Source organism: Pyrus communis, chromosome 2 (assembly GCF_963583255.1).
Source record: "Pyrus communis chromosome 2, drPyrComm1.1, whole genome shotgun sequence".
Taxonomy (NCBI): Eukaryota; Viridiplantae; Streptophyta; class Magnoliopsida; order Rosales; family Rosaceae; genus Pyrus; species Pyrus communis.
The window spans coordinates 20,104,485-20,176,573 of record NC_084804.1 but is presented as its reverse complement, the minus strand read 5'-3'; the positions used below and the strand labels follow the sequence as shown (position 1 = coordinate 20,176,573).

Sequence of the window (72,089 nt, the reverse complement as noted above, 5' to 3'; positions counted from 1 at the left end):
AAGTAATTATTCATAAGCTCTTATAATCACTGAATGAGCTCTTTATTCACGTGAAACAATTGATCACAGACTTGGTACATAAGTGAGAAACAAAACCACAAGCCAAGAGCATTGACTCTATCACTTCCAGGTCAACTTTATCAGCCTCACACCAGACTGCTCTTGAACAATAAGAACAGCTTAAGCAACCTTATATAAAAATCTCAGTTTTCATGTCAAATAACCTGATGACATAAACCATTTCCAGCTATAAGCCTTAGTTGCTGCAATGTTGTACACACCAATTGTTTATAACATTTCAGCAATTTTTACAACATACAGGGAACATAACCACATTAAAACAATGTAATTGAAGACTGAATAGCATCCCTTTGTTAAAACCTTCAATTCAAACAAAAGCAAGTAACTAACAAACTTAAAAACAAACTTTGGCAACAACTAACATTCAAAATTAAAAGTACTTAACATCACTCCCTCTAATTCAACATATCTAGGGTTGCAATCACTACCATATTGGTTGCATGCTTGTGAAAAACTGCATTACGCAACACCTTAGTGAGTGAATCAGCAAAAATTGAGTGTGTATCAATATAATCAACCTTGATCTCAGTGGACTTCACCTTCTTTTTGGTGGCAAGTGTCTGGTTCCATGAGACTTTTAGAGCCTGTTTGGTATCTTACCATAACACTTTGATTGTTCCTAAAAATAATTTTCAAATAACATCACTTAAACACAATTTTCTTTTAAATCTCAAAATTTCAAAAATCTGTTTGATAGAATTTTTAAAAATAATTTTTTTAGTTTGAATTCAAACTACCTTGAGCATAAATTGGAGGAGAAATAGAATTGGGAAAGAGAAAAGAGAGAGGAAACAATTGGTGAGGAGAGAGAAAGACATGAAGAGGGTGAGGAGGTGAGGGAGAGAGCAGAAAATTAGGGTGAGAAGGTGATGTGTCACATCCCGGCTCGGGCCCCCACAAAATCCCAGGCTTGACTCCATCGTAGCATGATATTTTCCACTTTGGGTCCTAACCACGCCCTCACGGTTTTGTTTCTGGGAACTCACATGAGAACTTCCCAGTGGGTCACCCATCATGGGATTACTCTCGCACACTACTCGTCTAACTTCAGAGTTCCGATCGAATCCAAAGCCAATGAGCTCCCAAAAGGTCTCGTGCTAGGTAGAGATGGGAATATACATATAAGGCTTACAAGATCCTCACCCCTGGGCGATGTGGGATTTTACATGAGGAGTGAGAGGAAAGAGAGGGTGATGAGAGAGAGAGAGAGAGACAAGATAAAGGCTGTGGAGAGAGAAAAGACAGGGTATGACGAGGGGAGAGAAGAAAGAGAGGGTTGGGAGAGATAAAAGAGAGAGTTAGGAGAGAGAAAAAAAAAATTGTTGGAAGAGAGCAGAAAAACTCTAAAAACTCACCTTTAGTGGTTTTAAGAAATAACCTATGTTTTTAAGTTAGTTTTGAATCCAATTTTTAAAAAGAATCCTACCAAACAAAGAATTCAAAGACTAAAACTCAAAAAGTGTTTTTGAGTAAAAAAAAGTTGAAATCAAGTAGGATACCAAACAAGTCCTTATTGTTCTTGGAATAAAAGATAGCAGCCTTATTGTCACACAAATTTTGAACTGATCTTGATATAGAATCCATGATCTCAAGAATGCTTATAAAATTCCTCAGCCACATTGTGAAGTGGCTTCATAACAGTTTACAAATTTAGCTTGCATAGTGGAAGTGGCAACAATATCTTGTTTCACACTCTTCCATGACACCGCCCCTTTCAAATTGCTTTGGTATTTTTAATGTGCTTTGGTATTTCTAAATTGCTTTGATATTTTTAATGTGCTTTAGAATTTTTTAAATACGATGGCTATTGTAGCAAGTTTTTTGACTAACTTAAAATTATCAAACTCACTTTTTTTCTTAACGGGTTACCCGTGGGTAAACCTGTGTTCTTAATGTTTGACTCGACAACGATTTGATTAGTTAACGTGTTTACCTAAATCCCGTAATCTTCGTGTCATTTCGGATCAAGTTAATAAGTCGGGTAAGAAATTGCTAGGTCTAATATTATTATGGTCAACAAGTAGTTGTACTACTAAAATTTTGGTGAAACAAGTAGCCAATTTATAATTATAGATGAGACTAATTATGATCAAGTTGAAACCGGGGCAATACTACCATACAGAAACAGATTTATAATGGCCAGCTAATACGGAGGCAGTTCCGTAGTTCAATCAATAACTAGTTTGTACGGTCAAAGGGTCGGTTGGATATAATTTATATTCATTCGGGTTATATGGTTGAAATTTTATCACTCGGGTCTAATCAATTTTTCTGGTCTTGCTCTACTAAACTAATAACCGACCAAAATGATTAATTTGCAAGTATATAAATACAAATTGAATACATGCTTGAAACATTCGTCTGTTTTTTCATTATTAATATAAGAAACACGTTTATTTTTATTTTATTTTCCTAAAATCGATTGAAATTGTGAATTTCAAATTTTGATTAATCGTAGAATGGAACGCATTCGACAAACAACAAATAATAGTCAAAATAAATCATATTATCTACATTAAAGGGGTACGTGAGTGGGTTAAGCTCCACACTAGGCTAGCCATAATAATGTGGTTCAAATTCTTCTTTGGCGAGAATCGAACCTAAAACATCACTCTTACAAGTGAAGGAGAATATTATCATCATTTCAACCTTTTCTATTTCCTTTTGAAGTTCTTCACAAATACTAGTAGTTACTTTGTTCTCGTTAATTTTATACTGTATATTTGTTAATCCTCTTATTGCCAGCCAGTTTCTATATTTTATCATGCCAAAGTCATTACTTTTCTGTCTGAACATGTTCTTGGTTTTCTATTCTTGGTGCAGGAAAACAGGATTTGATGTCCACTAAATTGGAGTTTGTGACTTTGTCTACAAGATTAATTAGTTGTTAACCAACTAAGGGTTACAAGCATATGCAAGCTTCCTAGTCAGAAGCACCTCAAAAGTTTGATTAATCAAGTTAACTGTAATAAATAGTTCTTAAATAATCTTTGTTAGAGCACTTAAATTAGATGCTGTCGTCCAAGCTGTGGTCTAAAAAGAATAATTTTTATGCAGAATGGCACAAACCAAGTATTTTCCTGCAACATTTTTTATTATTTTTTTATCTTCTGCAGTCAACACTACTTCGCTACCTTCATTCATGCAAACACATATTTAATATCCACCCATTCCGCTATTGGTCTCCCAAAGGCAGGAGTTTTGTTGTTGAAAAAATTAACTTGTATTTAAATAAAGGGTAACAATTTCTTATTCTGTAAATAGTCTAAAATGTAATATGTTGTGCGTAGGTTAAACACATGTATACGATCAGGTTCTTTGAGTATCTCCACCTATTAGTGGACGGCAAGGGTAAGTGTTAGATCTTAAAAACTATATAGCCTACGTGGCGCGTAGTCCGAATATTTAATAAACTAACTACGTCCTTAGGTTGAATGTGGGACGTGCCAACTCGTCGGCTGAACTTCGGGGAATGAATGAACGTTGTTGTGGTGTTGGGCATGCTGATGACTTCTAAATCTTGTGATTGTGGTCGAGGAAGGACCACATCTCGGCCTTCGGGTTCTAGAGCTTGAAGGTAAGATTGTTAGTTACTATGAAGCTCAATATTAGATTTGGCTTTCAATGTGCTGAATACTAAGTGATTTGGTAGCACCCTAACTCGCCGAAAGGTTAATGGATGACCTCTTCCAACAAGGACTCAAATAACCCTTGTTGACAGAGACTTGGATAGGTAGTCAACCAAACCAAAAGCAATGATGTTTATCCAAATGGAAGGTGCTTCTTGGTCGCCTGACTCTACGGCTCTAGTGTTGTTTGTCCAAATTGAAAATGTCCCCGGTTGCCTTCACAGTGATGTTTATCCAAACTGAAGACGTGTTGGCAGGAAAAACATGTTGCCATTAGTGGTTTCAAAAAGGGCATGTAAATATATTGTAAATATTAAAATCCTTTATTAGGAAGGATATGTGTGTGTCCTTTATTGTTTCCTTATAGAACAAGGATTGTATCTTGTATATATTGTTTATTATGCAATACAATGAGAATTAAGCCTTAAATTCAATTTGGCATCAGAGCCAAGCGTAACCCTAAAAATTCCCACTGTGCCGCTGCTACAGTAAAAGAAAGAAAACTCCGAGAAAACCCCTCGCACATATGTGATCTTTGCTGCGTTTTTGCAGCAAGTCTAGACTGCCGTGTTGCTGTTGTAGGAGACAAGGACCACATCAGATTTCAGGGTTTGTCGTTGCATCCCTGCAGCAAAACCGTGTGCTTTCTGTTCCGTACCGTGTGTGAGGTGTGTATTGTGATCATCGCCATGCTATTATGATAGGAGGTAGTGTCACTGGGAACCAAGGAGGAACCCTTCCCGTGGCTATAGTGTCACGGCTTCCTTCTTCTGGCTATTACATCGTCGGTTAGGACATGTTTCTTTTGGTTATTTAAGGCGTATGTTGCCTAGTATGTTTCATGAAATAAAGGAATCAGACTTACATTGTGAAGTATGTATTCTTGCTAAGAGCCATCGTGTTTCGTTTCCTTCTAGTATAAATAAAAGATTGCTTTCGTTTGAGCTTGTGCATTCAGATGTTTGGGGGCCTTCACTCGTTAATACAGTTTCAGGAGTTAAGTGGTTTGTTACGTTTGTTGATGATTGCACTCGTATGACATGGGTGTATTCATTGAAACATAAAAGTGATGTAAGTGCAATTATTCGGTCTTTCTCTCAGATGGTGGTTGTTCAATATTCCTTCGTTATTAAAGTTCTTCGTACTGATAATGGGGGAGAATATATTAACTCTAAGCTTTCCAATTTTTTTCATGATCAAGGAATTTTCCATGAGACAACTTGCTTGTACACCTCACAACAAAACGGGGTTGCTGAGAGGAAAAACCGTCATATTTTGGAAACTGCTCATGCACTGCTTATTGGTGGGTTTGTTCCTAAGAGTTTTTGGCCAGACGCCATCACCTATGCCGTGTATGTTATCAATCGTATGCCATCCCGGGTTATAGAATTTCATACTCCACTCCAAGTGTTGACAGAGTATGTTTCGGTTGTTTCTACCAATACACTCACTCCTCGAGTGTTTGGATGCGTGGCTTATGTTCATATTTAAAAGATTCATTATAGTAAATTGGATCCTTGTGCTCTTCGGTATGTCTTTGTGGGTTTCGCATCCTACCAGAAAGGTTACAAGTGTTACCACCCTGCCACTCGCCACATGTATATAGCCATGGATGTGACCTTTTCTGAGTCTGAATATTTTTATATTCCCATATCACAACCTTTCGATCATAAGAGGGAGAGTTCTAACTGTGATCTTGATGGTGTTCTCGGATGGTTGGATGTACAAGAGGAAACATCTTCAGGGGGAGTGCACGGTGTGCGGAGGGATGCAGGTGATGATGCTCAATCTCCTTCTGTCGAGCCTGCTATTGTGAGGCAAAGTCTCACCGAACTTGCTCCAAGTATCTCACAGTTTCTCACCGAAGAAGAGACAGCTAGTCTGTGTATTGGTGCTGCCGAAGGGAAGTGCACTGATGATCAGCCAACTATTGCCAAAGCTTCCCCCTCTCTCTATCTTAATAGTGTCATCGTCCACTGCATTTTCTCTGGATATCCTTGAGGTAAACACTAGTGATACTCATGTAACTAATGATATTATAAGTACATATAAATTGCCACCAAGGCAAAATCGTGGTGTACCTCCAGATAGGTTCTCTCCAAAAGGAAAAGTGAAGTATCCCATAGCCAATTATGTGTCAAGTAAAAGTCTTTCATCCGAACGTCAAGCATGGGTGAATAATGTGGATTCAATTCAACCAACTCGGGTCGAAGACGCTTTGAAGAGTTGAGAATGGGCTGATGCAATGGATAAGAGATAAGGGCATTGCAGAAAAATAATACTTGGGAAGTAGTTGAGCTACCAACGGGAAAGAAACCAGTTGGGTGTCGATGGGTTTTTACTATGAAATACAAGGCTGACGAATCACTTGATAGGTATAAAGCAAGGTTGGTGGCGAAAGGGTATACTTAAACGTATGGAGTTGATTACTAGGAAACTTTTTCTCCCGTGTCTAAGATGAATACAGTACGAGTTCTTATCTCACTAGCTGCAAATTTGAACTGGCCACTGAAACAGTTTTATGTAAAAAATAGTTGCAAATTTGAAGTGGCCACTGAAACAATTTTATGTAAAAAAATGCATTTCTTCATGGACATCTGAAGGAAGAAATGTATATGGATTTCCTTCTAGGGTATAGCAACGGAGGAAAAATTGGAGTGTGCCAATTGCGGAAGTCTCTTTATGAGCTTAAGCAGTCACCACTTGCATGGTTTGGGAAGTTCACTCAGGCTATGAGAAAGAATGGGTATTATCAGAGTCATTATGATCATACTTTATTTATGAAGCGAAGAAACGGTAAAGTAACAGCCTTGATTATTTATGTAGATGATATGATAATAACAGGTGATTATTTAGATGAAATTGTCAAATTGAAGAAGAACCTTTCTATCGAGTTTGAGATGAAGAGTTTAGGTCACTTGAAGTATTTGCTTGGTGTGGAAGTTGCTCGTTCGTCCAGAGGTATTTTTTTTGTCTCAACAGAAATATGTTCTGGATTTATTGAAGGAAACAAGGATGCTTGGTGTAAACTTGTGGATACTCCTATTGTGGAGAAACATTACTTGGGAATTTATTCAGATCAAGAACCAGTGGACAAAGGCAGATATCAGAGACTGGTAGGAAGACTAATTTACTTAGCTCATACCCGTCGGGATATAGCCTATGCAGTAAGTGTGGTGAGTCAGTTTATGCACTAGCCAAGTGTGGATCATATGGCAGCTGTTATGTAGATTTTAGCTTATTTGAAGTCGGCTCCAGGAAAAGGAATTTTGTATAAAAATTTCGGTCATCTGAGGATTGAAGGATTTACTAATGCTGATTGGGCAGGTGATGTAACTGATATCGACCTCAGCAATGAAAACTTGGTTATAACCAGCGCGACTATCCATGAAAGATAACATCTCGTGGTTTGCTGTAGTGTCAATTAACAAGTTTGAAATTGGCATTGTATATTCGTCTTTAGGGGTTGCCAAGTTCAAATTACAAAAACAATGCAAATACGTAGAGTACCATTTTTCTTTAAAGCTAGGACAATATTCGCCAACCATTCAATGTATCAAGCTGTCCGAATAAAACTGGTTTTTAAAAGTTGAATGAGTTTATCTTTTATGCCGAGATGAACTTCGGTCGAGAATCGTCGGGGGGGGGGGGGGGGTTTGGCGGAAAGGTTTACAACCAACCTTGATGCGTAATTCGTGCTCGATGAGTGTTCGATCCAGGCCATGCATGGTAACTCCAAGTGAAACAGTCTTTAAATTCTTTGAGCAATTTACAAAGCTCAGCTTTCATAGGTTGGGGCAACAAAGAACTAATAAATAAAGGCCGAGGGTCATCAGTCATTCCAACGTTTATTTTATCTAATGGATCTTTGACTTAGGGACGACTATCTTCGACCTCGGCTGGGGCAGCTTGGATTTTATCAAGTGATAGGGCTGGATCGTTGTCTTTTTCAACGAGGAACTCTACTAAGTTCACGCCAAAATTTGGTTGCTCGGAAATAGTTTACTAATTTACCAGCAGGCGTTCCATGATAGATGAAACTGCGGCCGGGCGTCTATCCTATTTGGTATCAAGCATCAGGATCGTTAATTAGATTAATCAACTCGAGTCTTGCTGAATCCTGCTGAATAGTCTCGATGCCAACCTCGATGGCTTTCTGAACTAAGATCCGAGTTGGCCATCATTTTTCCTTGAAACCTTGCAGGGTGATGTAACCGACATGATCATCGTAATAGTAAGCTTGAATCATATTAGCTTTGAACGGCTAATTATCCGCCGGATGAACTACATCTGATTTGCAGTCCTAAAAGATGAGGACTTAACATAATGATGAGGAGATACAGCCAGTTTGGTGGATCCAATCACGACCAAGCAATGCATTATACTCGATCTTTGAATCGACTATAAAAAAAACGGTTATGTGATTTCAACCTGCGATAGCCACCTCTAAAGGAAATACTCATTTGATCTAAGATTTGTCGCTGACAAAGCTGCTCATGGTTACCCTTGATGGAATAAGTTCATCTTTGGAGTGATGTAATGCTTTCATGATTGAAACGAGCATGATGTTGACTGTTGCTCCACAATCGACAAAATTTTTAGAAATCGGGTATCTTTTGATATGGGTCGTGACATACAACAGCTTTAAGTGATGAAGGTTAATGGATGAAAAATGGGGAAACAATTTGGTGCGAGCTGCTTTAAGTTTATCCACTTTGCTCATTTGCTTAATTTCTTCGGCGACCACAAAATCAACTTCATGGCCTCCTCAGCAATCATGTCACTGTCCAGGACATTTGGTTGGGATGTGGTTGGCCAAAATTCTGCAACTAAGACATGGACCATGCTGATTTTTATGTTGTCGAAGACCGAAGGGCCTATCAGGTCGTGATCTTCGTCCTTTGGATTTTCAGGCAAGGTGTTTTGCTCATGGGCATTACTAGCTTGGCCTTCTTCGGTTGCAGTGAAAAAACATTCATGCGGCATGTCTGTCTGAGCTGTTTCGTTTTGAATTTTGACCACTAGCTCGATCGGCGTTGAGACTTGGTCTTGTGCTTATAAAGCCTTATGAGTCTGTTTCTGATATGCAATGCAGACGTCTCTTATGTCCAGGTAAGCATCTAAACATGCCATGAGCTCTTTTTCGTCGGTCGTAAGACCGAAAAGAGAAACAGCTAAGAAAACTTCAAAATGGTAGCGTAGATGTTGGAACCTAGTATATGGTTCTACCTCAAAGCTGAGAACTCGGTCCTCATGTATATGTTGGAACCTAGCCTTCATTCCCGGATCTGACCACTTTTGGATAATCTATTCGGCATCGGGACAGGTTAACGCTAGATTAAGAGACTTTTGGCATGCATTTAGCAGGCCGTACAAGTCATTAGCCAAATGCTTCTTATGAAACTTCCGCATGTATTCAAAAGCTTTGCCGAGAAACGGCGGGTGGCGATTCCGTCTGACTTTAATTATGGCTCTTATGGAGGTAACATAAAAAGTTTGCTTTTGGCTTTTTTCTGGAAGTGCTCAAGGCGATGTTTCATCTCTCCAGGCCGAAGAAGGAGTTTGATTCACTTCTCGGACTCTTCAATTGTGGTTTCAAAATCACGATCGATTACCTTATTTCCTTGAAGCAGTTCGGTCATGATTGTTCAAAGTTATCGGTCATCATCGTTTCCCACTGTTTCTTTCGGTTGCCATTTGGTAGCTAGGGTAGCCTGGGCTGCTTGTTGGCGAGCCATATAGTCAATTTTTTGGCGACGACGTTTCTGCGATTTGGACAACTACGCAGTATATGCACCAGTAGGGGAGTTGTAGCTATACCAACTCTGGTCACATGACTCAGGTGGTTTGAAGGTTTGCCGATTCGCGGGTGAACTTGAGCTGCCAGAGTTGCATGCATAATAATCTTTATTGTAAAATGATGCATCGAAATTAAGTTGTCGTCTGGCCGAAGACGGCTTGTTATTCTGTGTTTGAGGGCCGAGGCTATCGAAAACTTTCTAACATTGGCCTGCATTGAGCACCTTTTAAGATGTTGTCACAGCTGCAGAGGCTAGTTGCGGTACTTTAGCCCGAAGTGGCTGTACCTTCGGCTCAGTTATGATGACGTTTGATTTGCACCAACTACATAAAACCATTGGCCCATTAATTTCCTCTGTGTTGGAGTCTAACATTGACTCGGCATAAGCTGGGTTTGAAAATTATTTATGTGGCTCGTCCAAGGATATATCAACTTTCAATAGCGGCTGAAAATTCTACTTAGGGACGTATTGCGTCAGGATGAATTCGACTTTTCCCTTTCTCTTGTCCTTGGGTAGATGAGCATTTACCATGCTTACCATCATCGAAGGGAAATGATCAGTGTTAACGACCATTGGAGGTTTCTCGGGAAACTTGAGTTTGCCATTCTCAATCCAGCTTTGGGTGGCGTCGCGAAATACGACACAATTATTTGTCGTATTCTTGTTTGAGTTGTGGTATTTGCAATACGTCTTTCCCTTCAAATTTTTGGCCTTGGAAATATTATGCCCTGGCCGAAGCTTGACGATTTTGCAAGTAACAACTAGTCGAAGATGGCATCAGCCTTGGTGATTTTGAAAGTGTGGACCTTTAACGTTTTGACGGCAACTTCTACAGGGCCAACGCCTTGCATACGTACGGTTTGTCAATTACTATCTCGACCGCATCTATACTGGCATATTAGGACTCTTTGTCTTTGATCGATGCATAACTTACTATTGGGTTTTTGTAGATCATCCCTCGGGTTGGAGATTTCGAGATTTTCTCTTCTTTGAGTAAATAATCATATTGCATGACATGTTGAGCCAGTTCATACATATCACGGAAGTTTGCCCCTAAGAATTTCTTTTTGTATTCCACGTCCAGGCCATTCAGGGCAAGCCTAACAAACTTGACTTCAGTGAAGGGTACTCGGCATCAATTTCTGGTCGATTTAAACCTCGTAAGATATTCCATTAGTGACTTATTAGATGATTGAGCCATTCTGGCCAGAGAAGAAACTGACATTTCCATCCTTGGCCAATAGAATTGCTCATGAAATTTCTCGACTAATTGCTTCCAACTTTAGAAGGAGTTAGGTGGGAGGCTGATGTACCATGCGAACGCTGAGTCGATTAACGAGAAATTGAGTAGTTGTAGTTTATGAAAATCACTGTTAACATCTCCACATTGAGCAGTGAACCGAGCCACGTGTTCTAACGAGGACAAGGATAATTCTCCAATGAAAAGGCTAAAGTCTGGAATCTTGAATCCCTTAGGATAGTCGAACCTTTCTACAAAGGCTGGATATGGGTGAATGAATTTTGGAAACTTGGGCCTGTTTTTTAAGGCCGAATCAATCATTCTTTAGACTTCGACCATGTCAACAAGCGCTGTTTCTGCTCTTTAGTCAGTTCTGACCTATCTACTGCTTGATTCACCATTTTTCTCTAAGTCAATCATTTTGAGCCAAGCAGATCTTGTCTCGGCCTGTATCACTTGCAAGGGATTATTCTTTAGAAGAGGCGGCTACCTGGGTCGATTGGCGAGTCCAATGTCGTGGACTTTATTAACCAAAACTTCGAGCAATTTGTTATTATCCCACATCTCTTCAAGTATGCTTTTTACCTCTCAAACTACCAAGATTGTTCTTCAAATCATCGCCGAAGGAAAGATCTAGATGGTGGATCGAAGGCCTCATCATCGTCATCATCACAATCCTCCACTGGTCTTTCAACCAAAACACATTTTGTCGTTTTGGTAGGGATTTCTAGATCATGAGTCTGACCGCTGAGATTAACTTCATTTTCTCAGCGTGTTGTACTTGTGGCATTAGGTATTACGGCAACAGGAAGATTTTGTGTCTGTGACAAGCCGTCTTTCTTAGGCTTTGGACTGTAGGTGGAAGATTAGCCATTGACTTACCCATGACTGTTTTCTTACCTATGACTATTTTCTTTTTTTACTAACCATGTTTCAATGGTCATGAAATTCGTAGCTTTAGCGCTGTGTCCCACTGGGCATGCCAAAATGTTGACCCTAAAAACTACCAAGCCTACGTGGCGCGCATGCTAAGTAACTAATAAGCTAACTACGTTCTTTGATTGTGTGCTGGGCGTGCCAACTCGTCCGCCGAGTTCGGCCTGACAAGCCATCTTGTCTCGGGCGCGTTGCTGACTTCTTGATCTTGCGACTGCGGCCAAGGAAGGAACAAGTCTCAGCCATTGGGTTCTAGAGCCTGAATACAAGGCTACTAATCTCTTGGAAGTTCACAAATCATTGGCACCGGGTTCGGTCTTGGTAATTATATTCGTGAGAGTATAAGTACACTGAATTGGCACTAAACTGTATAGACATAAATACTCGAAAGAGATAAATGTCTTGATTGTAAAAGTGGTTCGACCATCGGAATGCCGAACTCTAAAATGTACTTGCAAATATCCAATCATAAAACAAAACTCGGATTTCAATGTGCCGAGCCTAGTAACCTGGTAATACCTCACTTCACTGAGAAGGTTGATGAGATGACCTCTACCATCAAGGACTCATAAATCTTTGTTGACCGAGACTTAGATAAATAATCAATTGGTCTCGAAGCAGTGTTGTCTATCCAAACTGAAGATATTCCTCGGTCGGCTGATTCTACGGTTCGAGTGATGTCTATCCAAACTGAAGATATCGCCAGTTACCTTCACAATGCTGTTTATCCAAACTGAAGATGTGTTGGCGCCAAAGAAAGGGGAAGAGCAAAAAATCTCAAGGTTGTTGAGAAACTTTGCGCATGGCAATTTGTGTGTTGATTTGGAGAGGCTCTGAATGATGCATTCCCTTCTCTATTTATACCAGCAAACCCCTTCATGGCTGAACTAGAAATGTACTCGGATTAGAACTCCTCAACCCAATCTGATCAGGTTTTGGCCAATCCTAACCCTATAGGACTTTGAACCAAGCTCCTTAACGTACCAGATTCATCCCCTAATTCTAAGCATTTTCAGCTTTAAGACTCCTTGTTGCACTAGGGTTCGACTACCTCACCTGTATCTAAACCAATCTTCCTAGGAACAGGATTCGGCCGATCTTTACTGGACAACCCATGACAAGATTCTAGATGAATGTTACTGGGCCGAGAACAACTCTAAGCTCAACCCAAAATATTATTTTGGGCCCAAACAGTTACACTCCAAGCTCGTTGGGCAATCATTAGAGGATTTGCTCGACTGTGGAATGATAGAGCACTTCGAAGCATCATGATGACGTGCATCATCCTTCACAATATGAATGTGGAAGATGAGTATGATTACGATGAAGAATATTTGGACGAAGACACAATGAACAATTTAAAAACTAGAATTTATCAAGCCCATGACAACATTGAAGAATTAGCCAAACATGATCCATTAGAACGGGATTGATGTTACCACATCATGGTCATTCATCGTTACCACACTGTACGTTCGACTTATATCCACAAAAAGAGTCACTGTGACTTTTTTTTTGGTTGGGTTCAACATAAGATTCATTGATGGAAGTAAATGTTACAAGTGAGAAACTTAAATAAAAAAGCTGCTAGTAGGCATAAGAAAAAAAAGTTGTATGCAAAGCACATGATGGCCCAATTACCACCATGTACCTCACCAATTTGCTGTTTGGGTCAGCTGATACGCGATCAGCATTGACAAAACACAAGGGCCAAAATACAAAACCACATATGCAAACAAGTCCCAAATGACTTGATTGAGCACATGTGGGCGATCAAACTTGCTCGAAATGAATGAAGCTCATTCTCATGCTTAAATGTTAAACTTGCAGTATTTTTATTTTATAAATTTTTATGTGTAATTTTAATTTGCAAATTTATTGAGCTTTGTAAGATTTTTTTTAAGTGTGAACTTTATGAATTTTGAAAATTTTAATAATTTTTTTAGAATCTTTTTTGTAATTTTTGTGAGTTTTAATTTTTTAGAGTTAGATTAATAATGACCATTGAATTCTCAATTTTTTTTGCAACCAGATACCATTCAAAGCGCCGCGTGGCGCAATAGGGCTCCTACCTTTCACCTAACTGCCCCTCCTTTTTTCCTCCAATGGATCCATTTTCTTTGGACAACTGGGATTATTGGAGATGCTCAAATAGAGAGGGATATGTGTCACAAACTTCAGTATACGAATTCACTTTTATCTATTCGAGACATATTAGACGATCATACACAACTATTTCCTTCAAAATCTCTTAATCATAACTAAAATTAATATACACTTTAACCACTCAGTATTATGGTTTGGTGATATTCATTTTCATTTGTAAGTGAGAGGTCTTAGATTCGAATCTCGTTGATGATGAATTTGATACCAGATTAGGCGGGTCATGGTGTGGCTTAATTGAACTGCCCCTCCTCTTAGTGTAAAATATATTGTTGTACTTAAAAAAAAAAAAATTAATATACACTTTATAGCAGCATTATTAATTAAAAGTAATTAATTTAGAATTCATATATTTTGAAAAGATATTGAATTGCTATGTCCAAACCCATGAGATAGGCATGCATTGTGTTTAAAATTTCGCTTGTTATGCCCAAGCATATTTATATTAGGTTAACCCTACCATCTCAATTTTGTGAGACACCGGCCAGTCTAATGTTTAATCAATTCAGATCACACACTAATCAGATGTAGGAATATTATTATAATCAAATAATGATGTAAGCTTAACTTAGCCTAATGGTATACTAATATGTCTTGTGTGGTCCAAATATTTGTCAAATATGACTAAACAAAAGAAGTGAAAAGAAAAGCTCCTTTACATGTCCCTTTCTTTTGCAGCTTTGCCAGGGATAGTTGTTGACAAGTCAAGATCCTCAAAGCTATATTTTTCCATGAAAACCTAATTTTTTTTTTCTTATTCCAATTCAAACTCTTGTCCCTCAAAATTTGACTGTTGAAAAAATCATGGGGTCGGTTGGGCATGCCGGCCTCCAAATTTTATTAAACAATTTATATCATATGGATACAGACTTCGCGTAAAATAAACTGACACATATTGTTATATAAGTAAAACGATATGTTGAAATGATTATATATCTAGATTATGCAAGTCTTTCTCCAAATGCTGCTACTATACAAACAAACTCTTCAAAACCGGCAAGAAATATTGTGGCGTGGCTTTTGGTACACTCCACCAAAATAGAATTTATTATACAATATTGTGTGTTCGATGCAAAGTGATATAAAAGTCCATAAAAATTAGTTATAATTTGGAGTTCTCCCAACAAACTTTGATTAATTTTTTTTATAGCAGTTTCGTGAGCATTCTGCATATGGTGTCTGCTACGATTGGTTATCCCGACTGACCCCAAATTGAAAAATGCATGCATGAATAATGCATTCGATTAATTATTGAGTTTCAAGGGGGAAAAAAATACTATTTTTCAAAGATAATGCTTTGAAATTGTGGAGGTGACTTGAGAAAGAGGTATAAAATTTCATGTGGAAGACTAAAAGGGATGGTGAAATGTCGGTTGAGGCGCATTAGAAAATATCAGAGGTTCTTGTTCCAATATTTTATGGGAATTATTATTAGCACTCCAAAAATCTCATTCTACATTCCAAACATTTTATATTAGGAAAGAAAAATACACTTGTGAGGAGTGTAGAATGAGATTTTTGGAGTGCCAATAACACTTCTCCTATTTTATTTATTATTATTATTATTAGGGTTCGGATTAGGGTTAGGTTTTTATATGATTGCGACGGTTGCTAGATGCAGTCTTAATTTAGTTTTAGTAGCTCATGTTCCCATTGATCAATTAACAACAAAGTATTAATTTTTTTGTTTCTTCTGTTAATCATATATGATGGTATAAAGTAGTGTTAACTCAAAGAGGCAAACCCCAACCTTTATGCAAGGGAATACAATTAAGAAATCAGGGCCATAAGAAGTGAAACGAAGACGTACAGATGCTCCGGTTAGAAGATGTGAAAACGAGACAGAGACTCAGGGTCAAATGGGTAGAGGAAGACCTAGCAAGACTTAGAAAGAGATTTTAAAAAAGACTTGGACTACTTAGTTCTAACAAAAGATATGGTACAAAACCGAGAATGATGACGTTCTAGGATTCATATAACTGACCCCATTTATGAATTAGATTGGGTTATGAATTTAATTGCTTGATGCTCTTGTAACCATTGCTTCTAAATTTCCAATGAATAATTAAGCTTCGTTCTTCTTGAAACAAAATTAACAAGAGCATTCAAAGGGCAAGGACTGTTCCACATCACAATAATATAATACATACTGGAATTTGAATGCATGTGATGTGAATTTAGTGTTGTTACTGCTCTCTGCAGCCTTGAGGAGGAGAGAGGAGGACTACGTGAGTCAGATGCCAGCAGAGTATGAGAGAGGAGGCACCTAACCCCACATGCCTGCCTCATTTCAGGCCATGTCTACGTGTTGTGGGGCCCCCCTTGTTCCTTTTCTCTTAGACCACCTTTCTTTTTTATTTTCCACGGCTCTCCGTTTTCCTTTTTCAGCTTCCCCATCCCTCTCTCCCAGCACGGCCTCCACCCCCTTTATAAAGCCCTCCAAACCCGGTCCTCAATCCCACTGCACCAAACACAATCCTCCTCGATCTCTCTCTTTCCTCTTCCCCTCACTGCCTTCTCCTCTCTGTTTACAACCAACACGCAACAAAAGGCCCTTCATTTCAAATTAACTTACGGCCCTCGCCACTCCAAAGTCTTATCATCAAATGGCTGTCGACTCCTCACTCTCTCCCCTCGGCCCACCGGCCTGCGACAAGGACGCCAAAGCGTTACAGTTCATTGAAGAAACTACCCGGAACGCCGACGCCGTCCAAGAGCGGGTGCTGTCCGAGATACTAGCTCGAAACGCCCAGACCGAGTACCTTAAGCGCTTCGAACTCGGCGGCGCCACCGACCGCAAAACCTTCAAGTCCAAACTCCCCGTGATTACCTACGAGGATCTCCAGCCCGAAATCCAACGCATTGCCAATGGTGATCGCTCTCCCATCTTGTCAGCTCATCCCATCTCAGAATTCCTCACCAGGTAATTGATTACTAAATCACAAACTAATTAATCACCCGTATAATTTTATTCACAAAAATATTTGAATTAATTTATTCATTTTGTTGACTTTTTATTTTTTATTTTTATGGAAAATTACAGTTCTGGGACTTCAGCTGGAGAGAGGAAGCTGATGCCAACAATTCAGGAGGAATTGGATCGCCGCCAATTATTATACAGCCTTCTCATGCCCGTCATGAACCTGTAAGTATTTTAAAAATAGTTATTTAATTAAAATAGACGTTTAAATTTGTTTATTTATTATTTAATTAACTTATCATTTTCTAATAAACTCATTTTTTTTAAATGGAACAGTTGTGTGCCCGGGCTGGACAAAGGAAAGGGCCTATACTTTCTGTTCGTGAAGTCCGAAACAAAGACGCCGGGCGGGCTTTTGGCCCGACCCGTTCTCACCAGCTACTACAAAAGCGAGCACTTCAAGACGCGCCCGTACGACCCGTACAACGTGTACACGAGTCCGAATGAGGCAATCCTTTGCCCGGACTCCTTCCAGAGCATGTACGCCCAAATGCTCTGCGGCCTCCTCGAGCGCGAAAAGGTCCTCCGCCTCGGCGCCGTTTTTGCGTCCGGTCTCCTCCGTGCAATACGGTTCCTCCAGCTCAACTGGCAACAACTAGCAGAAGACATCCGGACCGGAACTCTCAGCTCGAAAATAACTGACCCGGATTTGAAATCTTGCATAGGCGGGATCTTAGAACCCGACCCGGAGCTAGCGGATTTCATGTCCAAACAGTGCGGAAAAGAAAATTGGGATGGGATTTTAACTCGGATATGGCCAAACACGAAATATCTGGACGTGATAGTGACTGGCGCGATGGCGCAGTACATTCCGACGTTGGATTACTACAGCGGCGGATTGCCCATGGCATGTACGATGTACGCATCGTCCGAGTGTTATTTCGGACTCAATCTCAACCCGATGTGCAAGCCTTCCGAAGTTTCCTACACGATAATGCCAAACATGGCCTATTTCGAGTTCCTCCCTTACGAGCCAAACTCGGTGAGTGGCGGCGGTGAGTCGGGAACCAGACTCGTTGACCTCGTCGAGGTCGAGGTCGGAAGAGAGTACGAGCTCGTAATCACCACCTACGCCGGGCTTCACCGATACAGAGTCGGGGACATCCTCCGAGTCACCGGATTCCACAACTCGGCCCCGCAGTTCCACTTCGTGAGGAGGAAGAACGTTTTGCTCAGCATCGACTCGGACAAGACCGACGAAGCAGAGTTGCAACTCGCCGTCGACAACGCCTCCAAGCTCCTCAAGAAATTTAGCGCTAGCGTGGTGGAGTACACGAGTCACGCCGACACGACGACAATCCCGGGGCACTACGTGATCTATTGGGAGCTTCTCGTGAAGGACTCGACGAACTCAGAGAGCGAATCCTTCGACTCAGTGATGGACCAGTGCTGCCTAACGATGGAGGAATCACTTAACTCGGTGTATCGGCAGGGTCGAGTGGCGGACAACTCGATCGGGCCGCTAGAGATACGCGTGGTGAAGAACGGCACGTTTGAGGAGTTGATGGACTACGCGATCTCGAGAGGCGCGTCGATTAATCAGTACAAGGTACCGCGGTGTGTGAATTTTACCCCAATCATGGAGTTACTGGACTCCAGGGTAATTTCCAAGCATATCAGCCCATCTTTGCCGCACTGGACTCCTGAAAGGAAGATGCGGTAAAAATAAAAGTCAGCAAGGTGTGACTGTTATATAAATTTCTTTATGGGTTAGGACTTTTTTATTATTATTATTTTTTTTAAGTTAAATGGAGAAAAAATTGTAAGTTGGGATTAGGACATATGAGGTTTTGTAATGGGGTTCAATTCAGAATTGAGTTGCGGAAACAATGTAACATGTTTTCAAGATGTGCGTTTGTTGACGATGATGAATGGTGGCTTTCATAGTCAGTGGCTTTTTGATCATCGTCCATCCAATGAATCACATGACATAATTCCAAAGCTTAAGACATAATTATCAGAATAGTTTAATTACTGTTTCGTTTTCATACCCCTGATTTCGTATTTTGTGTTGTAAATAGAAGAAAGAATGTGGAAGATATGATTATATAAGAAAGAATGAACGAATGACTGTGAAAGGAATATATATTAAATGACACACAACATTAACACATTCTATTTTACCCCATATACAGTGTCAAAAACTATTCAACAATTGAAAGAGTATATGAGAAGTAAAATTACGTGTGAAAATCATCATCCTTAAACATGACATTTTCTAGTAAGCCAAATATTTGTCATGATGTGACCGTTCGAACTTTGCTTCACTTATAAAGTACAAAAATTGTATATATATATATATTTTTTTTTTGCATTTTAATAAAAAGAAATGATTAAATTTTTCAGAAGCACCAATTCATATCTCAATTTTTTAAATCTTAACCGATGTGATAACATTGTATTAGTTTACATATCGAATTATGACTTATTATTTATATACAAACAATAATCAACTAATATGTAATGTGTCACATTAGTTAATATTAAACATTTAAGATAACATGTTTTTAAATAATTTGAATGCCTACACCCTAAGACCCTTTTAAATAAGTAAGACCCACAATTGGGCAGACAAGCTTTTGGGAATATACTTGAAGACTTTGGTAAGCACTAGTGATCTCCCATTCCATCAATTTGTATCAAATTCAAATGAAATTATCAACATAATTATACTATTAGTTGACCTGTTTTAATTTGCTACCTAAACCCAAAGAGCTTCGCCACAAGAATCTTATCAACACGATCGTATTACACTTGAGATTTGAGATCAAAATCAGAACAATGGAAGCAAAGGAGATAATCAAAAAAGTAATGAAGGATAATTTAGATTAAAGGTATGATATATTGTCAACAACCCCTTTATGTTGTTTGATGGTAAGTGGCAAATTAATCACTAATTTTACCAACGCTTGACAAAGTAGGCCTCCTCAACGGAGTGTAAATCTCAAATCGGAGAGTTAAATCCTAGCATAAGCAATCAGGTTAGATCGATGTTCTAATATAATAGGATTAAAGCAGACTATCCATGCATTCGATTTTTTTCTTTTCGTTTCGTCGTTCTGTTTAAGATTCACAAGAGTACCGATCATGCAACCAGAGGATGTCGAATGTTGAGAGATCATATCAAAGGACTGCTAGATTAGGGCTGGTAGTTTGTTAGGGACAAAGCAAGAAAAGAAAATTTGGCCGAACCTGGGGACGGAGATCGATCCGACAAGCACACTAACGATGAGGACCGACGTCCGGCAAAGAAACCAATCATCAACATAAACTACATCAGTGAAAAAAGTGAGCAGGCAAGGGAGACGGTCGTCAGAAACTCGATCCCAATTACCCTAAGGTGGATCCCCTGCCAGCATCTCCAGGTTAAGTAAAGGCAAAGGTAACACGAACTACACATGGTTTGATTTCCTTCTCGAGATATGTAGACAGTCTTCTTCGAACTCAATTGCAACGTCTCCATTTGCGTGAAGACAAGTGGAGAACTCATCTCCTTACGCCCCTCCATAAGGTTGTAGTCAAAAGTGATCCCTGGTGGAATTTTTACATCAAATCATCTTTTTATTAGAATTACACCAGTGATTTTATTCTCTATCCCAGAGATATGTAGGTAATTATTTTCGGATTCAATCACACCCTCTTGTCAATCAATTATGCTCCAAAATATTAATAAAGAAAATTTATTTGTTTTGAGCATCTGTTCGTTCATTTTTTGTGATGCAGGAAGAACCCTGCTCATTCAAAATAGGGCCTCAACCTTGAAAACTTCGCATATCTACATGTCTAAAAAAGTTCAAAGTTACACTGTTAGAGGAGTCTCCCTTAGCCTAGTCCATCTTGAAAGGTTAGCAGCTTGGGAGACTCGAACCGTAATAAGCGCAGTAACGATTGGTGGAATACGGGCATCGGCACATGACGCCTTGACCTAGAAGTCTAATGCACCATCCGACCTCCAGAAAGTTTTTGCAACCAGCAAGGTTGTGGGTTATAACATTCAAACCTTGGCTCCATGCCATTCAAAGGAATAGTCGAAAGGGTGATCTGGAAATCATCCGAGGGTGTCTCTAAACTTCGATCCAGAGTACGACTACTTCCATCCCAAACCAGCATATAAGCCAAATATGTTTTCCAGCACCGTGTGTTAACAGGTTTGAATAGGGCATACAGACTAAGTAATCCTCAGGAGGAATTTTATTCCAACGGAGCTCAGATATGCGAAAATGCTTTGGTCAAGCCAATTAAGGTAGTCCGATCGGAAACACTCAAGTCTGATGCATCAAGGGGTTCTCCATGGGTTCAAATACCTTCTATTGGAGTAAAGTGGTACTCTAGATATCACGATGGGTGTACCCTTATGGACACTAAGTTTGGGAGATGATATTTTTCCAAATCAACATCATCGATGAGGGTTGTTGTGCTCTGTCATGGGCTTACAAAGTTACCTGTGTTTTGCCTTGTCTCCCAGTATTCTAAAGTTAGCTTACTTTGGAAATTTGGCTAAATCGGAGACACGTTTAGCAGAGCAAATAGAAACAGCAACAAAGATGCACGCCAACAAGAAAATGACCCTTAGATAAAGTTAAAAAAAATTCAAAGCCCGGACCAAGGCAAGATTTTCAAGTTGAATAGGACATGCCCCCATTCTGGCCTAGTAAAACATAAAGGAATAACTACTCTGCACCATCAACATTTACTGCATTCTCAGGATCAGCTGAAGGGGCTAACACGAGGAACGTTATTAATAAAAGTGCCTTTCTCCTTCAACGGCCCATAAGACCTGGAAGAAGACACTGATAAATCAACTTCTCATATCTCTTTCAGTAAACGACCAGTGCCCCATCAGCTTCTCAAATCTCTTTGGTTGTATTCAGGTGTGATGTACTCTTGATATTGTCTCCGAAGCTCCACGATGTCTTCCTCATTCTACTAAGAAGACTTCGCCTAGATTTTCTCGGCTCAACTTATTTCCTCTCAGTTGCATCTAAGTTCGATTAAAGAATAAATCTGTTAGCATCCCACGAACTCCTGAAATTGGCACCAAATGGAATAACCTACAATTTAAAAATTATATACGTGCTTGTCTGACTAGATAGCAACACTCATCAACTAAGCGCATATATTTTAGTTTACTCGCAACGAAAGAAGTCAAATTGAAGTTCAGTTTACTAAAAGGTTCCTAGTTAACTAAGGTCCAGTTTAGTGTACATTTTAATACTGACAAGCTTAGTTGCAAGGACTTATCTATTTGTGGATAATGAAGAGCATATATCACAACCAAAAGGAAGATAAGTAAACTAATAAAGCAATAAATTGCATGGAATGTTTTTGGTCGAAAAAACCCACCTCTAAGTTAAAAAACCAGGGACTCTCCATTGAGTCCAATTCACTAGTGAAATCAAGATTCTTACAAAGTAACCACACAAGCTTAATTCTTAGATCCCTATCTATGGAGCTGCTTGTACTGTTGGAAGTATGCCCACAAAGCCACTCATTTGATGTAATAGTTTTTGGAATACTTATTGTGTTAAACTATTATATGTTTAATGAAGGGCAAAACTTATTGTTAATCACTATTTATTGTATTATGTGTTTAAGCAATAAGGGAATCCAAGGAATGTATTTAATCTAAGAGAGAAGTGATCTAAGTAACTTAGATTAACGATACCTTTCTCTTATGTTCATTCTTAAAACGTTCCTAGCCATAGGATTGCCAATTGGGCATTGACAATCCGCTAAGGTTAGTATGTGTTATGTTAACTTAAGCGTGAGTATGACTAGTCTCAAGTAATTTAGTGTTGGACACTGAGACAAACACATAGGCGTTCAAAAGGTAATTGAGTACACTAAACAACGATCAAAAGAGAGTTCAAACATACATGTCATGTAAGAACTCGTAAGTTGCAATATGAAAAGAAGTCCTTTGACCTGAGGCATCATAGATGTCTAATGGTTAGGTCCTTGATCTTTGATCATGTCAAAGGCATTCCATCGAGAGTGTCCACGACATTGTTAGGGTCAAGCTATCTAGTCATGTAGGCATATGAATGCACAACAAGGGATCTCTAACCTTCCATGGTGGAGGGAGAATACTCTGAGATATGATTCGGGAGTCTTTGGCCAAAGCATACGAATATGACTTAGGAAGTTTGTTCCAAATCATATTCAATTGAATCATATAGAGAAATATCACATTGGATAGTAGACATAAAACAAACAATCACTTAAAGAATATGATTAAGAGTATTGTATTAGAGAAGGACCGTATAACATTGTAATTGTAACTGGATAGGTTCTCCAACCACTTCCACTTAGCTTGGGTAGCCATGACATACTGCTAGGTGTCACTCATTGTTTGTGGAAGCCCTGAAGGTTAGAAAACACTAATCTTCGTCAAAGGGAGAATGGAAATGTAGTTTTAATTCACAATCGATTGTTAAGAGTAACAATCGCCCAGTGCTTCGCTAATTGGAACCTAATGAATTGTATATCGAGTAAGGATGAAAGTGAAGAAATATAAATGAGATGGATAAGCAATTAAATGGTTTAATTGAGAATGGTCAAGATTAATTAATCAGTTCAATAATTATATGAAAGGTTCGTATTGGGCTTTCAAGTTAGTTTCGGGTCTCAGGGCCCAAAAGGGTTTTGGTCCACAAGGCCCATTAAGTTTAAGTTGTGTGACAACTAAAACTAAATGCAAATTAACCCAAATACAAAGTCAAAACTGGCCATAGGGTGAGTGGTAACAAACTTGGGTTAATTGCAAGTTTGCCACTCACATGTGAGGTGGTATAAAGGCATCTTTATAGCCATTCTCTCACAAAGGTTTTCTTTGAGGCAAAAGAGAAAAACTCTTTCTCTCTTTGTCTTCCAAAGAGGTCAGCAGACTTAGAGGAAAATAGCTAGCAATCTTCCTTCCTCTAAGTCATCCATTTCATCTTCATACTTCATCCTTGGTGTGGAGACTTAGAGACCCCAAACCTTTGGTATTCTTGGACATCCTTTCCTCACATCCTCAAGAAGCAAAAGAGTATCAAAAGGAAGAAAATCACAAGGAAGATCTAAGGAGCTAGGAGGTGACTTGAAGGCCCTCCACTTGGGTCAATCCCTTGTGTAAACAAGGATGAGCTTCAAGGGTAATGAATCTTAAAATCATTTATTCTCCTTAATGTTCTTAAAGAGTTTTGTGGTTCACCATTCACTAGGCTTTGAAAGTCATAGGTTTTAAAATTGTTTTTAAATGCATGGCTACTTTAAGGTGTTATTAGTTTGCTTATGTGTTCAAATGTTCTCACATGTTCTTGGTTAGGACAAAATTTTTCCTTCATGTACCTTTGTGCAACCTTGTCTTTCACGAGATAAACTCCTTCGGTCTTCACGAAGTGGCAGCGTTTCCTGAGCTTTTCACCTTGTAACACCGAGAACCAATCAACTTATGGAAATGACATTATGATGAAGTTGATACAAATCTGGATTCGTCGTCTAGTCTGTTTCACCAGTCAAACACTTGAAAGATGAAACTGACACGAATCCAAAAAGAGGTTAGCTCAAAGATTTGAAACTTATAAAAACTTGACTTGAAACAAAGATGAAAATCACAAAAACAATGCTACCCTAATATGCAGTGATGTGGGTGTTTAGTGCATGGTGTGATTTTGTGGCTAGGGTTTTCAAGTGAGAACCAAAGGGCAGCTCCAAGCTGAAATCAATCTTTTTAAGAAAATTAAATTCTCCTAGCCAAATTGAAATGAAATCCTAGATGAAGCTTATATAGAGGGCTTGATTCAGACAAGAAAGGGGACCAAAAAAAAAAGCCACGTGTCATGTACCAAAGCAATCTGGAAAGATCTAGGGTTAAAAAACCATTTTCAAGAAAAAGCTGTTAGATGTCCCATATGGGTTGTCTTAAAGTGTGTACCCAACCCGCATGATAGCAGCGAATAGTTTTGAGGAGACAAAACCATTAGATAGAATGAACTGGAAATAATGACATGAAATGCATATGAATGAACAAACCTTTGATGTAAGAAGTTTAGCTCTTGAAGAGATATTTCCATCAGTATGATCCCAAAAGTGGCATTTTAACCTAAATCTAACTAGAGCATGTGTGGTACAATTTACAACTTTTGACAAAGGAAGCCAAACACTAAAAACTAGACTTCACACTCTCCCTCTTTGGATTCCCTTGACAAAATAACCCAATCCCTTTAACTAAAATCACCCAACCTCACTCAAGAGAAAACAAAAGGACGAATCCTACAATGAAGTACTGCTGACAAAGAACAAGTGAAAAGTTATCATGGTCGAAGAAATTGCACGGAAGTAAATTGTTTAGCATTGTACATGATTGCAACACAATACAAAGTTTTCAAATTTTAGTTCTCCCCCATTTTTTCATGGCAAGGACAAAGGATGTAAAATGAATGAGATGCCATTTTCATTAAATAGAAGAAATGGATATGTTAATTAAGCTCATCAAATAAATATCCAACCACAAATGAAGTACATAAGAACCAACAACAAAGACATCAAAGAAGTTTAAGCACAAGGTACAATTCTCAGTACCAAAATATTAAAAACATAGGAGCATGTCAATGAAATCTGTTCAACTCACCCATTTGTTTAGGATAGCCAACAAAAACTAAGCCGAGAGTAGCATAACAAGATACAACACAAAAAGAGATTCAATTACAAAGAAAGTACCACTATTCGAATAACCAACAAATATTTAACTCCCTTAAGATTAGTGCTCTCCTAAGAAACTACACTGCAACGACACTTCCCCATAAGCTTACTCCCCAATAAGCTAGAACTCCTCGGATTGAGACGATGCATTCAAGTGAAGTGGTGAACCAGTGACCTCCGTTTCTTCAGCAAGGTCTTCTACAAGATCATCTTCAGCTTCATCCTTCTTATCATCCGAGTACGTGAACCTGATATGCTTGGCCATGAAAATAGGGAGAGAAGACAAGTTTGATGTTTCATGAGAAGCAATCCCTTTTCCTTTGGCAACATAGGTTGCACCCATCTTCGCAACAACATCTCGAGAATAGGCAGATGAGATGGTAGTGAAATATGATGGTGACGATGGCACAATTTGAGGCTGAGGAACAACTATGGAAGATGAAGGAATCATTGAGCGATTAGGAGTCAATTTAGAAGGACGTATGGCAGGCTCAGGCACAAAAAAAGATGGATTTTAGGAAGACTGACTCAATGACTGCGCATGAGTGGTGTGACTGACATGAGGTGATGAGGCAGTGTGACTTACAGAAGATTTAAACTCAACAAACTGTTTTTGGAATGACTTCAGCTCAAATTCTAAGAAGGAAAATTTTCTTTCTTGTGAGATATTTGGTGGTATGACCTACGGCACATATCACGTCACTTAGATTCATGAGACCTTTGCTTAATTCTTTGGTACATTGCAAACACACATCACCAGGATGAGTTAAAACATCCACACGCTGACACAAGTGTGTAATAAGCTATGGATGAATAGTGGAACCCTTTTGTTGTTTTCCAGGACTCTTGGTTTTGGAAAGAATTGATTTAAAGATTAGGTAACCAAAGGGTGAAGGGAAATGATGAGATTTATAGTGGGATCTAGTGACTAGCATGCATATACAATTCTAAATTTATATACATAAGCAACGGAAGCATATTATCACATATTATCAAAACTATATTCATGAAAATCCCCTTCAAGAAGCATAGGTTCATATATGATGCATCAATCAGAATATGGAAGAACAAAGTGAAGGTTGAGTTTTATACCTCTTGATCTAGACTTTAGACCAAGGATGGACCACCTCCAAGCTCTTTATTCTTGGAACTCCTTGAGTCTAGCCTCCCTCCTTATTTCCTCCACCTTGGTAGATTTGGAACTCCTTTGATTCTCCTCTAGTTTCCAAAGTAGAAGACCTCTAAAGATCCACACCTACTAGTGTAGTGAGATAGATGTTGGAATAACCAAAAGAAGAAGACATGATTAGCTATTTCCCCTCTTGGTGGCCGCTATGAATGTGTGTAGAGAGAGAGAAAGACTTGTTTTTCTCTTGTTGAAAAGTTCACACAAAAAGCCCTTATGAAACCTTTCATTCAACTCTCTTTATAAAGGTAAAAGAAGTAAGTCAATTAATTGACGCTTTCTTTCTTTTCTTTCCTCATCTGTGGCCGGCCCCTTAGTGTAGGTGTGGACTTTGGGTTTTTATCATTTCAAGTCATCCTATGCCTGAAAAAAAAAGCCCAATGGGCCTGAATGAACCCGAACCTTTCTTTAAGCCCGAAACGATCTTCCATCACTTCTATGATTTCTTTAGACTTTCTAATTAATCATAGCACTTAATTAATTCAATTTATTAATTCCATCATCCTTTAGTTGTCTCATTACAAGAGTGTATCGGTTTACAATTGTTTTAGGTTCTAATTAGCGAGGCAATGAGGTGATTGGTACCAATCCAATTGATTAGTATTTATCCAATCACTCAGTGAATTAAAACTTACTTTTAATTCTCCTTCTTCTTTGATGACTACTTATTTAATCATCTAGAAGAACCCACAAGCCATAAGTGACATCTAATCATATATCATCGTTACCCAAGCTAATATAGAATTTGGTCGGAGAACCTATTCAGTTGGAATTACAATGTAATTTCCTTCTCTTATACAATACTCACAATCACGTTACTAGGGTATGGATACTTAATGTCAAACCCCTAATGTGATTATACTAGTTATATGATTCAATTGAGTCGTATAGGAACACCTTCCATCATTACACTCGATACTTCGGCCGAAGATTCCCAAATCATATCTTTAGAGTATTCTTCCTCTAATAACGAGGATTAAAGATCCATTGTTGATCATTCACATGCCTCTGAGAATAAATCACTGACTCCAACAATGCATAGAAAAAATCCAAGATGAGATGTGGTCACGTCTCATTATCAAATGATCAGCAACGTATCCCTAAGACAACTATGATGTCTCAGGTCAAAGGATTACTTACATTATTCCAATCAGTATAGTTACTTGCTTGACACGTAAGTACACCTCCATGCTAGTATTCCCGTTTGATTGTGTTAAGTGAACTCATTCCCTTAATGAGCACCTACATACTTAGTGTCACTACACAAATGGCTTGAGACTTTCCATCCTTCCCATTCGAAGGGGACATAGTATGTACTGGTCTATGTTAGTGTCCCTCTGACAATCCTATGACCAGGAACCTTTTGGACGTTTGGTTATGTGAAGAAGGTCTATGCAGTGTAACATGATTAGACTACTTCTTCCATCGATCCATTATCCATGGATTCACTATTTTGGACGTATATCGTTTATTGAGATAGTCCTAATGAGTAACTTTGCCCTTTTACTGTATTAGAGTTATCTATACATACAAACATTGTCCTGAAAGGTTTCTTCTAAAGATTGACTTTCAGGGCATATCTCCAACAAAGGGAACATTAGACAAGGTTAACATGGCGAACAAAATTCTTGCAGATTCTAGAGTAGGATTCCTATTGTTCGAAGAACCTATGATATTTGTACAAAGGAAATCAGACCAACTCCTATAAAAGGGCTTAAGCTGGGACTTTGATGCTTGACCTTTAGACAAGGAGATGGAAGGATCAATGTAAGCTTCTCTATGATAGGCATTCATGTCATAGTGGTATGTGAGCAAATTAAAACTAGATATGCTAGAAGCCAAAAAAGGTTCAAGACCAAGAATTGAACAAATCGTAGAAGCATCAAAATGAACTAATACTCATCGGACATAAGCTTCCCCTCCCAAATCTGGGAACTTAGAGGATACACTTGCATAGAATTCTTGAACAACAGTGAGATTGAACATGGGAGAATGAGAGTTTACCTTATGGAGTTTGTATCTCTTCATAAGATTATCAGAGAGGATTGCATCCTCAATTGGAAGATCGTCCCAGACAATTCTTTGTTCAAAGACCACTTGTAGCGCTGCCATGGTTTCAAAGAACTTCTTGGCATGAGTGGTGGGAAAAGTAGGGGGAGATTCATTTATGGTTTCGTCTGCAGCATCTCTCACAGTTTAAGAGCGAGTTTATCGACAAGATTGAAAACTGGTGAGACAAAGTGATAGCCGACTCGAAGACATGGTGGGTAAAAGAATCTTTGCGGAATTGATTGAAAATTGAGAGAAGATAGGCTACAGGGACGAAAACTAACGGCACAAATGAGGGTAAATGTAAAAAACCTAGTAAGGTTGGTAACTGCCTAAGACACTGTGAGATTAATCTGGACCGTAGAGATGATATCAATGGTTTAGATTGGAGGGTTAAAACATAAAGTGCAAAGACAGAAATACCCTTAATGAACAACCCTTTTTCTGACAAGTGCCAACGAAAAAGGATAGGAAAAAAAACACCCAATTTGAAAATAATTTTGTTCCAACCGCAATAATCACAGGGAATTTCACACCTAAGACCAACAAAGAACACACAAGACTAGCACAATCTTAGCACCATTATGCTACTGCTAATTAGATATTCATCACAGATAATCACATATGAAAACAGCTTTAACATCTATGCTTCCAATCAAATGAACTAAATTTCATTAGAGACTTGAAAGGAAATATGATATGCATTGCTATAGACATAGGTCTTCAAAGTCATACATGAACAGTAAATCATAGGTTAACATAAGTTCATACAGCAACCATGATGTATCAAGATATGGGAATGGAATTGGAGAATCATAACTTCATTCCACTAAGCTCAAGGTTAATTTGAAAGCTAACCAAACTTTTAATAATCCATTAAGTTTAAGAAACAACACTTGAAACCCAAATTGAGGTAAGGAGCAAGACACAAAACCACACACAAAGGAAGCCAAAGCCAAATGGAACTTTGAGGTGGCATATGGAAGTAAGAAACCCAAGTCATTTGATATGGTTGGTGCAAGATGTATTTGAAGCACTCCAATACACTTTTGAACTTTTTATGACAAATGGGAATGATTTAATTGAATCATGACATTGCATGTGAGAACATATTTGTAAGGATGAATTATTGAGATTACCTTTTTGACAAATTCAGTATGTTTTGTGATATTGAGGCTCAAATCAATGATTTTTCTTCTGTGAAGCATTGAGCATGAAATAAAACAGGTGGTGTTTTGCACTGGAATTAATACTTAAACTCAATTTATGGAGTAAATAAAGTCACCTAAACCCCTAAACTCTAAACCCTAAACCCTAAGCCTAACCCCAAAATCAACATAAGTTTTTGCTGAATAAAGAATTTTTTTTTAGAGACTATTAGCCATACTAGGGAGAACCTTTGACATCATAGTGGTAATATTATTCAAGGTTGATCCACAAAAAATAACCCATGTATGACAATTAAGAGATGAAAAAACTGATAAGATGTTTGTCTAGTCACAAACAACAATAAAAACTACGTATGCAACAATTAAAATTGAAGCATAGCTATTTAACCTGTTCAATTGATTGCACAAAGGACAACAAACCATCGAAGATTTTTATCTCCTCGATAGACAAGAGTACTTGTGAGACAGTTAACTAGCTGTTTCTTAAGTACTTGTGAGATAGTTAACTAGCTGTTTCTTAAGTGGCACTAAGATTAAAGCACTTGTCATTCTTTCTAACACTTCATCAAGGAAATGAGATTCAGTTTCAAAACAATTTGTTGACAATTGTTGAACGAGATTCATCCAAACATCAATGTTACACACAAGATCACATCAAAAGCAAATAGGAAAACATTTCACACCAAGATTATTCAATATATACAACATCCACAACAAAATATCACAATAAAACAAAACAAGGTCGCAATTTGCAATAGTATGACAGAGAGAAAAATACCTTTGGTTTTCTATGCAACAAGTAATTGAGATTGTCATTATCTTCCCAGGAAACACCATTAGATTTTGGTCATTTGAGATCATTTCAACCAGATCTGGAGTTTTGTGAATTTCAGAGTAGGTGACTTCCATATGAGACATCATAGAGTGCTTTTCTACATTAAGAGATTCACATAAGTGGCATTCAAAGAAGAAGAGCAGTGGCAGCCTACTTGTGATCAAATGTTCATCAGTTTTTTTACCCCACAATGACCATTCACTATTTTTAGGAACCACAAGAGTGTAGCAATTTTTCTTTGATCTTGGGACAATAAGCATGTTCTCTCCCTTCTTATCAACCACTCTGCAACCATTCTTGGAGAAACAGACTCCATCGGCAAAATCATCACAAAGCTAGCTAATGCTAAGTAGGTTTGTAGTCAATTAAGCCACATAATAGACATCTTCAAGTTGAGGAAGACAAGGAATCTTGACTACCCCATTTCTATTAATCTGAGACATGTGTCCAACGCCAAACTCAATAACATTGCCATTATTCTGTACAAGTGACAAGAAAACATCTTTATTTCCTAACATATGACATGAGCAACGACCATCAAAATACCAAACGTCTAATTTTGGAACAAAAGGAGAACAGTGAGTAGCTAGACATTTATCTGAACCACTTTGATGGCTCCTTGAGATAGACTTGATATTGTTTGAGCTAGAAGAACCAACAACATGTGCCATTCTATTGACTTCCTGATGCGTTATTTTATACGCACACAAACTAAACCCTATTTGTGACAATTGTAGTAATGATGTAAGTAGGGATCGTTCTAACCGGGGATTAACTAGGGGTGCTAATCTAATTTGAATTGACTTTAATACACAAAAACTAAATGTAAATACTCTTAACAAGACTACTATGACTCAGAATGGCTTTTGAGAAACTCAAACTGCCTAAAACAATCAAACTGACTCAAATAGAAACTAGAACTTGATTTAGACGAATTTGAAACTGTTTATGACTCCAAAAGCATAAAGATACAAAAATAAAACAAATACGAATGATTAAGACTCAACGAAATATGGGGAAAATGTGTTTGGACGATATTAAATTAAATGGACAGAATATAATTAAAGGCAAAATGTAAATATGAATGTGATGAAAATATGGATGATGGAATAGCCAAGGGGTTCTTCTCCACACATTTTACACTTGCATACAATATTGATTCTCAGTTGGTCTTTCGATAAGTTGTGAAACTCAATGCTCCAAGTTAATTAGGTCCGCTTAAATTAACTTTCAGATTTCCCTAAATTCGTTGGATTGAATGGAATACGCATTACAACCAAATTATTCTTAATCAAAGTCCCTAACTATGGAATACGCATGATAGAGACATTCAACAAAGATCATTAAGTTCAATGAAAATTATAAGTGTTGACGAGGCATTCGTTACTATGGAATACGCATGAAACTTATGCCAAGAATTCGTTTAACGCGATTGTTTATAAGCAACCTCCACTACTTGTGAATATAAGTTCATAACGATTAGGTGAAACTCACTTATATTCTAGCGTCATATTCATGCATGAAAATTAAGCTTGCAATCTCAATGAACATACATAAATAAGTTATCAATCAAACAGTTAAACGAATTGAATCCACAACTTATGAAATTCCAACCAAAAGTAATCAATTCATATTGCAAATATAAACATAGTTTCGAATCACCCCCTAGCTAAAGGGGGTTTAGTTCCTCATAACCTTGAAATCAAAGAAACAACTAAACATTCCAACAACTCAAACTTGAATTGTATGAACGTTTAGGCACTCTTCTCTTCCATTACAAAACAAAGAAAATTGAATTCAAACATTGAAATCAAAGAAACACCTAAACATTCCAACAACTCAAACTTGAATTGTATGAACGTTTAGGCACTTTTCTCTTCCTCGTTGTTGTGGCACAAGGTCTAAGGTGAGCTTTGGGGATTATGTGAAGTGTTTTGGAGGGATGGGAAGTGGTTGGATAGTGGCTGAAATGGAGGATAAAAACTGCACAGATTGGAAGGATATGCACGGCAATGGATGTGTATTTGTGTGGTGTGTTGTGTTGTGAATGAGATGAGATGTCCCTAGGTGATGGGAATGCAAGGGTATTTATAGGAGGAGTGGAGATGTATATGGCTGTTTGTTTAAGGTGTTTGTGGCTGCAATGATGAAGAGTTAGAGCTGGAAATGAAAGGGAAAGCTGGAATGTGGAATGGTGCCCACGGCAAAGTGTTTTGGTGCATGTGTTGGCTGTTTTGTTTGTTGGTTAAAGCTTGTGTTTGCATGTGAATGTTGTTTGTGTGAAGTGTGTGTGAATGCATGTGGATTAAAGAGTGAATGGTGGCTGAAATAATGATGGAAAACAGCTAGGAGAAGTATGGAATGCATGTGAAATACAAAGGGAAAGGCTGGAAATGGCTAGGAAGGTCACGGCATAGACTTGTTTGTTTGATGATGATGCATGTGATGGGTGGCAACAAAGGGGGAAACATGGCACAAGGGTGCTTGAGTGAATGATTGAATGTGCATGTGGATTAAAGAATGAGTGGTGGTGTAATGATGAAGTGAATGCATGTGTTGATGACTAGGTTAGTGGGTGGAAATCTGAAAATGGCATAAGGGAATGGGAGCTCACGGTTTTGGCTAGTGTTTGAATGTGTAAAGTGTGTGTGAATGCATGTGAAGATGCTAATAAATAATGCATGTAGGGTTAGGAAATAAAATGATAACTTAAAGGGGAATGATTAAAGGGTGTTGAAAGGTTTTGCATGGCTTTGAAGTGATTGTGGATTGGGCTAGAGTTTAAGTACATGAAATGGACCCAAATTGCTCATCCTTGCATGGCAAGGAATGGTGTTTGTGTTAAGCCCATGGCAAGGTGTTATGTGATTGGGTTAGGGCCATTGTTTTGTGTCTTCAAGTGTATACAAGGCCTTCAATTTCATCCAACACTTGGGCTCCAAGTATAAGCTATCCATCCTTAGCCCAATAGTGCTCCAAAACACTCCACAATGCATCCTTTCGTCAAACACGTCTTATTATCCTGAAAACACACAAAAGAAGCATAAAGGACTAAAATAACTAAAGAAACACAACGTAAATGCACGAGAACAAGCAAAGTAAGTCGCCTAAATATGCTCCTATCAAATACCCCCACACTTATCTTTTGCTAGTCCTCGAGCAAAACAAAACAACAAAAGAACACGAAACTAGACAAAACGAACAAAACACCACCTACACCTTCCAACAATCGTCTCACGGATTTCCAATGCACATAACAAGTTAAAAATCATTATTCCCACAGATTTTAGCCATCTCTACACTTAAGTACATTTTTAATCATAGTCACCACATACTAGTTCACAATTAAGCATTTAAAACACATTTCGAATGTAGTAACATGCCTTAGAGAATTTGCTCAAATCCTTACAAGATATACTCTCGTTTTTCACACAGATTTTCCGACTACACACCCTACACTAGGTATATGTGAGAAGATTGATGTAAACATAAAAATGAACACTCACATATATGTATTTCAAAGGAAGCAATTTCTGGAGTTAATAAGCATGTTTAGGTATGATCTCATGAATGGAATGCTACTACTTAGATGCAAGAACCAGTGACACCATATGCTCATATCAATTCCAAACTCCACATTATTGAACACATAACGATCAAGATAGAAGTCAAAGGGGTGTAACGGGGCTAGGGTATTGGCTAACAATGAAAGGTGAAGGATAAACAAACATTCTTAAAGCAATAGTGAGCAAAGTATTTGAATTAGGCACTTAGAATTCCCTTTAGAACGCAAAAATCAACTTTGAACACCCAAGGGAAAGTCACACAAAACTTAGGGCCATATTCAACTTTTTGGACCCTTTCTTCAACCATCAACGCTCGTGAGTTCATTCTTACTTATTTTCACTTTTTTTTTTTTTTTTTTTCTTCTTCTTTTTCTTTTGAATCTCGGAACATACATATAAACGTAAGAACAAACTTTTACTCCCCCACACTCATTTTCTTGCATAATGTAACTCAAAAGGAATTCATTTAAGTCATGCTTACTATACTTTAAGAACAAGGGTATAGGAAAGTCCTACTCTAGGCTAGGTAAGGGGTGATGTGGTTAGCAAAGAAAATAGGATAAACGAGGCTCAACGGGGTTAAAACTAATATATACGAAATATGGGAAGTAAGGCTATTTGGCTATGGTGGCAACTACACAACTTCATCTTGATATATGTTATGCAATTCAATGTCATGCTTTGAATGAAACGGATATAAGTTCTAGCATTTAGTTCTATCATGATACAATTGCATTCTAAGTAGTAACCAAGCGAGGAATAATGAGATCATGCAACAACTTTAGAAAACAAAGAATCACAGAAAATAACTCTCCAAAGAAAGTAATGGCTCGAATCTCACAGGGATGTAGCGTTTGTTTGATTCCTTCCTTCAAGCATGTTACAAAAACGAATTTTTCTTTTATGATTGCATGTGAAGTCATACATTATAACCATAACCAAGCATATACCAAGAGTAAATCAAACTTTTTTCTATGTTTATAACTCTTTTTAACCGTCATGCAATTACAAACCAAATCCTTATCATTGTGTTGGAAGGTACCCTAAGACATAAACACACAAAAACGACTCAAAACACTCTTTTTAGGCTTTTCAAAACAAATTTTTTTTTTAAATTTTTATGTGATTTTCAGAGTTATAAAACAAAACACTCTAAAACACTCTAAAACAATTTAAAAACACCTTAAAATAGCAAGGAACAACATTTGAAGTTATGTGGGTGATAAATCCCACGAATTTGCATTAAATATACTTAGTTACCCCCCCACACTTAAATCAAACATTGTCCTCAATGTTTTAAGCATAGATTCACACAAAACATAAGTAAACACACAAACAACAACTAAACATACTAAACATGGCAGAATGTAATTAACAAAGAGAAGAGTTTAGGGACGCAAATCTGGTTATAGAGTGTAAATTCCCTCTTCTCTTTGTTGATTGCATTGAGGCTTGATCTTGATGATTCCACAGGCTTACTCTCGAACTGGTTTCCGCCCATCATTGATTTTCCTTTGTGCTACTGGGCTGGAGGATTCTTTTGGTCTTCCCCGAAGGTCTGAGCTTACCCCTTTGGTCTGTTTCTTTGTTCAATCTTTCCAATTCGTAATGAAAAGGGTTGGAGGATAACTCAGCCTATGTTTGTCTCCACATGCTTCAATGTGTCATTTTCACTTGCCTTACTCGCTCCCCTTTGCAGAAGTGGTCCCTTCTCCGGAAGTGTATCAACCGTTGAAGATGACTACTCGAGAGCAACGCTAGGTAAGCAATCAGGAATAGATTCCAGGCAGTTGGCTCCAGAACGGAAGACTGACTCCAAGTGCCGGCTGATTGCTTCTTTTACTTTGCCATGCGAGTAAGAACAAGGACAAAGAAAAAGACAGGGAAAGAGCATGATATGAGATACTTTTGCTTTTGACCTTGATGATATGAGATACCTTTGCTTTTGAAGAAGCGGTGAATGAATCAGCACATGTATTTGTTGTGCTATTTCCTTATGGGTCATCTGTACTCCAGACATCTGGTATCATCTTTGGGGAAGAAGAAAGAATTTAGTATTTCGAAAGGCTTTGCTGGGAGTGCACCCTCAGAGGTGAGGGAGAGTTGGGCATTTTCTTCAGGTTTGCCCTGCCATAAAAGACGAAGGTCGACATATATAGAGATAATAGCAAGTGGTGGTACTTTTTACCTTTGTCGACAAACATTTTGATCCCGCAACTCCGGTTTTTTGAAATAGTGGCGCCTCTTCAATTTCTGAGCAGGCGCCCATTCGATTTCTGAGCGACACGTGGTAGTGCAGATGCGGCTCCTTTTGACAAAGCTGCACGCGTCTTCTGAAAAGCAGAGAAAGCGTCGCCGAACTTTGCGCTTGTCGGCTAAAGATGTGTAGTTGTGATGATGGCCTCCACGTGTTGTCTGAAAAGAAGAAATCTTTTGACAAAGTTGAACGCGCCTTCTGAAAAGCCGAGAAAGCGTCGCCTAAATTACGCCGGAAATTCCGGCTTTTTGAATTGGTGGACGCGTCGCCTTGGTTTTTTTATTGAGCTATCGATCACCACAACAAACACACTCTGAAGATTTCCCATTCTTGAAAATCGACTTCGGCCCTTTGAAATTTAACTCCATCCCTTCTCTTTGAACACTTTTGAAAAATGGCAAACTCATCGAACCTTAGCTTGGAATTGAGCCTTAGCAGTGATACGGGCGCGCCGCGTCAAGGTAACGTATGGCGCCCTTCTTTCTTTTCTTCTAACGGTCCTCTCACGGGTGAAGACTCCGTGATGCAGGACGCCACAACAGCTACAATAGTAGCTAGGAACCTCCTCACTCCAAAAGATAGTAGGCTGCTGTCAGGACGGTCCGATGAGTTGGCAGTTCAAGAGTCCCTCGCACTTAGTGTTCAGTGTGCGAGTTCTGTGTCCAACATGGGCCAACGTCTGCTTGCCCGCTCCCGTCAGGTGGAATCATTGATGGCAGAGGTGGAAAGTCTCAAGCAGGAGATCCAGCAGCTTAAGTACGAGAATAGAAGTTTGCATGTGCTTGCAAATAACTATTCGGCGGGCATGAAGAGGAAGCTTGACGAGCTGCAAGAATCTGAAGGTCGGATTCAAAGTGACCGTCAAAAGCTTGTTACTTATCTCCAGAGGCACCTTTTTCCTGGGTCATCCAGCGCTTGGCCAAGTATTGAGGCCTGGAATGCTCTAGCTCCGATGCCTTCTGCTCCGATGTCTTCTGCCCCTATGCCTCCCGCTTCTATGCCTCCCGCTTCTATGCCTTCTGCTTCGACGCCTCGTAGTGGGGCTTCAAGTAAACGCCCTTTGTGAAGGCTCCATCTTTCTTTGTTTAGCAGTGCCTATCAATAAATCAAACATTTTCTCAATGTTACAATCATAGACTCACACAATTAATAAACAAACAACAATAAATAAACAACCTAACAAGGCAGAAACGAAATAGCAACAAAGAGAAGAGTTTTTTTTTTTTTTTTTTTTTTTGGAATCTGGAATTGGAGTGCTTTCTAAGTCTTCCTTTGTTGAATGCATGGGTTGCCTCCCAAGTAGCGCTTGCTTTTACGTCTTGCAGCCGGACGGTACCTCCGTTTAAGCTTGACTAGGTTCCACGGCATGGAGGGGTACCTCCTCCACGACATGCTCCTCAAACATCTCGTAATAGGGCTTCAATCGATGCCCATTCACTTTGAATTCTTGCTGCGTCCTTGAACTTTTGATTTGCACTGCACCATGAGGGAAAACATTAATGACAATAAAAGGACCAACCCATTTGGAACGCAACTTACCCGGAAACAACCGAAGGCGAGAATTGAACAACAACACTTTCTGCCCAATAGAGAACGTCTTGGCACGAATCATCTTGTCATGAAATGCCTTTGTTTTCTCCTTGTAAATCCGGGCATTCTCATATGCTTCATTTCGGATTTCATCAAGCTCACATAATTGAAGCTTCCTATGTAAACCTGCGGCATCAAGGTCCATATTGAACGTTTTGACGGCCCAATGTGCACGATGCTCTAGTTCGACGGGAAGATGGCATGGCTTCCCATAGATGAGCCGAAAAGGTGACATCCCAATGGGGGTTTTGTAGGCAGTGCGATACGCCCACAATGCATCGTTTAAGCGCAAACTCCAATCCTTCCTTGTAGGCCCCATGGTCTTCTCAAGAATCTGCTTGATTTCCCTATTCGAAACCTCGGCTTGCCCGCTCGTTTGAGGATGATAAGGTGTGGCCACCTTATGTGTGACATTGTATTTCTTGAGCAACGCCTCGATGGTTCGATTACAAAAATGGGAACCTCCATCACTGATTAGCACTCGTGGCATTCCAAACCTTGCAAAAATGTTAGTTTTCACAAAATCTGCAACCACTCGAGAATCATTAGTTCGGGTGGCTTTTGCTTCCACCCATTTCGACACATAATCCATAGCAAGCAATATATAAATAAACCCATGTGACGAAGGAAAGGGACCCATAAAATCAATACCCCAAACATCAAAGATTTCAACACTAAAAATGGGGGTTTGCGACATTTGCTGTTTATGACCAATATTGCCCGTTCTTTGGCATCTATCACAAGACATGCAAAATGTTCTAGCATCCCTAAAGATGGTAGGCCAATAGAAACCACATTCTAACACCTTAAGTGCTGTTCTTTGAGTGCCAAAGTGTCCCCCACAAGCATAAGTGTGACAAAAGGTTAGAATAACATTAAACTCAGAATCGTGCACACACCTACGTATAACTTGGTCAGGGCAATATTTCCATAAATACGGGTCATCCCACACATAAAACCGTGCCTCTTTCTTCAATTTATCACATTGGTGTTTAAGTAATTCACTAGGAACATGTTTAGACACCAAATAATTCACCAAATCAGCATACCACGGTTCACTTACCTTGACGGACATCAGTTGCTCATCTGGGAATGTCTCTATGATAGGCACGGCATCCTCCTCATACACCATACGGCTTAAGTGGTCAGCCACCACGTTTTCACTTCCCTTCTTGTCCCGGATTTCGATATCGAACTCTTGGAGAAGAAGCATCCAACGAATAAGTCGTGGTTTGGCCTCCTTCTTGGTGAACAAATACTTCAATGCTGCATGGTCAGTATAAATAATAACCTTAGTACCAAGCAAATAAGAACGAAATTTATCTAAAGCAAATACAACAGCAAGAAGTTCTTTTTCAGTGGTAGAATAATTCAATTGTGCATCATTTAAAGTCCGAGAGGCATAATAGATAACATGCGGCCTCTTTTCCTTCCTTTGCCCCAAAACAGCTCCTAATGCATAATCGGAAGCATCGCACATAAGCTCAAAAGGAAGGCTCCAATCCGGTGGAACTATGATAGGGGCCGAAGTTAGTGTTTCATTGAGGTGATTGAACGCCTTCTCACAGTCCTCGTTGAAGTCAAACGCCACATCTTGCTGGAGGAGACGGCAAAGAGGGTTTGAGATCTTGGAGAAGTCCTTGATAAATCGCCTATAAAATCCTGCATGACCAAGAAACGAACGAACCTCTCGAACCGAAGTAGGAGAGGGTAAGTAGCGTATAAGATCTATTTTTGATTTATCCACTTCAATTCCTCTTTCTGAAACAATATGCCCTAGAACTATGCCTTGTCTAACCATAAAATGACATTTTTCCCAATTAAGCACAAGGTTAGTTTCTACACATCGTTTCAAAATCATTGTGAGATTTTCCAAACAACCATCAAATGAATCACCAAACACACTGAAATCATCCATAAATACCTCAATAATCTTTTCCACAAAATCTGAAAAGATACTTACCATGCACCTTTGAAACGTGGCCGGAGCATTGCATAAACCAAAAGGCATGCGACGATAAGCAAAAGTACCAAAGGGGCATGTGAAAGTTGTCTTTTCTTGGTCATCCGGCGCTATGACAATCTGATTATATCCAGAATAACCATCAAGGAAACAATAAAAAGAATGACCGGCTAACCTTTCAAGCATTTGATCAATGAACGGCAAAGGGAAGTGGTCCTTCCTTGTGGTGGCGTTGAGCTTCCTATAATCAATGCACACTCGCCAACCTGTTTGGATACGGGTTGGCACAAGCTCATTCTCAGCATTCTTCACCACTGTCACTCTGGACTTCTTTGGAACACATTGCACCGGTGACACCCAACGACTATCAGAGATCTGATAAATCACTCCACAATCAAGAAGTTTGATAATCTCATTTTTCACAACTTCCATCATTGGAGGGTTGAGACGGCGCTGAGCCTCTCGAGTTGGTTTAGCCCCCTCCTCTAGAAGTATGCGATGCATGCACGTAGTCGGGCTAATTCCCCTAATATCGGCCAAAGTCCATCCAATGGCTGTCTTGTGCTCTTTCAACACTCGGATCAACTTCTCCTCCTCTATGGCCGTGAGTGATGAGGAGACAATGACGGGCAATGTCTCGTTGTCTCCCAAGAAGACGTACTTTAAATGATTGGGCAACGGTTTAAGCTCAAGTACGGGTGCCTGAATCACTGAGGGTAACAACTTATTAGTGGAAACTGAAATTGAAATTGGGTTGGAAGGCTTACCAAAGTGTTGTGGCAATGACTCAAGTGCAGCGACCATCTCGGCCTCATCTTCACTTCTAGGCACGGCAAAACCAGATTTTTGCCCAATTCCTTGTGCAATTGTTGTTTCAAGTGTATCCCTCTCCAAAGAATCGAGAAATTCCTGCGCCAAATCATCAATTATATCAATAGAAAAACAAGAATGATCGTCCTTAGGAAATTTAATACTTTCAGAAAGATTAAAATCAATGACTTCCCCATCAAATTCCATTGTTAAAGAGCCTTTAAACACGTCTATCTTAGTTCGGGCCGTCTTCATGAATGGCCTCCCAAGAAGAATCGGCAAGGATGGAGCATGGGTGGTTTCCTCCATTTCAAGGACATAGAAATCCGCCGGGAAGATCAAATTATTCACCTGCACTAAGACATCTTCCAATACGCCCTTTGGATAGGCATTAGATCTATCGGCCAACTGAATAATCACACCATCATTTTTCAATTCACCAAGGTTCATTGAAGCATAAATAGAGTATGGCATGACGTTAATTGAAGCTCCTAAGTCTAACATAGCATGTTCGAACTTAGTTTGACCAATAATACAAGGGATTGTAAAGCTACCTGGATCTTTGCACTTTGGTGGTAACTTTCTTTGTAAAACAGCGGAAACGTTCTCACTTACCCTTACTATCTCTTTATGTGACGCCCTCTTCCTTGTAGTGCACAATTCCTTCAAGAACTTAGCGTATTTGGGCACTTGCTTTATGGCATCTAGGAGCGGGATATTGACCTGAACTTTCCTAAACGTCTCAAGAATGTCCTTCTCATGCTCCTCCTTCTTTGTTTGCCTAAACCTGCCAGGAAAGGGCACGTTTAGTGGAATAGAACTTGACAAAGTCGAATTTGGACTTACCTTAGGCGTGTTGGACGGTTTTGGCAAAACAGGGGATTGCGGCAAAGTTTCTTTCACCCTTGCCATGGCCTTCTTTGCTTGTTCTTCCTCTTCTTGCAGCAACATGTCCTCTTCTTGACTTGTTTTGGATGGCCTTGAGGTGGTTCCGACTTCCTTACCACTTCTCAACATGATGGCCTTGGCAGATTCGAATCCTCCTTTCGGAGTCACCTGCGTTGAGCTTGGTAACTTGCCTTGTTCTCTATTAAATTGCCCCATGAATTCAGCCATTTGTCCAAGTTGTCTCTTCAACTCCTTCACCTCTTGAGCTTGATTCTGCACCTCATTGGCGTAATTGTGCATGTCCTTTGTTTGTTTTTCTTGCCCCTGCGCCAATGTAGTTAGCAATTGAATAACTTGAGAATTATCAAAAGACGAACCTGAGTTGTTTTGGGATGATGGTGGTTGGTTGGATTGGTATGGTCGCGGGAATCCAGGTGGGTTTTGTTGAAATCCCCTTTGTGGTGCAGATTGTTGGGCAGGTTGTTGTGCATCTCTCCATCTGAAATTTGGGTGGTCTCTCCAACCTGGATTATATGTGTTAGAATATGGATCGTTCCTCGGTTGGTTTTGATTCCCATAGCCTATGGCATTGGCAGATTCCCATCCCCCATTCTCTATTAATTGAGGGCATGTCTCGGATGGATGCCCTTGCATTGTACACACGCCACACACTTGGTTTTCTTGTGATTTTGACCCCTTGACAACCTGAGACACGAGAGAAGTAAGATTAGCCAATTGTGACTGAATATCAGAAATTGCACTTACCTCATTCACACTTTGTTGTCGTGGCCCTTCTCTTTGTCCAACACCTTCATATTGTTGTGCATTTAGAGCACGGTTTGCAATTAGGGTCTTGGCTGTCATAGGTGTTTTGTCCACCAATGCACCTCCCGCCGAAGCATCGAGCATTTGCCTTTCAATGGGAAGAAGGCCCTCATAGAAGTATTGAAGGAGAAGCTCCTCCTTCATTTGATGTTGAGGACATGATGCAACAAGGGTTTTAAAACGCTCGTAGTATGCCGGAAAAGATTCTCCTTGACTTTGTTGGATTCCGCTAATTTTCTTCCTCAAGAGAATGACTTTTGAAGTAGGGAAGAACTTCTCCAAGAAGGCTCTCTTCATGCTCTCCCAAGAAGTAACGGTCCCGGGTGCCAATTCAAAAAGCCAATCCTTAGCCTTTTCCACAAGAGAGAATGGAAAAGCCTTCATCATCAGAATGTTCCCATCAACATTTATGGGTGTCATGCTCGAACAAACAACCTCGAACTCCTTGAGATGCTTGTTGGGATCTTCCATGGAAAGCCCATGGTACTTCGGAATGTGGTGCAACAAGCTTGACTTTAATTCGAATTCATCGGTCTTGTCTTGGGCGGCCGCGGGGTATTGAATGCAAAGAGGGGCTGCATTGGCCAAACCTGAGGCAGAAAGCTCTTTAATGGTTCGATTATCCACGGCCATGGTTGGTACTTCCTCTTTAACCCAATCCGTGGCTTCCTCTTTTACTTCAGGTTCGGGACTAGGAGGATTAAACTCTTGCAATTTCTTGTTCCTTCTCAAAGTCCTCTCGAAATCACCGTCAAAGTCGGAGATTTGCTCACGAACAGGTTGTGAGCTACGGGTCATAAACTAGTACCTACACAAAAAAGTAAACAAGATAAGTAACCAACTTAATAGACTTGGCACAAGTAAGAAAACAAGTTGTCACACACGGCACAAAAACACATACACACGGTGCAAAAAAAAAAAAAATAAAATAAAACAAAACAGAAACTAAACTAAACAATTTAAACAAGACTCAAGACAAGGGATTAGCAACTTTGCCAGTCCCCGGCAACGGCGCCAAAATTTGATGCGTTATTTTATACGCACACAAACTAAACCCTATTTGTGACAATTGTAGTAATGATGTAAGTAGGGATCGTTCTAACCGGGGATTAACTAGGGGTGCTAATCTAATTTGAATTGACTTTAATACACAAAAACTAAATGTAAATACTCTTAACAAGACTACTATGACTCAGAATGGCTTTTGAGAAACTCAAACTGCCTAAAACAATCAAACTGACTCAAATAGAAACTAGAACTTGATTTAGACGAATTTGAAACTGTTTATGACTCCAAAAGCTTAAAGATACAAAAATAAAACAAATACGAATGATTAAGACTCAACGAAATATGGGGGAAATGTGTTTGGACGATATTAAATTAAATGGACAGAATATAATTAAAGGCAAAATGTAAATATGAATGTGATGAAAATATGGATGATGGAATAGCCAAGGGGTTCTTCTCCACACATTTTACACTTGCATACAATATTGATTCTCAGTTGGTCTTTCGATAAGTTGTGAAACTCAATGCTCCAAGTTAATTAGGTCCGCTTAAATTAACTTTCAGATTTCCCTAAATTCGTTGGATTGAATGGAATACGCATTACAACCAAATTATTCTTAATCAAAGTCCCTAACTATGGAATACGCATGATAGAGACATTCAACAAAGATCATTAAGTTCAATGAAAATTATAAGTGTTGACGAGGCATTCGTTACTATGGAATACGCATGAAACTTATGCCAAGAATTCGTTTAACGCGATTGTTTATAAGCAACCTCCACTACTTGTGAATATAAGTTCATAACGATTAGGTGAAACTCACTTATATTCTAGCGTCATATTCATGCATGAAAATTAAGCTTGCAATCTCAATGAACATACATAAATAAGTTATCAATCAAACAGTTAAACGAATTGAATCCACAACTTATGAAATTCCAACCAAAAGTAATCAATTCATATTGCAAATATAAACATAGTTTCGAATCACCCCCTAGCTAAAGGGGGTTTAGTTCCTCATAACCTTGAAATCAAAGAAACAACTAAACATTCCAACAACTCAAACTTGAATTGTATGAACGTTTAGGCACTCTTCTCTTCCATTACAAAACAAAGAAAATTGAATTCAAACATTGAAATCAAAGAAACACCTAAACATTCCAACAACTCAAACTTGAATTGTATGAACGTTTAGGCACTCTTCTCTTCCTCGTTGTTGTGGCACAAGGTCTAAGGTGAGCTTTGGGGATTATGTGAAGTGTTTTGGAGGGATGGGAAGTGGTTGGATAGTGGCTGAAATGGAGGATAAAAACTGCACAGATTGGAAGGATATGCACGGCAATGGATGTGTATTTGTGTGGTGTGTTGTGTTGTGAATGAGATGAGATGTCCCTAGGTGATGGGAATGCAAGGGTATTTATAGGAGGAGTGGAGATGTATATGGCTGTTTGTTTAAGGTGTTTGTGGCTGCAATGATGAAGAGTTAGAGCTGGAAATGAAAGGGAAAGCTGGAATGTGGAATGGTGCCCACGGCAAAGTGTTTTGGTGCATGTGTTGGCTGTTTTGTTTGTTGGTTAAAGCTTGTGTTTGCATGTGAATGTTGTTTGTGTGAAGTGTGTGTGAATGCATGTGGATTAAAGAGTGAATGGTGGCTGAAATAATGATGGAAAACAGCTAGGAGAAGTATGGAATGCATGTGAAATGTAAAGGGAAAAGCTGGAAATGGCTAGGAAGGTCACGGCATAGACTTGTTTGTTTGATGATGATGCATGTGATGGGTGGGAACAAAGGGGGAAACATGGCACAAGGGTGCTTGAGTGAATGATTGAATGTGCATGTGGATTAAAGAATGAGTGGTGGTGTAATGATGAAGTGAATGCATGTGTTGATGACTAGGTTAGTGGGTGGAAATCTGAAAATGGCATAAGGGAATGGGAGCTCACGGTTTTGGCTAGTGTTTGAATGTGTAAAGTGTGTGTGAATGCATGTGAAGATGCTAATAAATAATGCATGTAGGGTTAGGAAATAAAATGATAACTTAAAGGGGAATGATTAAAGGGTGTTGAAAGGTTTTGCATGGCTTTGAAGTGATTGTGGATTGGGCTAGAGTTTAAGTACATGAAATGGACCCAAATTGCTCATCCTTGCATGGCAAGGAATGGTGTTTGTGTTAAGCCCATGGCAAGGTGTTATGTGATTGGGTTAGGGCCATTGTTTTGTGTCTTCAAGTGTATACAAGGCCTTCAATTTCATCCAACACTTGGGCTCCAAGTATAAGCTATCCATCCTTAGCCCAATAGTGCTCCAAAACACTCCACAATGCATCCTTTCGTCAAACACGTCTTATTATCCTGAAAACACACAAAAGAAGCATAAAGGACTAAAATAACTAAAGAAACACAACGTAAATGCACGAGAACAAGCAAAGTAAGTCGCCTAAATATGCTCCTATCAAATACCCCCACACTTATCTTTTGCTAGTCCTCGAGCAAAACAAAACAACAAAAGAACACGAAACTAGACAAAACGAACAAAACACCACCTACACCTTCCAACAATCGTCTCACGGATTTCCAATGCACATAACAAGTTAAAAATCATTATTCCCACAGATTTTAGCCATCTCTACACTTAAGTACATTTTTAATCATAGTCACCACATACTAGTTCACAATTAAGCATTTAAAACACATTTCGAATGTAGTAACATGCCTTAGAGAATTTGCTCAAATCCTTACAAGATATACTCTCGTTTTTCACACAGATTTTCTGACTACACACCCTACACTAGGTATATGTGAGAAGATTGATGTAAACATAAAAATGAACACTCACATATATGTATTTCAAAGGAAGCAATTTCTGGAGTTAATAAGCATGTTTAGGTATGATCTCATGAATGGAATGCTACTACTTAGATGCAAGAACCAGTGACACCATATGCTCATATCAATTCCAAACTCCACATTATTGAACACATAACGATCAAGATAGAAGTCAAAGGGGTGTAACGGGGCTAGGGTATTGGCTAACAATGAAAGGTGAAGGATAAACAAACATTCTTAAAGCAATAGTGAGCAAAGTATTTGAATTAGGCACTTAGAATTCCCTTTAGAACGCAAAAATCAACTTTGAACACCCAAGGGAAAGTCACACAAAACTTAGGGCCATATTCAACTTTTTGGACCCTTTCTTCAACCATCAACGCTCGTGAGTTCATTCTTACTTATTTTCACTTCTTTTTTTTTTTTTTTCTTCTTCTTTTTCTTTTGAATCTCGGAACATACATATAAACGTAAGAACAAACTTTTACTCCCCCACACTCATTTTCTTGCATAATGTAACTCAAAAGGAATTCATTTAAGTCATGCTTACTATACTTTAAGAACAAGGGTATAGGAAAGTCCTACTCTAGGCTAGGTAAGGGGTGATGTGGAAGCCACTTGCGTATAAAGGAAGTGGCGCGGACCTAACGACATGCTTGATCACCAAGCTAGATACATCTACAAATACTCATTCACTATTGCCAAGAAGAGTGGATGATCCTTCAGGCACCTGGTTGGTCAGATACTCTGCCAGAACTCGATTACCAAAAGGAATAGCCATAAAATAAGAAGCTGGATGCGCGAATGGTTGCAACTGTTTCCTCAAAAGCCCCTGCTTCAATGCTGACGTATTCTCAATGATGAATTGCCTTTTTCTTTGCTAGAGGCGACAAGGCTTGCTGCAAATTCTCTTCAGTCGAAGAAGCGAGATCAACAATTTTTAGCATTTTATCTTGACTGACTTTGGGACTGGTTTTTAACTTGGTCTTTTTCTTAATCACCTTCAAAACTACCTCATCAGGTTCTTTCTACCTTTTCTTCTTCTCTATTCTAGATGCACCTTTAGAATGTCTTTGAGGCCTCAAAGCTTCCTGGGTCACAACCCACACGGGGCTAGTGATAGGATGATTAGAGAAGAGGTCGATAATGTCATCTCTCACATGCACTCTCTCTCCAGTGCACTGAGCTATTTCCAACTCCTGTGCAGAATAAGAATGATTTTAAAGGCCTTATCTTTAAATTCAGGACAAACATTGGTCAGATTCTGATCATCTATTTTGTAGTGGATGTCACTTCTTGGCTTACAGGGAATTTTTGGTTCAGATATATCATCCTCCCAGTTTCGGTGATGTAAGCAGGCCACCATAACGTAGATCGAGATTGAAAGAAGTAACGAGTATTGGCGCTTTTCTAAAATGTGTAAAGAACATGAAATTAAAATAAGCCTAGTCTAGCATGTTCACTCATTTAGGCATTCGAAGCAGGAGATAATGCAGACGAAAGAGTAAGGTTGCAAAAACCAATTAGGAAAGGCGTAAGGATGTTCTTTCAAAACTACGACAAGGGAAATCTCAACCCGAAATCATGGCAACAAGGATGGATCCTGGTACAAGGATGAAGGGATCAGAAGGTGTGAGAAGATCGTCAGGCACATCATTAATGTATTTCCACCAGACTCAACACCCATTAATGAGATTATTACAACCCGCGAGAAAGGCTTCTTCCTCACCCTTATTACGAACCTTGACCATAGGAGGTTTAGGGTTATCAAGAGCAGCAGGTTGAGCAGGTTGGCCATAGGAACTGGTTGCCATGACTTTTTTAATACAAGAAGACAAAGGCAAACGTAAAACTGAAGTGCTCTTTGGGTGAGAAGGGAGATTTGGGAATTTTGGAAGAGAGTGAAAGCAATGGCACAATAGATATTTAAATAAGATATTTCAAATCATTCTACCATTGAATACAAACAGGTTCATATCAAGGTTAATGGACCCGACTGTTATGTCTTTAGTGGTACAATATTGAAGGTGATTTCTCGTTTTTCGTGTGCATGCAACAGACGCGATGGATCATCATTACGGGGTCTGAGGTACGGAGTTCAAGGTAGTTTATTCAAATCTGAAAACGACGTCAGTTCATAGCCAAAAGTTGCACAATTTGGTTCAAACAACATGTTAACCTAAACTTGTTTAATATAAGGGCAAAGTTTATTATTTAAAGCGTTATATACTTGAACAATAAGTCTAAACAATATATTATTAGGAGAATGTGATCTAGATAAGTTACATTCATGAGACCATTCTTTTTCGTATACATATCCTAAACATTCTTAATCATAAGATTGCCAATTAAGCATAGACGGTTCGTTACGATTAGTATGTGTTATGTCGTCTTTCAGGGAGAGTGACTGGTCTCGAGTCATTGGTGGACTGACACCAAGATAAGTACGTAGGTGCTCAATAGAGAATGAGTCCACCTGAACGCGATCAATGAGGAGTCCTCATACTCATGTCACATGAGAACTCATAGTTGGGATAATGCAAAGTAGTAATTTGACCTGAGGCATAATAATTGTCTTGTAGTTAGGTCCTTGATCTTTGACTATGTTAAGGGCTCCATCAGAGGGCGTCCACGTCATAGTTTGGGTTGTGTCACTTAACCATAAAGACAAGTGAATGCGCAATAAGGGATCTCTAACCATCAAACAGTTGAGGGAGAATACTTTATGATATGATTAAGAATCTCTGGGCAGAGTATGAATGAGATTTAAGAAGTTGTTCTAAATCACATTCAAGGTAATCATATAGATAAGAGAATCACATAGGATAGTATACATGAATAAACTATCAAACTAAGCAGTATGATCAAAAGTATTGGATTAGAGAAAGACCGTATTGCATTTATAATCCCAAACTAAATAGATTCTCCAACCTCTTTTGATTAGCTTGGGTAGCCATGACATACTGTTAGGTGTCACTCATGGTTTGTAGAAAGCCCTAAAGATGTATAATCATTAAAGGGAGAATTGAAAGTAAGTTTCAATTCACAATCGAAAGACAGAAATTTGTCACAAACACCAAAAATTGGAGGGAAATTTGACTTTTGGGAAAAAAAATTCGAGGGAATTTTAAAACTTGCCTAATGAAAATAGAGTATTACCCGACGAGTTGGTAATGACTTTGCCCTATTAAACATGCTATATTCGTCAAGCAAAGTCCAAAAATTCAATTTTTCCCAAATTTGCAAAATTCTTTTGAAATAGTTAAACGATCATCGAATTTGATGATCAGGTCTATTCAATGTGTGTTTTAACCCTTAATTAGCATCTTTGTAAAAAAATCACTCAAATCAAAGCTGATATAGCCGTTAAATCATGATGATAAGTTTGTAACTATCCAACCTTTCACCCTGTTCCCTAATCCCTAAAAGTTTTTTATTTTTTATTTTTTTTGTTTGTGATTTTTGGCATATGTGATCTCTTACTATATTCAAACAAGTTTGATAGTTAAATAGTTGAAATTAACTTTGTAGAGTGCGTATCCCAACAAAAAAAAATAGATTCAACCAACACATAGAGTTTTCTTTATAGTTATGTCAAGTGTAATGTATCATTTTGTGGTAACCACTATTGTGAATATTTTAAATTGATTTGATCAGGTCCATTCATTGTATTCTTCTAGGGTCGATGAGTGTAGTTGTCAAAAATCATCAAAACAGAGGCTAACATAATCGTTAAATCTTTGATTTTTCGTTTTTAACCATCGAAGGATTTCATCCCATTACCTAATCTCTAAACGTTTATTTTTTGTGACTTTGGCGTATACAATCTCGTAGTATATATCACCAACAATGACGGTTGGATCATGAAAATTAATCTCGCCGACTAGGAAAATCCTCGAAGGAATTGAATATGTTACAATGCTGAAAACACTTGCCCGAAAAATTCCTTTTCCTTCGGCCGACGAATTTGTACCCTAAACCCTAAAAAAATTACCTGATGAATTTCAAGAAATTTTGTCTAGCAAGATAGCTTAACTCGACAAATCTATTGAATTCCATCGGGCAAAGGTTCAATTATTTTTTTAAACAAGAAGATAATTGGGCAACTGAACTTAAGTAAAGTTGATAAAATACCTTATTTAAGTACAAAATAATATAACATCAATGAACCATCAATCACTGACGGTATACTCTTCTGCTTCCCTCATCTTAAATATCGCTTTCATTTCTTAAGTTATCAGTCCTCTCATTAAGCAGAGAATTATGCTGAATTGGTGGTGGGCTCATGAGGTTTATAGATAGTGCATCTATTTCAATTGAAGGCACATTTAACATCTCGAATGGTGGTTCAACGATGTGTTGCTCCGTACTTCGAGAAGGTTTCAAGTAGTTGCGGATAAATCTTCTTGATGGACATTTTCGTCATCGTCGGTATCCTACATGTTGTGAGTTCGACAAGCCCAAATATTTCTGTGTTACATGAATTGTACGACTTTCCAACCTCCCTTCGCCTTTAGACTATCCAGACAGGGTACTTGTTTCGTGTATTAACGAGGATGTAGGGATCATCCTTGAACCACTGGTGTTTGTGTTGACAGATAACAAGTACATATCTTGAAAAAGACTGCCTGCTTTGGTTGGGTTCTGATCGTACCAATGACACTTGAACATCATGACTACCTTGCAGTTTATGTATAACAATTGGACCACGCTTAATAGTTTGCCAAAGAAATAAGTATTCTCATTTACCTCTAGGACAAAAGCTACACTGTTTTAAGTGCATAATTTATCGTCTTGTTCAACTTCAAGACAAGCAAAGTACATTTCGGCTCTAATGGGACGACATGCCAGTTGGAGTAATATTTCGTCAAACAAAGGCACTTTGTATGCTAGCCAACCAATGAGTCACCTCCAAGTTGGCTTCTTTGAACGGTTCAATAAAGGTCCTTCGCTGAATGGGCGTGCAAATTGACTAAAGGCAAATAGCTTTTCAACCTACTTACCCCCGTCAAATTATGCAGACTCTTGTTGAAGGAAGTTTCAACATTCCGGAGGTACTTCAGATAAAAGGTAAGCGATTCTTGTATGCTAATTGCTTTCACCATGGATCATCCAGATTGTGCTCTGTTAAGGACGAATCACTTATAATCCCTCAACAATCTGAAAAAGTATCAACATTATGAAGATTTTTAATTTCAAACGCTTCATAAAGAATATTAACAAATGTATTGGGAAGATTACCTTTTAATTCGATACATCCAACGATTATGCACCAGCCCATCAAGCTTTTCCTTATACGACAGATGTATCATAACATGAACCATACTCGTGAAAGATGTTGGTGGATATATTTGCTCCAGCCGACATAGGATATACACTATCGTCGATCATTTGATCTACACTCAATTTTCACAATGTTTTAACATATAGTTATGGAAGAACCGAGACAAATATAAACCATCTCGACACCCTTGTGGTCTAAGTAAGGCCGAAAACCAATTGGAAGGAGCTACTAAAGTATGGCATGACAATCATCACTCTTCAAAATCGACAATATCCCCAATGTCCATTTTAACGTGTCTTGATATGTTGCTAGCATACCCATGTGGAAATTTCACACCCACTTCAAGAACCCATTCTTGCCATTCAGCTTGAAAGTATAATCAAAGTCTTTTTTCTTCTATGCACCATTAACTACTGTAGGCTGCAAGTTGGACCTTATCTCGATTGCTTACATGCCAATATGAGTCTTCACGGTGTTCTTCGATTTTCTCTCAATAAGTGGAGTCGTTCCCACCTATTGACAAAAATATTTTTCTCAATATGAATAATATCAATAATGTGTATTTTCAATTTTGGCCTGTATTCCAATTCAAAGATGTACTTTATTTCGTCCAATTCAGCTGTATAACTGGTTTAGATCTTTCCCCAAATTGAAGAGTGTTCAACATAGACAATAAGTCATCTACAAACAATTTTCTTGGTCTAGGTTGAAACTTTGTTGTCCCATCAAATGCTTTAGGATTGCTACACCAGTCGTGATTCCAAGTGAGCCATCTCTGATGACCCAAGTAACATGTTTTTCCAGCATGCCCAAAGGACAAGGTGTCATCCTCGTATGTTGGCATGCTATATAACCTTTACGGCTCCGGCCTGACAATATAACATAAGCTAGGAAATCATTAATTGTCTACATAATTGCGGTTCGTAGAATGAACGTTTTCTTAGTAAACTTGTCGTACGTTTGGACATCATTTTTCCATAAATCTATCAACTTATTAATCAAAATGGCTGCAAATTAACATCAATGGAACCACCAGGTGATTTGGGCCCAATATTAAAAGACTCATGATGATAAATTCTTTTTTTATGCGTCTCTAAGGACAAGTTATAAGAAAAACGACCATTGGCCAAGTTCTGTACTCATGCGAAAAAATCCCAAACAGATTAAGTTGTTAGAAGCAAGTCTTAATCTATCATTTCTTGGCTCTGCATCAAAATCAGGACAGACTTTATCAAATTATTTTCATTCTTCACTGTTTTCCAGATGTCGTTGAACATCGTCATTAACACGTTCCTCCTTATGCCACCTCATATCACGTAGAGTTTGGGTCAACATGTACAATCTCTGATCTTGGCTTAGGTGGAAAATAACACAACACCTTGTTCAGAATCATGTTCTTTCGACATCTTGACTCGTTGAACTTGAGACTTTTGTTTAGCTTCTCAACTATACAGTAAAACAATACACAATTGTTTTTGCATGCATGATCTTGTCATATCACAACCCGTGATCTTTCAACATCTTCTTCGAGCAAGAATGATTTGCAAGCAATGCATTTTGTTTCAGAAGCATGCGTTTAACAATCCATCAATATGGCCAGATGAAGAAGGTTTATGCCCTAAGTGTCCCATTGCCAAAAGATGCTGATGATGTAATGGGCGATTTCCCATGATAAGTTCAATTGGAGTAAGTGTGTAATATCTCATTCATACAAAAAAGATATTGGACTTCGTCTAGTGTCATCCAAACACAGTTGTTACATTTCATGTAAGGACACCTTATAAGGTTCTAAGCACTGACATAGTTGCGTGCAAATTGAACAAATTTGTCAATCCCATCCAATTATTGGTCACAACTTCTATCTTGTAATTTGATCCATTATTTGCCCATTGTGCCTATTTTCAGAGAATTTAGTCATCATAATAATTTGATATATGCTTGATCACCCCTTTATGCCTCTAGTAATGATCACATCACATTTTAAATGGACTTTCTATGTTGTGGTTTGTGATTCATGCAACTATTTCGATCTTAAAAAATTCGGTAGCATTGCCTTAGGGTTCCCTAAGTGCACGACATAGATATTATAAACAAATATCTAGTATGCACTCGAAGAACATTAGGGGGATACAATCGGATTTTTTAGGATCGAAATTAGCCATGTTCATTGCAAACCCTAAACATATACTAGTGTACTCCCGAATTATCTGAACTGGACAATTCAAGAATCAGTTAGATCGCAGAAAGCATAAATACTACATCTAGATACACATCCAACAAACTCTTAATAGATCTAAGGTTTTTTTCAAATTTATTATACAAAGTTAATCAACATAATTAACTTCGTATAAACAGTTATGAACTTTAAAAAACTTCACACCACAATTTCCTAGGCTAGTGCCGCACAACTTAAATTCACCTAAGCTACAAATATTTCAATCACACAAACTCAAACTTTCACATAACTCACAGCTTCCACACACACACACACACATATATATCCTTTTTGCAAAGGGATCCCCATTTTTTGAAAAAAAAATGGGGATTATGTGTGGGGCCACTCCAAATCGAATTTCAACGATCTGAACTGTTTATTTTATAAATCTCGATTCATAGATCATCCTTGCAAAAATTCAATTCAATCCGAAACCATTTGCCTATTTAATTATCAAGATCAAAGTTCATTGTTTCTTATATAACAAAGTATTCGTTAAAGTTCAAACAGTTCAGATCGTTAAAGTTCGATGTGGTGTGGACCCCACAAAAAAATCCCCATTTTTATTAAAAAAATAATAATAATAAGGATCTCTTCCCTTAAAGGCTTCATATATATATATATATATATATATATATATATCACAATTAAAAAAATTAAACTTAGTAATTTATAATTTATAGTCAAATACAAATATATAACAAATAAAAATATATAGTCAAACACAAATATATAACAAATAATTTATAGTCAAACACAAATATGTAACAAATAATTTATAGTCAAATACAAACTTAGTAATTTATAATTTATAGTCAAATACAAATATATAACAAATAAAAATTCAGTAGATTTTTTTTTTTTTTTTTTTACAAATCATTGTGGACCTTTGCCTAACAGCGTAAAAAGTACGCTCGATAAAATTTGTCGTCAGGTAAAGGACCTCAAGTTGACGAACCTCTCTTTTGTCGAGTAAATCTTTACAAATTACGCGCTTTTCCTTTTGGCACCAAATGTTTGCCCGACAATTTTTTCCTTGCCCTTCAAAATTTTTCCATCGTGCAAAGATTTTGTTAAAACCCTAAATTTTAACCAACTTTGTCTGACCAACTGGAAAATTAGTCAAGTAAAATAGCTTGACCCGACGAAAAGTGATTTGTCGGGCAAAATTTCGTAGGGCACATTGAATTTTCTAGTAGTAACATTACTGCCATAGAAGTGATCGCATGTCTCCATAAAGAACATGTGCAACAATTGACGAATTGACGAACATGTGGACTCAAACTTCGTCTCAACGATCAAACTGAGAATAAAAGCAAACATAACTTTAATTGCCTATTTTTACTTGCAATTAAAACTTGAATTCTATCTTATTTTCTACTATTGAGTTTGATCATATGCAATTGTTTTCATGTCCGTCCTCATGTTTACTTAGTATAATATTTAGGATTCAACCAACCAAAATGATGTATTTCTTTTGTTTAACTAAAAGAAACACGTATATATAGAAAAAAAATAGTATTAATGTAAATTCATACTAACGCCATTAATTTCATTGTCTATAGAGATATTGTGTGTGATTAGCGATTGGTGGAGAACGATTGAGAAGGTATTTTCTTCGTTTTATTTTTTTTAAATATAAATTAATTAAATTATGTTGAACTTAGTTTGTTATGTTTATATTTTGATGTGAAATTATATTTATATTATGTTGTTAAATTTGTATGTGACGTACAAATATGTGTTGTGATGTACGGAGTTAATTGAAATTAACTTCATACTTGTTTGTTATTTTTAGTAAAACTTAGTTTCCTGTTCGAGGATCAGTTGAATTTTGCGCATGGATGTGAAAGCATGACTGCGGTCCAATTAATTCTTGAATAGTCCCATTATTTGGACAGTTTAGGAATGCATAGCTATGACACATAGTTTATGGTTGAAGGATTAGGTTTCAGTTGTGGAGATTTCGGTGTCATCTCTGTATGTTCTTCGAGTGGTACATAGGTATTTTATATCTACGTCGTTCACTTAAAGAATTGTATCGAGATGCTACCAAAATTCATCCACGTTGAAATCTAATCTGATGTAGACGTAAATTACGTGACATGACTATGCATTCCCGAATGGGATAGGGCCTTTACTAGAGGCATAAGGTGACATTATCATTTTGTATGAAGTTGTGATTGTTGTATTGTTATTGCGGTTCTAGAAATTATGGACAGGACGTGGATACAGAACCCAAATAGATGCGCGGAGGAATACTTGGATGGAATCGAGGATTTTATTGACTTTGCATGTACACACAACCCGGGTGCAACTAGAATCTGGTGTCCTTGTAGGAGCTGTAACAACATGTTAAGGGAGATAATTGAAAATGTTTGATTTCATTTAGTAAGGAATGGAATGATTGAGACATATAATACTTGGAACCATCATGGGGAACAATTAGACAATGCTTCGTCTTCAAACGCCACAAGACTAGAGAATGTTGAACCTATTGTGGATCCTAATGAACAAGTCATGGATATTATAAATGATGTTTTTCCATTTGCATCAACAAACACCAATCAGGAAGGGGAAGATGACGTGCCTACACCAATGGATAGTGCAAAGTTCAATCAATATGAAAAACTATTAAAAAAATGCCAACCAAGAGTTATACCCAGGGTGCGAGATTTTTTTCGTTCTCACAGCTATTGTGGAACTAATGCACGGAAAAATAAAGTATCGTATGTCGAACCAGTGTTTCGATTACTTTTTAGGGGTTTTCAAGAGAATGCTTCTGAAGGACAATTGTTTGCCGAAAGACCGTAGACATGCGCAAAAGGTGTTGAATGGTCTTGGATTAGGTTATGAAAAAAATTCACACTTGCAAAACAACGGTGTCTATGTCCTAGGTGGAGGCGAAAGTACGGACATTGATTTCTATGGCAAACTAACAACTGTCGTGCAATTTCTTTACAAAAACCGATACCAAGTGATCATGTTTAAGTGTCGATGGTTTGATACAAACCCAAATAGGCAGGGAAATGTTAAAATCGACCATGGCTTACTGTCTGTGAACATTAACAGAACTTGGTACGATGACGACCCTTACATTTTGGCAAACATGGCAAAACAGATTGTGTATCTAGATGACCCTAAAGCCTGGAAAGGTTGGAAAGTTGTTCAAAAGATGGATTAGAGGAACGTGTATGCTATACCAGAACAAGACCCAACTGACTACGACTTCGACAACGTCGTTGAGCAACGTTTAGAATCTTCAATGGAAAATGATGCGGAAACACTTCGAGATACAAATCTTATCCAAGAACCGTTTCAGATACAAGGAGTGTCTTCAATTGAAATACCGATTCAGTCAATTACAATTGACCTCGGTAACCTTCTGCAATACGATGTTGCAGTGGGTCCGAACGATGACGGTGATGTAGTTATCAAGGAGGAGGATTGGGAGACCGAAAGTGATGATAACGAAAGTTATTATAGTTCAGATGATGAATAATGCAATTTATTTGCGACTTGCCATGTAAAACATAGTAAATGAATTTTGTTTTAATTTAATTATCTTATGTCATAAATAAATTGGTTTTATTTGAATAAATATAAAATTTTAAAAATTTACCTAGGTAAATTAAATTTTCAGCTCATTGCGGGACAAAAAAAATATTATTCGTTGTGCAAATGGCATTTGCACGACAATTAATTACTCTTCGTCGCGCAATGAGCTGAAAATTGGGCGCGCATGAAAATAATTTCGTGAAAATTTGAATTTATTGCACGACGAATATCTTTAGTTCGTCGTGCAATAACCTCAGGATTAAACTAAAATTGCAATCACTTTTCCACTTTCTCCTTACCTCTCCTCTCTGTAAACTCTCCCTTCGACGACCATCTCCCTCATCTCTCCCTCGCACTATCTCTTCCTCCTCCAGCAACCTTATCTCTTCCTCCTCTAACCCCTTATCTCTCTTCCTCATCCGACAGTCCTCTCTCTTCCTCCTCCGACGTCACTTTTCCTCTTAGGTAAATTTCAATTTATTTAAGTCTATTCAAATTAGGAATTAGGGTTCTAATGTTTTGAATAATTACTTTGATTTGATGATTGCTTTGAATTAGGGTTCTAGTATTAGGGTTCTAATCTGACCAGGAAGAATGGGTTTTAAAATTCACATCTATAACGCACATGCAAACACAAAGTGAAGTTTAAAACTCCAATATAGAAATTTTTTTTTTTTTTAAGTCCTCAATTTGAGTCATAAAACCGTAACTTCAGGAAACCATTAATTCAAAATTCCAAACAATAACATAGAATTAGGGTTCTACAATTAGGGTTCTAATGTTTTGATGCTTGCTGCTTCTACCTCAGGAAACCCTAACTTCAGGAAACCCTCAATTCAAAATCCTCAATTCAGGTGTCGCCCATCTCAAAAGGTCAGCACCTTTAACACACACACACACTCTCTCTCTCTCTCTCTCTCTCTCTATATATATATATATATATATATATATATATATATATATATGTATGTGTACATATGTATGTATATTTGTATATGACTAAACCTCTATGTATAATTGAATGTATGTATGACATGGTAGTTTTTTGTATATTTTTGTAAATCTCTGTTGGTTTCTTATATTGCGTGGAATGCAGATTGCAATAATGCAATATTTGCAAGCACATTTGTCAGTTTTTCTTGTTCTCTTTTGTTCGGTTAGTGTTAGATCTTGTGTTGTCGTGTATTAGAGGCTGTTTTTAGGTTCAGTTTTCATCCTAGTAGTAAATTGAATTTTTCGAGCCTTATATTTCTAGAAGTAAATTAGTGAATATTTGAGCTCTTTTTAGTTTGAAATCAGGCTTCAAAACACTAAAAACTCAGTGTGACCTCTTTGCAATACAAATTAAATTGTGAAACAAAATTGAAAACTCAGTTTGGATTTATTTGTATTTTTATATTTTATGAAGTGTAACCTAACCTAAATTGTCCGACACAAGTAGTCTTACTACGATATAACAGATGGATACCACAAATTGAACAGAAAATTCTTAATAACATACATATATTGTTTAAAGTCACACATGCGAGAGTCTTGATTATAGAAAAATATGAAGTACGTACTGCATAAAACCAGAATGAGAGATTATGTAACTAAGTCGATCTACTAATTGAAGCACTGTTGCGGTTGAAATCACGGAACCACTTAGCTGATTGCTTTGGGTAGCGCTTGTAGTTGTTATCAAAATCAACGTAATAGAGTCCAACTTGCTGAGATAACCCTTTACCCCATCCAAAGTCATCGAACAGAGCCTAACAAAAGTATCCTTTGACATTTGCTCCATTCCTGCAATAAACAGGATAAGAATGTGATTATACATTGAGTCAATTAAATTGAATGGGGAAATGCATATAGGGAAGTGGACTGTTTTTTTGTTTCTCCTTTAATGAAATGCATATAGGTCAAGATGCTTTTATGGGGTTAGTGTGAGTGATATGCCACAGAATTAGGCATGTTGAAGGATATGTTTGTGTTTATGTTTCGAGGCCTACATAAGGCAGCTACTGCCCAAGTTAATTGGCTCTAAGTACTGTATATATTTTTGTTTTCTTGTTGTTTAATTGAATGGGGAAATGCATATAGGCAAGTGGATTGGTTTTTTGTTGTTTAATTGAATGGGGAAATGCATATAGGTAAGTGGATTGCTTTTTTGTTTCTCCTTTAATGAAATGCATATAGGTAAGTGGACTGCTTTTTGGTTTCTCCTTAAATGAAATGCATATAGGTAAGTGGATTGATTTTTTGTTCCTCCTTTAATGAAATGCATATAGGTCTAGATGCTTTTATGGTTTAATTGTCTATTTTATGTTTAACGGTATATATGTAGTTCAAATGCTTGATTTAGTTATGCGTGGGGTTGGTGTGAGTGATATGCCACATAATTTGGCATGTGATGGGATTTATGTATACTTATGGAATTTTTTTTGTCTAATTGTGCAAATGTCAAACATTATTAGAAGTCATAAGGCGGTGACGACTGAACCTCGTTTGCCTCCCTCGGCTCAACCGTCAGTTGCCACTGCTCCAGCATAAATGGACTAATTGCCCGTTGGTCCCGGGGTCTCCCAAGTGCTGACGTCACCAGCCTCATCAGTGGCGCTAATTGTTAGCACCAGGCGTGGTCACCGCCGCCCTCGCTCGCCCGACACACCATCGGCATCCACGACTGATGCCTCGGGGTCACAACAAGGTAAAGTTTAATAACGCCTAGCATGTTGATAACTGTTTGTTTTTCCTACAATGCCTTGGTGATTTCTCCATATAGACTATTGTACGTGATATTGGATTGCCTAACGATGCTAGGAGGCTGGTCACTATTTCTTTGTAGAGAACAACATGTCTCTAAAACATTTTGTTCAATTTTTTTGCTTAATTCTGAGTTTTATTAGTTTAATTTTGGTCAAAAATTTGAGCTCCAGCTGTTCTAAGTTCAATCTTTAGTTATTTAGGTAAGTCGAAAGAAAATGTGTAAAGCGGATGTATCATTGTGCTTTTCAAATGCATATGCCACCTTGAACTGAAAGTAATTGTTGTTTACTTATGCAAATCGCGGAGTTGGATTGTATTTACATTTTGTAATAATGCATACAATGTTGGCAAAAGTACAAACCTTATAAGGAATACCAAATGTGAAACATGATAAGAATTTGGTTAACTTAGTTTTGTTATTTTAGGTTCAGTTTGTTAAGTTATGTCATTTAAGGATTAAACAATTATTATATATATTGTTTATTGTTGTCATCGTTCTGAACATATTATTAAACAGTTGTGATCATTCTGTTGGATACATATATTGTTGATGTTATTTTTAGGTTTTTGGGAAATGTTTTAATTATAGGGAGGTTATGCCGAAATTTTAGTAGGATTTGTTATTAGTTTTGGGTTAACGTTAATTTTATATTTCTTTGCAGCTAAGAAAAACAACTGGAGACCTTGTTGCCAGTTGAAGACAAAGAAGATCTCCCAGGTGACCCATGGACGTATCACTATCAGATATGATGAGCAGCATCAGGCTGCATCAACGGCGGAGCAACATAGCCCATTGGCCTTGTAACGATCTGTCCCCCAAAACTACGGTTTTTATAATTTTAATGTGAAATTTCGAAAATGCCCTTCAAGGAAAAAGCATTGACTTTTGTTGATCGCCTTGTTAAGTGATGTAAGACCCATTTTCTTGGTGTATCTTCATAGTAGTAGTCGTTTCGAACGCGTGGGCACAAACGGAATGTAATTTAGAGTTATAATGAAGGAGTTATTAATGAATGAAGTCGAGGGAAAAATTGTAAATTTATTATTCTCTGGAATGCTCCAGATTTTTGGAGCAAAATCTAGAAAGCCACATATATGGCCCAGATTAAAAAGGAAGAAAAGTTGGGCGGTGGAGATGGAAGATAAAGGAGAGAAATAAAGGAGGAACCAGACCAATTAGGAAAGGGAGAAAAGGAGGAAAACTAATGGGAAAACAGGAAAGAAGGAAAAATTAGGGAAGAGGAGAATGAGGGAAACCGAAGCAGTTTCCCCTTGACCCATGACACGGTCACCACCCGTGAGTTTCTCCGATGAAATTCATCGTTTTTCCAACGAATTGAGCCGATCTACCATTCCCAATCATCATATCGACCCTTCCTCTACCATTTCCACACCAAATGTCGAGGAGATTAGGTTCGGGATTGTGGAGAAATGCACCGGTGGGTGAGAGGGGCTTCGGGGCGGCGATCCCTCAAATCTGAAAGTAATCCCATCAACCACCACCACCAAAAAGCTTCCCTCAACCACAGGAACAAAGCCCATGCATTGGTTGGGGGTGTTGGAGTTGTTTTGGAGTCGAATTAAGAACACCCAAATTCAAGGGTTTCCAACGGGTTCGTGGCGATTTGAGGCTTTTCCAGGCCAAATTGGCCTTAGTCATAGGTATGAAATTTTCTCTCATTTCTGTGAAGTTTGAGAATTTTTAGAAATAGTTGATTTTTCCGGCGAGTCACGGCGGCAGACCTCCGTGTACGGTGGCTTGTGGGCCGAGACCACTCCTGACCTTCCTAGGATAAATTTAACACCCCAATTTTATAGGTGAGGTCCGATTGATGAAATCTCATCATTCGAACATAGTTTTGTTAGATATCGCCACTTGATCCTTATATGAATTGATGATCCAATCGTTGGATCATCACCAAACTTTAATGCATTATAGTACGTAATATTTGAGGACAATAGGAATACGGATCGGGAATCGGACGTAGGGATCTCCCTGAATTGGATTTGTAAGCTCGTAAAATAAAACATTGGCCACCACTTAATTTTAGCAATTGGTGGAGATCCGACTGTTGAATCATTCTGAAACTTTAGGATGTTGTTGTAGAGACATAATGTGGATCTTTGGAAGTTACGGATCAGAAATCTGACATGCGGATCTTCCCAATCAAGTTACGTAAGGTTGTGGACCCAACCGTCGTTCTTTGACCGACGGTTGACTTTTGGTTAATGGGTCTCAAATCATTCTAGAACATCCTTGGGGATGTGTTTTATGTAAGTTATGTGTTCTATTGATAAGAATTCTGAGAAGTGACTTGATAATTGTTCTAGACGCTGATCGTTCGAGACGCCTCTGTATTCGTGCTAAAGAGTTGTAGCACAGACCTCAGGTGATTAGGCATTTGCTTTCTATATACATACATACATACATACATACATACATACATACATACATATATATATATGTTGTGGTTTCCATAACATTTTTGAAATGATTTATGCTTTAAATGCCATGTCGAAAATGAGTTGCAATTTAAGTATTGCATTATTATAAATTGTGAATTATATCATTTGATGTTGCGGAGGCTCAGGTAAGCTTCAGGTGAGTATATTGTGATGGTATTGGTTGTATGGCACATTGTTATGCATAAATGCATTTAGAGCTTATCATTGCTGCACCCCAATGTTAGTGCTCCTGCCCGAGGCCAAGGCACAATCATTCACGTGATGTTCACCTCCTGCACCGCATGCTCACATTGGATCCAAGTTTGGTGTTAGCCCTATCATACAGACCACAATAGGTGGTTCTGACTCGTAAGTGAGCCATGATTATTCACACAGCCTTCATGTGATTGTAGCACTTGAGCGTACATATTTACACCCAGCCCTATCGTACAGACCACAATAGGTGGTTCCGACTCATGTGCTAGCATATATTGATGAGCTAAAGGTCCAGTCGTGTAGGTCACATTAGGTGACTTCGATTGGCATATTATTTTATATTGATTTCACCTGGCTTACATCTTTTAGTGCTGAAACATTATGGCATGGCATACTTCAATTTTTACTGGTATTGTGCATTGGTATTCGTATGTATATACGTAGTATTATTTTCTAAAAACTATACGGGTTTTACAGTGAGGGGTTATTACTTTTAGAAGAGAGAAATGTGTTTTCTAAAGCTTTGTTTTTGCCAACTTACCCTTCTGTTTTTCGCCCCTCTAGGTTTTAGTAGCTGAGCTTCTGTATCGACGAGGATTCTTAGCATATCTCATTACAGGTGGCTACCTATGATGGTATAATCCTTATCTTACCTTATTGTACTTTACTTATGCTTTGTAATCATGTGTGAAATGGGTTCATTCCCACTCACAGCGCACTCTTATAATTAGGCACTTTTAGGTTTAAATTTATTCACATTCCACATCACTACACTTTATGGCTTCGCCACCTTCTAGGTGTCAACCAGCACAGCTCGATTCAGAGTTCTAGTTGGCATTCCGGGTCAGGATGTGTCAGTTTGGTATCAGAGCATAAGTTCGGGTAGTATTGTGTTCATCACACGTGTAATGTATGCATTCTTGGTTCCTGAGCCTAATTCTCAAATTTTGCCACCTCGTCGAGCACGAAAAATGTGTTAACTTTTTCTAAGTTTAAGTTACTAGATGACTTATTGTCATTTGAGAAAAATATTTGATGGCCACCCTTAGTCTTGAACGAAGAATTTCCCTGCCAAGGAAAGATGTAGATTTGAGTCAAGTTATAGACCCTAAAGGAGGGCTACTATATCAGTAATTGTATATCATGGGAAATTGGGTCACCAAATCCACCGCCATCTAGTCATTTATACCAACCTTTTTGAGAATGGAAGCTAAGAATAGTTTTGATCCCTCGACAGTGTCCATTAGTATACCTTCTATCAGAATTCCTATGAAGTTGTACCTTCGTCAAAATTTCCAGAAATGTCTCTAGTGACAATGTGGTGCTAAAGGGGTAGCACTTGACGGAAGAACATCTTCAGAGAATCACTTTTGGTTCCCGATAGCACTAATCTTTTCAAACGCACTAGTGATCATTCCGAATCTTCTTGATGAAGATTGACTTCTGATTAAATCCTTTCTAAAATAGGTTATTGGCGAGTTCTTTTCTGATCTTGGAAAATCCAACCAACCTTAGTTTCCAGAATTGCTTTTGATGTTGTGCTCATTCACCTGATAGGTATAAGCACGAAAGTATGAATTGTTATATCTTCAGGTAGTAGAAAATTGAGAAGCAGTAAGTAGTTTCCTTTTGAACCAACGAAACCAGTTTAAGGAGCTAGTTCATTACCAATCTTCTGAAACCATCCAACTGAACGGGCTTTAATCTGTAATCAGCCTATGGTGGTGCTACTAATTAACGATATTATCCAATATCTTGGAGTTGTCAAACCAGTATTCAGACGTTATGATTTCTGATACCAGACATATGCTAGTATCTAGAAGTGTTACCTTCATGCCAGAACGCTGGTTCATAGTTTCAAGGTAATGAACAACATCAAAATACCTTGAATGCGTTAATTAGGGGCGCGACTGATAGATTGATTAACAGATACTATCTGAGCCAAAGAAATTAAATCGTGGAAACTTAGGACCAAGCCTTGTAGGAGAATAGTAGACTTACCACTGTGTTAACTTTATCAACGTTCTAGATAATCAAAACCTCTTCGATCAATCACTTTTCTAGTCACCTCCACCGACAAACATTAGAAGTAAAGCACTAGTCAATTACCCATTGTCAGGGCGAAACAAGTACCGGGAAAAGTACAGAGACCTAGTAGTAAGTGTCATAGAGAAGGAAGTATAACAGTACGTTTTGAAGACGTATATCTTTGGAGTCACTTCTCAAAATTCTGTCTGGAATACCACTGATGCGAAAGGTAGATTACACCATCAATCCACTTTCTCGTACTGCATCAGTTTCTCTTGCATTTTTTTTACACACAAGAAATTGAGAAGACTTAGTTGCAAAAGCCTACTGAATAGGAATTTACCCAACCAAATGCTTTTTCTTAGAGAATCTCAAACCTAGTTTGGAAGACGAAAGACCAAACCTAGGGTTTATACTTGGTTTTCTAGCAACTCATTTGGGTAAGATTAAAAACCGTTAACTCGTACTTCGAATTGACTCTCCGACCAATTTCTAGAATCTGAGTTTTTTCCTTAGTCTATAGAATTGGTAGTAGTCGTACTGACTACCTTTTCATCTATTCAGACATCAAGATAAATTTCTCTAAACACCGGTAGTCAGCTTTACACCAAAGTCCCCAATCATTAACTCTGATTAAATCAGTACTTCTCTTTGGAGATTTGCTCTCTGTGGATGATATTCTTTTCTTCTTCCCAAGAGGGTTTAGTAGAAGAAGGTAGGAATTCTCACAAAGTGTTGTGAAATTCGAGATATTTTCGATCTTGTTGATTTATCGACAATTTGTTGAGCGATCTTTCAGCTATAATGTTTTCCCTTGCTTACAACCGAGGAAAGTTAGTTTAGTTGGGTTGTTGATTATGAATAAAGTTTCTGACAATTGAATTGTTGTCCATTTCACCCATTTTACACCTATCGAGGATAATGATCATTTTGGAAATCCATGATGATGTATTCTTTGGATGTTTCGATTGTGTTGAGGTAGCATGACAAAGTATTCTTTGGGTTTACAGTGAGGGGTTATTACTTTCAAAAAAGATAAATGTGTTTTCTAAAGCTTTGTTTTTGCCCACTTACCCTTTTGTTTTTCGCCCTCCAGGTTTTAGTAGCTGAGCTTCTGTATCGATAAGGATTCTTGGCATATCTCAGTATAGGTGGCTACCTATGATGGTATAATCCTTATCTTACCTTATTGTACTTTAGTTATGCTCTATAATCACGTGTGAAATGGATTCATTCCCGTTCATAGCGCACTCTTATAATTAGGCACTTTTAGGTTTAAATTTATTCACATTTTCCACATCACTACTCTTTATGGCTTCGTCACCTTCCAGGTGTCAGCCAGCACAACTCGATTCGGAGTCCTAGTTGACATTCCTGGTCAGGGTGTGTTAGGCCCATAACATTGGTCACGTCGTTTGGACCTATTGCCTTATGCAATGGAAGTCTTGGAAGGTGATGCCAGACGAGGTGAGGACGAAGGTGCGCACACAGTTGTCAGTAAGTATCCTACCGTTTAATTGTTTTTCCTTCAAATTTTATATATTTATATTACTTAATGCATGTAATTAATTTGTTACATTGTAGACGAACTACAATTTCAAGGACATCAATGACGAGATGTTGGCGTACATCAACAGACTCTTCGCTAAACTGTACAAATAGTGGAAGAACAACTTGCACCAATATTTTGAGACATTTGATGATCCACAGGTAGGTCGGGAGGATAATTGGGCGTGGCTCTGCAGTCATTTTCAGGAGCCCGGCTATGTGGTATTTTTTTTTATATTAAGTTTAAAATTATTATGCATTTTTTACTAATGTTTATTGATTTTTTTATATTTCATTTAAATTTGAACTAATATGTTTATTCTTTGCATAATAGAAGAAGGCGAAAGCCAACAAGAGCAACAGGGACCAGAAGACTCTTCTCCACTATTTCAGTTTGAGGCCCTTTTCATATAGGATTGAGGCGCGACGACGGGTAATAATAAAGATTTTCATGTTCAATTTTTAGTATGTCATTAATATTAATTTTTTCTTTCATACTAACATTTGTCTTCTCTTGTTCTATTCAGGGGGGTTCAAAATTCCCGGAGATCGATGTCTTTAGCGACATTTATGTTTGACCCGAGGATGAGTTAGCCAAGTCCTTTCATGTAAGTATTCTTCAATTTTAATTATTATCTTACGCATTCAAGTTTCATGGTTATTATATGAATTTTATAATTAATATTTGATGTTATATTACACATGCAACGATGATGGAGAAAAGGCAGTTGATTCTTCAGGAGTCTGCCTCTCAGCTTCCTCCCAAGACTCTGCTCGAGTCTGTGGATCCCCCAGAGGATGCGGGGTTTTAGATCCTTACGGAGAACTTGGATCAGACTCTTAGGTAGAGGCTAGGGACATATTACGGAGAACTTGGATCAGACTCTTGGGCTGAGGCTAGAGCCCCTTCATCATCGCAGTCAAAAAGTTAAGTGACAGCTTTGACAGCAGAGGTGGCCGACCTTAAGACTGAGTTTGCCTCATATAGGAGCTAGATTTCACAAATTGTACAGGCCCTCGCATTCGTCCCCCGAATCTTCATCCCCTGTCAACCTTCGAGCCTCTCCAACTCGAACATGGCCACACCTCTGCCCTTTCGACCTCTAAGCCTATTGACAACCTTGAGACCTTGTAGCCGCCTCTACATGATGACCACGTAGATTACGCCGCATTATTTTCTTAGTTTTTTACTTCCTTATTTTTTAAACATTTTTCTTGTACATAGTACATACATTTATATTAATTTAAACATATTAATTTTCTATTCATTACATTTTTTAATTGAAATTTAATTTTATTACCAAAATATAAAATGCAATTTATTTTTATTACAAAATTAAAAAAACCAAACGTAAAATTAAATTTTTTAAAAAAAATTTATTTTTGCACGACGAAAACCTTCGTCTTGCAAAACTCAAGCGACAAACTAGGTTTCGTCGCGCTAATAAATTGTCGTTGTGCAAAGTTTAGAAAGACGAATAATAGTCGTCCCACGTATGTATCCTGGTATTTTATGCGATGAAAACATTCATTCCTAAAAATTTTGTGCAACGAAGGGTAAACCGTTGCACCGTGTTTTTGCGACCAATGATGTTTTTCGTCGTTCAAAGTCTTTCTTCATGATCTTTGCACGATGGATTCTGCACGACGAAGTTTCTGTCGTGCTGAAGTTTGTGCGACAGAAATACACTTTGCGCAACCAACTTTGGTTTGTCTCACAAATAGTAAAATGTAGTAGTGCTAGTAGAAAAAATTATTTGCACAACAAAATTTTAGGCGACGAAGCATTTTTCCGTTACATAAGTGTCCTTTGCGGGACAAAGTATCATTGTTGTTAGGCGAAATCGTTGCCACCATGAAAAAATTTTAAAAACTTTGCGTGACGGATACTTCTTTGATTAAAAAGACTTCACACGACGAAGGGAAGAATTTATCGCGCGATCTTTGGCAAAAAAAGTGGTAAAAAGAAGATTTGGCGCTAATATATCGTGTGACAAACATTTTCTTGCGCAAGGGAGTACTTTGTCGCGTCAAATTTGCGTGACAAATAGGTGTCCTTCTTTTTACCTTTGAGAAGAAATTACTACGTAAAGTGCTTGGAAATGGTCAATGTGGTTGGTGAGACATTTAAGGCAGAGAAATTACTACAAACTTTGTGCGACGAGTGCTTCGTCGCACAAAAGGTTCACGGGTTCTATCAAATCTCATATCCACTTTCCCTCATCCTCATTCTCTTCCTCATCCTTTTCCCCAAACCTCTCACCCCTCGTTTTCTTTTCCCCCAAACCCCTCATATCCAAATTCTTGTTTCCCTCTTTTGTTACTTTTTCCGTCGACAATCTTTGATTTCCAAGGTAAGTCTTTATATATCCAAATAAAGAACAATTTTGTTTCGATAATTAATTTTAATTTATAAATTGTGTCTCATAAGTTGTGGGTTTTTGAATATATGAAAATTATAATGTTGTATATGTTCGATTCTACTACTGCTCCAACTAGATAGGGATATGATGGAGAATGATCGAACAGGTAATACCGAAGCTAATACAGAGACGCACAATATATTTGTGCACAACATATGGGCATTATTGTGGAACCATTATCCTAAGGAATGGTCGTCCTGGAAACAAGTGCTGGCCAGATGAAGTCTTTGCTAAATGAGATATCGGTAAGGATCAATTAATTAATTAATAATTTGTTTTGATTTTAATTATCGGACCAAGTACCTAAAACCCCATAATCTTTTAGTTGGTCTCAATTTTTTTAAACATTCCAAACAAGTACCTGATCAAAAATATTTCAAACAAGTATCCAATATATTGAAAAAGTCACATCCATTAAGTCCCACTTAATTTTTCCATTAAATGTAAATGTGGTAACAATGGGTACCACTTATTTGCTTACTTGGATGCTAAATGGTGATAAAAAATAACTTTAAAAAAGACATGAAGTTGAAAAAATAAAAATAAATAACAAATTCACAAATAAAATTGAAAGCAAAAATGAAATCAAGAAATCTCCTTACAAAGAAGAGGGTTAAGAATTTAGATAGGCCTTCAAGGAGCCTGTTTCTACTCATGTGATTCCTCATTCGCCGATTTCCGACTAGTAAAGCTTCCAGTTCTTCTTTGTGGACGGTGAAGATGGTGATGGCCGCATCATGTCATTCTATACCATTTCATCCACCTCCATAACGTTCTACTCAATGTTGGCAGCTTGAGTTGTAAGGTGGAGTTTGTGGTTGCACTTTGAGTTTGGTGTGATGGCATGAAGGTGGTGATGGTGATTGTGACTTGGTGGAAGCCATGCTTCCATGACCTTCTAATGTTGTTGGTGACAAAGTAAGCCCTACTTAATTTACCAAAAAAGTAATTGGGGCTTAGCAGATTTGACATTTTCAATAGGTTTTGGTACTTATTTGGAATGTTCAAAAAGATTGAGACCAATTTGGAATGACATTAAAAAGTTGGGAAGTTTTAAGTACTTAATCCTAAATTATGTTACAATTATTAATAATTTAATGTTTTGTGCATAATAGGTTGGTTATTATCGATGAAACGAACCTTGAGGTAATGGATTACCTAGATGACATATTCAAGAGGTGTTATTAGGAGTTAAAGCATAACGTCGACCGAGAGGCAGAAGCATCACTAGCGTAATAGATGTTTTATTTTTGATGTTATGGACAAATAAAATAATTTTTTAGTATGTGACCGGATTATATTAACATTTGTGGATGGTAGCTTTAAATATTTTCTTAATTTGTACTAGCAGATGCCTACACACTATGTGTGAACAATTTCATTTCATTTTGTTTTTTTTATTATGAAGTGGGATTAGTTTTTAAAATTCTATAAAAATAAAAAAATAAAATAAAAAATCAGTTATGAAAATTGGGATAATGGTGAGCGGTTTCTTCTAACATGGGAATACTTTTTACTTTTTTTTTTTTTTTTTTTTTTAAAAAAGGGCATGCTATACTAACGCTGTAAGGGGTTAAAATGGTAATTTTCTGGATTTTTGGTTGACAATCAAGGTTTTATTAATAGGTAGGTTAGATTTGGATTGAATATTTATGTTTAAGTATTTATTTGCTTCATCTCCATCACATCACCATGTGCCACAGGCCCCTCATCCACACATCTGAGCCTTAATGTTGAAGTTGTTGGAACTTCCTAGCCATTACTGCTAGGTTCCTTGGTTTTAGGGTTGTTAATCACGTAGAGTTAAATAATCCCTATACTTGAGGGATAAGCTTGTTTTTCTGTTTTGGCGTAGTCATATACCACGATTATAAGACCTGTAAAATGGTGGGCTGTTATTTTCCCTTCCAATTTCAGTGTAAAGCTATTTATTAGCCACAACAATTTTTTCATTCAATAAGAATTCTCCCAGTTTTACATGTGCTTTCAAACTTTGCATTACAGAAGCTCTTTGCGATCTCTTTGGTTATAACATCTGGTATCAGAGCCCCATCACGGGGCCTAATCAAAAGCTTGCAACCTAGGTACTAGAGTAAAGAAATAAAGACATGGCGTCTGAGAGTAGTTTCGTGTAACCTGCCATTCCAAGGTTTGACAGCCACTATGACTATTGAAGTATGCTAATGGAGAATTTCCTTCGTTCCAAAGAGTATTGGAACTTGTTAGAGACAAGGATCACTGCTGCAGTAAAGGGGTCAGATTCTAGTAAAGCACAGAAGAAGACCATTGATGATCTGAAGCTGAAGGATTTGAAGGCAAAGAACTATTTGTTCCAAGCCATTGACCGCTCAATACTGGAGACCATTCTATAGAAAGATACTGCGAAGGATATATAGGATTCTTTGAAATAGAAATATCAAGGAACTGCACGCGTCAAGCATGCTCAACTGCAGGCTCTTCATAAGGAGTTTGAGGTGCTGCACATGAAGAATGGAGATTCAGTTAATGACTACTTGAGGAGAACTTTCGTCATAGCTAACAAGATGAGAATTCACGGGGAAAAGATGGATGATGCGGTGATCATTGAGAACATTTTGAGGTCCATGACTTCAAAATATGATTATGTTGTCTGTTCAATTGAGGAATCAAATGACTTGGATACCTTGTCCATAGAGAAGCTTCAAAGTAGTCTTTTCGGTGCATGAGCAAAAGATCAGTCGACATATGGTAGATGAACAAGCACTCTAAGTCACTCAAGGAATCCAACAAGGAAGACGAGGTCGAGGTACTTACTGAGGAAAAGGAAGAGGAAGGGGTAGGCTTGGGTTTGACAAGTCTATCCTAGAGTGCTACAATTGCCATGAGCTAGGGCACTTTCAATGGGAGTGTCCTAAGAAACCCAATGAACAAAAAGGAAACTATGTTTAGGCGAAGGAAAAGATGTTGTTGATGGCTCTTGTGGATTTCAAAGAGGCCACAATGGAGCATATTTGGTTTCTTGATTTTGGATGCAGCAATCACATATGTGACAAGAATGACATGTTTTGTGAGCTTGATAGCAGTTTCAGAGAGTCGATGAAGTTGGGAATTGACTCGAGTTTAATTGTACAAGGCAAGGGTAATGTTCGAATGGAGGT

The 72,089-nt window shown here is 38.2% G+C and overlaps 1 protein-coding gene across 1 annotated transcript; it reads left to right on the top strand.

Moving 5' to 3' along the window:
- Positions 1 to 16,260: 16,260 nt before the first annotated feature.
- Positions 16,261 to 18,735, top strand: LOC137725463 (probable indole-3-acetic acid-amido synthetase GH3.1). The gene is made up of 3 exons (XM_068464153.1): positions 16,261 to 16,773; positions 16,894 to 16,995; positions 17,107 to 18,735. Exons 1-3 carry the CDS (start codon positions 16,457 to 16,459, stop codon positions 18,491 to 18,493), a joined length of 1,806 nt encoding a protein of 601 aa, XP_068320254.1. The 5' UTR covers positions 16,261 to 16,456; the 3' UTR covers positions 18,494 to 18,735.
- The last annotated feature ends 53,354 nt before the right edge of the window (positions 18,736 to 72,089 follow it).

What these genes read in the sequence shown, in the direction of transcription:
- LOC137725463 (XM_068464153.1), top strand. Translation starts at nt 16,457, where the DNA reads ATGGCTGTCGACTCCTCACTCTCTCCCCTCGGCCCACCGGCCTGCGAC. An exon ending in ATCTCAGAATTCCTCACCAG is followed by an intron (nt 16,774 to 16,893) that starts GTAATTGATTAC and finishes GGAAAATTACAG; the next exon opens with TTCTGGGACTTCAGCTGGAG. An exon ending in CTCATGCCCGTCATGAACCT is followed by an intron (nt 16,996 to 17,106) that starts GTAAGTATTTTA and finishes TAAATGGAACAG; the next exon opens with TTGTGTGCCCGGGCTGGACA.